The sequence below is a fragment of the Chiloscyllium punctatum genome, chromosome 27 (genome assembly GCF_047496795.1).
Source record: "Chiloscyllium punctatum isolate Juve2018m chromosome 27, sChiPun1.3, whole genome shotgun sequence".
NCBI classification, from domain to species: Eukaryota; Metazoa; Chordata; class Chondrichthyes; order Orectolobiformes; family Hemiscylliidae; genus Chiloscyllium; species Chiloscyllium punctatum.
Window position 1 is genome coordinate 70,582,268 of NC_092765.1, and position 72,089 is coordinate 70,654,356.

A 72,089-nucleotide genomic window follows, 5' to 3' on the forward strand; every position below is an offset into this window, starting at 1 on the left:
ACATGACAAACTCTTGAATTCTGTGTCCTCTCAAACGGAGAATCCTTAAATCATCCAACAAGTGTGTCTTGGATATGTCAACAGAATAGAAGCATGTGACGTGTGAATCTACTTCCTGCATGGTGAGATTCCTACAGCCAGGCAGCTAGTGGTGGATCAAGGGGTCCGCTTCAGGAATGCTGAAGAATGGTATAACAGTCCTGAACATCGACTATACATGGAGAGAATCCCTATTGGCTGAGAGAAATGAATGGGAAGGTCTCCATTGGTTTGACATGAGCTATCAGTGTGACCAGATATCACCTTAGATGCTAAAACTAAAGACATAAAATGACATTTTGTAAGTGTTAGTGAGAAATCGGTGATGAAAGCTGTCTGTTATGAATTAGTATCTTCTTCAAGCAGGAAAGTTACATTGCATGGAGGCACGCAATCTGAAATACATTACAGCACCTTCCAGCAACTGGAGCATGCTGGTGGCCTCCGACAAAGAAAGTAGTTTCACGGAAATATGATGTGCTTCACATGGCAACAGACACAGAAATGTACATCTGCTCACGCTTGACACACGCGCGCACACACACACACACTCATACTCACACTCACACTCGCACACACCCACCTACACAGAGACAGACACATAGCCATGGATATGCACAGACATATACACACACACACACACACACACACAGAGAGAGAGAGAGAGAAATACAGACACACAGAAGCAATCACAGAACAAAATGACATCTTGTGTTAAGAATGAACAAAGCTGCACTTCAACCATCACACCATGACTCTTGGGAGGAGCTGTGTCATTGAAATTTGAGAGGTTACGTCTCCACATTATTTTTTGGGTGGGGTGATGAGTGATATTTTGAGGTAAATGGGAAAGCACTAATAATGCCAAGGTTTTCTCAGGGCTATATCCTCTTAAACATTGAAGATAGGAGCAGGAGAAGGCCACTCAGCCCTTTTGAGCCTGCTCTGCCATTCATCATAATCATGGCTCATCATCCAGCTCAATAGCCTCATCCTGTTTCCTCCCCATTACCTTTGAACCCATTTGCCCTGAATGCTACATGTCGCCGCGTCTTCAATACATTCAATGCTTTGGCATTAACAAGTTCCTGTGGTAATGAATTCCACAGGCTCATCACTCTTTAGGTGAAGAAATGTCTCCTCATCTCCATCCTACATGATCCACCCCGAATCCTCAGTCTGTGTCCCCTGATTCTGGACACCCCCACCATCAGGAGCATCCTCCCTGTATCTACCCTGTCTCGTCCTGTTAGAATGAGATCCCCTCCCATTCGTTTAAACTCCAGCGAAAACAATCCTAAGCTAGACAACCTGTCCTCATATGTTAGTTCCACCATCCTCGGAATCAGTCAGGTAAGTGATGCCCTCCAGAGCAAGGGCATCCTTCCTCAGAAAAGAAGACAAAACTGCACAAAGCGTTTGAGGTGTGGCCTCACCAAGGCCCTGTATAACTGTAACAATGCATCCCTGCTGCTGTACTCGAAACACCTCTCAATGAAGGTCAATATGAGCATTTGCCTTCTTTACTGCCTGCTGCACCTGCATGTGTACCTTCAGCGACTGGTGCACAAGGACATGTGGGCCCTGCAGCGGACTCCCCTCTCCCAATTTTCAGCCAGTCAGGTAGTAATCCACCACCTTCCTTTTGTTTCCAAAGTGAATAACCTGACATTTATCTAAAATAAACTGCATCTGCTATTGATTGGCCCGCTCACCCAATCTGTCCAGATCATGCCATAGGATCTCTGCATCCTCGTCACAGTTCACCCTCCCACCCAACTTGGTATCATCTGCAAACCTTGAGATGTTACATTTTATTCCTTCATCCAAATCATTAATATATATTGTTAATAGCTGGAGTCCCTGTGGCATCCCACTAGATACTGTCTGCCTATTTTACTCGGACCCCTTCAGCCCTCCTCTGTTTCTTCTCTGCCAATCAGATTTCTATTTATCTCAGTCACTTACCCCAATCCCATGTGTTTTAATCCTGTACAATGACCTCTTAAATGGGGCATTGTCAAACGCTTTCTGCAAGTACAAATACACCATATTGACCAGTTCCCCTTTATTGACTCTGATAGTTACATCTTCACAGAATTCCAATAGATTTGTTAAGCAAGATTTCCCCTCCATGCTGACTCTGTTTGAGTTTGCCACGGCTTTCTCAATGCTCTGCCATAAAGGATGAATGATTTGAGAATTTTCCCCACTACTGCTCTGAAGCTCACTGGTCTATAATTCCCTGGTTTCTCTGTACCTCACTTTCTGAGTGTTAGAGTGGCAGTAGCTGCCCTCCAATCTGCAAGTACTGTACCATAATCTAAAGGATCCTGACAACCAAAGCATCCACTATTTCTAGAACCATTTCCTTTAGTGTTCTGGGATGCAGATTTATCAGGCCCTGGGGATTTGTCGGGTTCAATCCCCTCAATTTCCCAGCACCATTTCTCTACTGGTATTGACCTCCCTCAGTTCTCTTCTGTCACTAAATATTGCATTCTCCAGGATTTCAGGTACTTGATTTGTATCTTCGAGTCAGAGAGTCCGAAAGCACAGGGACAGGTTGTTTGGCCCAAACTGATCCATACTGACCAAAATGTCCACCCATGCTAACCCCATTTCCCTGCATTTGGTCCACATCATTCTAACCCTTTCCTATCCAGATATTTGTCAAAATGCCGTTAAATGTTGTTAACGTACCCACCTCAATCACTTCTGCTGGCAGCTCACTGCATCCGTGTGCCAGCCTCTGTATAATCAAATTGCCCCTCAGGTTCCCTTTTGTACTTTTCCCCTCTAACCTTACACTAATGCCATCTAATCCTCGATTCCCCAAACCTGGCAAAAAAGACTGAGTGTATGCCTCTCATAATTTTGTACAGTTCTGTAAGATCCCCTCAGTCTCTTAGACTGCCGAGAAAAGAAGTTCTAGCTTGTTAAGCCTCTCCTTATAACTCAGACCACTGAGTGCGAGCAACATCCGTATAAATTTCTTCTGCACTCTTTTCAGTTTAATAACATCCTTCCTTGAGCAAGGTGACCAAAACAGAACATATACTCCAACTGCAGCCTCACCAACCTCCCGTACAGCTGTCGTTTTTTGTGAAGACAGAACTAAAGTTTGCCTTCAATTGCTCAGCTGTTCCTTTGTCCTTTGTTATACATTTCCCCATTTCTATCTGTAGGGACCTACATTTGTCTTCACCAATCTCTTTCTCTTCACGTACTGTAGAACCTTGTAGTCTCAGTCTCCATGTTCCCTGTAATCTTACTTCCTTTTGTACTGTGTTTTCCCATCTTCATCAATCCCTTGGTCCTTCTTTGCTGAATTTGAAACTGCTCTCAAACATCAGACCTATTATTTTTCGTGGCCAATCTCTATGCTTCTTCCTTCAAACGGATACTATCTAATTTCCTTTATAGGCCATGGATTGGTCCTGTTACTCATTTTGCTTTTGTACCAGACAGGAATAAATAGTTGTTTCAGTTCCCCCATGATTTCCTTGAATATTTGCCAATGCATATCTACTGTCACACCTTTAAGCAACTTCCACAAATCTATCAATGCCAACTCAGGCCTTATATATCTTCATAGTTTCCTTTATTAAAATTCAGCACCCTAGTCTCCAAATCAGCTGGCTCACTTTCCATCTTGATAAAAAAGTTGTATCGTGTCATGGTTACACTTCCCCAAGGAGTCTCAGGCAGCTGGATTGGCAATGATTCCCTTCTCATTACACAGTACCCAGTCTAAGATGGCCTGCTCTCTAGTTGGTTAATCCACATGTTGGTTAAGAAAACCATCCCATATGTAGGCCAGGAATTCCCCCTAGGAGACATTGTGGCTAATTTGATTTGTCCAATCTGGATGCAGATTAAAATCACCCATGATCTCAGATGTCTCCATATCATTAGCTTGGCTAATTTCCTGTTTAAGGAGAAAGTGAGGACTGCAGATGCTGGAGATCAGAGCTGAAAATGTGTTGCTGGAAAAGCGCAGCAGGTCGGGCAGCATCCAAGGAGCAGGAGAATCGACGTTTCGGGCATGAGCCCTTCTTCAGGAATGAGGAAAGTGTGTCCAGCGGGCTTAGATAAAAGGTAGGGAGGAGGGACTTGGGGGAGAGTTGTTGGAAATGCGATAGGTGGAAGGAGGTCAAGGTGAGGCTGATAGGCCGGAGTGGGGGTGGAGAGGTCAGGAAGAAGATTGCAGGTTAGGAAGGCGTTGCTGATTTCGAGGGTTGGGACTGAGACAAGGTGGGGGGAGGGGAAATGAGGAAACTGGAGAAATCTGAGTTCATCCCTTGTGGTTGGAGGGTTCCTAGGCGGAAGATGAGGCGCTCTTCCTCCTGCTGTCGTGTTGCTATGGTCTGGTGATGGAGGAGTCCAAGGACCTGCATGTCCTTGGTGGAGTGAGAGGGGGAGTTGAAGTGTTGAGCCACGGGGTGGTTGGGTTGGTTGGTGCGGGTGTCCCAGAGGTGTTCTATGAAACGTTCTGCAAGTAGGCGGCCTGTCTCCCCAATATAGAGGAAGCCACATCAGGTGCAGCAGATGCAGTAAATGATGTGTGCGGAGGTGGAGGTGAATTTGTGGCGGATATGGAAGGATCCCTTGGGGATTTGGAGGGAAGTAAGGGGGGAGGTGTGGGCGCAAGTTTTGCATTTCTTGCAGTTGCAGGGGAAGGTGCCGGGAGTGTAGATTAGGTTGGTGGCGGGAGTGGACCTGACAAGGGAGTCACGGAGGGAGTCGCCTTTTCGGAACACTGATAGGGGAGGGGAGGGAAATATATCCCTGGTGGTGGGGTCCGTTTGGAGGTGGCGGAAATGAGGACGGATGATACGATGTATATGGAGGTTGGTTAGGTGATAGGTGAGGACCAGTGGGGTTCTGTCATGGTGGCAATTGGTGGGGTGGGTCTCAAGGGCGGAGGAGCGGGAAGTGAAGTAGATGCGATGGAGGGCATCGTCGAATTTCCTGTTTAATACTATTCCAACATGACCACTGCAGTCTGGGGGTCTGTGTTTGACACTTACTAATGTTTTTTGTCCCTTGGTATTTCACAGCTCCACCCACACAGACTCCACATTGTTGAAGCTAATGTCCTAAAAAGAGATGAACAAAAATACGTGACCAGGAATTGAGATATTTCTACTCAAATATTGATCTTGGTTTGATGCTAATTAGCCTTGTTAACTTTCAATGAATTGTTTTGTAAAATCTGGGACCGCCAGAAGGTGATGAGCTGGAACATTTGTGGAATTGCTTTCTCAGTAAATGAACATAGATCCATTTTGTTGAGTTTTTCACAGTAGATGACAGTGCTTCTCCAGCAGGTGGAAGTGAGGGCTGATAGTAGATCCTTCACCCAACCCCTAGAGGGATACAGATAGGACAAGAGAGTGAACAAAGAGCTGCACATAATAATGTAATGTGGATGAAATAAATGAGAACAGACATAAACAGTGAAGTTATGCATTTTAACAGGCAAGATAGAGATTAAATTCAGAAATCTACAGGGAGTCCGCATCTCCGAACCACAAAAAGTTAGCTTTTAATTTCAACTGTCAATAAGGATGGCAAATGTCATGTTGGGGTTTGTTTAAAATCTAATGGAATATTGAGATTAGGAACAATCAGATCGAGCAGCTAATGTGTGGCTGAGGAGCTGCTGCAGAGGTTAGGTTTCCCATTTTTCAATCATTGGGATCTCTTCAGGGATAGAAATGACCTGTACAAGAGGGACCTGAATTGGAAGGGGATCGATATTCTTGTGGGGAAATTTGCTAGCAGTATGCTGAAGGTTTTAAACTAGTAAGGGGGATGGTGGGAACCAACAAGACAGTGAGAAAAGAGAAATGTTTGAGGTGAGATGTGGTGAGCAATTCTAGGGGTCAAGGCAGACAACAGTTTGGCAAGAGCGAGGTAAGACTGCTAAACTGCATTTACTTTGATGCAAGAGGCCTGACATGTGAGACAGATGAACATCGGGCATAGATGGGAATGTGGGACAAGGATATCATTACCATTACAGAAATGTGGCTCAGGGATGAACAGGACTGACAGCTTAATGTTCCAGGATATAGATGCTATAGAATGTTTAGACAGAGGAGCAAGAGAGGAGATGGAGTAGTTTTTTTGGTTAGAAAGAACATTACAGCTGGATGTAGAGAGGATATTTCTTGGAGACTGCCCAGTGAAGTTATATGGATGAAACTTAAAAATAAGAAAGAGGTGATGACCTTGCTGGGATTGAAAATGGGCCTCCTAATAGAGAGTGGGAGATTTACAAGCGATTATACTATCTGTAAGAAAAAAGGACAATGGTAGGGAATTTTTACTTTCCAAACAGTGTTAAGATCTTGGAATGTGGAGAAATTGGTGAAGTGTGTACAAAAAACGTTGTTATTCAATATGTGGATGCACCTACTAGACAGTTCACAATACGTGACCTTCTGTTGGGAACCAAGGCAGGGCAAGTGACAGAGGTGTCCATAGGGGCACGCTTCAGGGAAAGTGATCATAATTCTATTGGCTTAATAATAATGATGAGAAAGGATAAAATTGATTTAAAAATGACAGTTTCAAATTAGAGTGTGGCCAGTTTCGATGGTATTAGACTTTGAGAAGTTGGTTGGGGGAGGTTATTCACAGGTAAAGGTACGGCTGACAAGTGGGAGGCCTTAAAGAATGAGACAATGAGAGTTCAGTGATGGTATGTTTCTGTTTGTGTGAAGGGCAAGGCATGGGAAAAGCTCAATGATGAGGGAAATTGCAACTGCTGTCCAGAAAAAGAAGGGGAATTCATCAGACATAGACAGCTGGGATTGAGTGAATCCTGAGAAGGGTATAAGGGCAGTAGGAGTATACTTAAACAGGAAATCATGAGGGAAAAAAGGGGACATGAAATTGCTTTGGCAAATAGAATTAAGGAGAATTCGAAAAGATTCTAAAATTATTTTAAGGTTAAAAGAATAACTAAGTAGAGAGTACAGCCCTTAAAGATCAACATGGCTTTCCATGCATGGAACCACAGGAGATGGCAGAGACACTAAGCAAATATTTTGCATCAATATTTACAGTGGACAGGAGCATGGAAGCAAAGAAACTTGGGAAATAAATAATGTGATCTTAAAATTAGTTCATTTTACAGAAAAGGAGGTGTTGGAGGTCTTAAAGTAGAAAAATGGAAATAAATCCTGGAGACCTGATAAGGTATTTCCCAGAACTTTGTGGGAAGTTAGGGAAGAGATTCCTGGACCCCTTGCTGAGATATTTGTATCGATGATAATCAGAGATGAAATGACAGAAGACTGGAGAGTGACTAATGGGGCATTTATCCCAATGTTTGCGTTTTGTTAGTTAACCATTCTTGTGTCCATGCTAATGCATTGCCTGTAACACTGTACATCTTTATCTTATGCAGCAGCCTTTTGTGCAGCACCTTGCTGAATGCCTTTTGGAAATCCAGATACACCACGTTCACCAGTTCCCCATTGTCTACCACGCTCGTTATAACCTCAAAGAATTCCAATAAATCAGTTAAAGATGACTTGCCTTTCATAAACCCATGCTTCATTAAATAAATGTAGGTGTTGCATTTTTGTAAGGCAAGGCAAACCAGGTCAGGACTTATACAATTAATGGCTCGGCCTTGGGGAGTGTTGCTAAGCAAAGAAACCAAAGGGTGCAGATGCATCATTCCTTGAAAGTGGAGTTGCACGGAGACAAGGTGGGGAAAAAGGTGTTTGGCATGCTTTCATTCATTGGTCATAACATTAAGTGTAAGAGTCGAGATGTCATGTCTCAGCTTATGAGGCCACATTTCAAATTATTATAGACAAATCTGGCTGCCGGTTCTATGAAGGATTTTGTGAAACTTGAGAGGATGTCGAAAAGATTTCCAAGAATGATGCTGGAACTGAAGTGATTAAGGTATAAGGTGAAGCTGAATAGGCTGGGGCTTTTCTTTTCCTTCCAGTGAGAGAAAAGGAGGCTGAGGCTGAACAGGACCTATAAAATCATGTGGGGCATTGATATGGTGAATAGCCAAGGCCTTTTTCCTCGAGCGGAAGAGTCCAAAACTAGAGGACAGCGGATTAAGGTGAGAGGAGAAACGTTTGAAAAGAACCTGAGGGGTAACCTTTTCACGTGTATGTATGGAAAAAGCTGCCAGCGGTAGTGGTGGAGGCGGGTTCAATTACTGCATTTAAAAGGCACCTGGATGGATATATGAACAGGTAACATTTAGAGGAAGATAGGCCAAATGTTTAGCAAATGGTACTCAGTCAGATTGGGATATCTGGTCAGTGCAGTTGGACCGAAGGGTCTGTTTCTGTGCTGGATATCTGTATGACTATAATGTTTGTTAAAACTGAAAAGAAGCTCTATTCTTACCACAGCTGGAATACTGTGATCTGTTCTTGGGACTCATATCACAAAGAAAGGGTACACTGGAATGTGAGACAATCCACATGATGTTTAGTCGACTGATCCTGAAGATGGAGGGACTGTCTTGAGAGGAGAGATTGAGTCGTTTGGGCCTATACTCATTGCAACACAGAAGATTCAGTACTGACATTCTGAAACATCTATTATTTTCAGGAAACTCGATGGTGTAAATGCAGAAATATTGTTTCTCCTTGTGGGAGAGTTTCGGACCAGGGAGTAGAATCTCTGAATTAGAGGTCACAAATTTCTGGCAGAAGACAATTTTGTCTCCCAATATGTCGAGAATTTGTGGAATTCTGTACCACAGAAGACTGTCGAGGTTGGGTCATTCAGTATTTCGAAGGCTGAAATGGACAGATTTTGATTTGGTTCTTGAATCAATGCTTACAGTTAAAACGCTGGAAAGTGGAGCTGTGGGTTATCAGTTCAGCCATGATGTCATTGCTTGGAAGACCAAACTACATTGGCTGAACAGGATGCATCTGGTTCCCGATCATTGACCTTTGCTCTAAGTTAGTCTTTTCAGAATCATATAGGCCTCATTTAAATTAACCTCCATTTCATGTTTGAAGCCCAGCTGCTTCAAATCTCCTCATCATGAAAAAAGACAGGAATCGCCTTTCTCCCTGTTTGATGGGATTACATTCTGCCTCTAATGCAGTGACTGCATTTATAGTCCTCCAGTTCTGTTGAATATTTGTCAAATACAACCACGGCTGTCACAGAAAAGATTAAAGACAGATGGAAACTGCATTTAAACTACCATATCAAACTCACTGTCGGCATGTGTTGCATGGAATACACACATTGCATTTTAAAGCTCTCTCTGCACTCATCCATTAAACACTGCAAGGGTTGTTCATGAATGATTTGCTTATGTGTTTATGTATGTCTGTGCCTGTAGATGACAATCTACTTATATAACAAAGTTTCGATGCATAGTGTGGTTCCCTTTTTATTCTGGTATCAAATATTTCAAAATCAGAAAGACAGTGGGTAGGAGTTCAAGCCCCTTTACATGGCTACATCAAATGTTTTCTGTGAATGTACAGCTCATGTAATGTGCTAGGTAAATCTCCCTCGATATTGTGCTGTCCAATGCAAACATGTCAAATACATTTTGGTTTAAGCACAGTGGAGAGCTTGCGTCCAGGGTTCCCAAAAAAATACCCTCCCAAAGCAGGTACAACACAGAGTCGACACAGAATAAATCACCCTCTACAATATTAAACATTCCATGAGATGTGCAGTAAAAGTTAATTATAGACTAAATATGCATTGCACTGAACCATTAAACATTCCTCAGCCAAGAATAATACTGCTGAGATACAATGAAAATACTATCACAGTAAAGTCTTGCAGCCTCATTCCGAACAAGCATTTCCAGATCACTCAATACTCAGACAGATTTTTGAGAAAATCTGGCTGTACTGATTCAAATCTCTCGAAAGAAATGGATGAATTTGGCTGAGAGCATATGTTGGTGAGGTTCATGTTATTAAGGAAAACATTGCCAGATTGTGGAGAGGCAAAACACGGCATCAGATCTAAAGAAAAATTGGGGGGAAGGCAGGAGGGGAAGAGTGAAAAAGAGAGACAGAAATATTAGCTGTGCCAATGTATCTCTTAATTATAGTTTTTGTTTTGACTAAATATGACAACTGATACCTCTGTCATTCAACAATCATACAACTTATGTATTAAAAAGTCCGAACATCAATTAGTATTGGAATCCATTGAGTTATTTGCATTTTTTCCACAATTCGTGCACTGTGCTTGGGGGGAAATATAAATTGGGGTTTTGTGGTTCTGTAATTGATTCTGAGAATTCTATTTCTGTGTTTATTTACATAAATGCTTAATTGGTTTCAAGGAAGTGATGGTGACAGCAAAGCCAGATGAAAGAAGTGATTTGTTGGTAAGATTCAAATCGAAACAAGTTTATTAGAAGAACGTTGACCATTTTCAGAAGTGAATATAAATTTATGAAGATGAATTGCAACAACTTTTATTTATTTCTGGACGATAAACACAATCTAAAATTTTTATTTAGGTTAAAAATTCAGTGCTGAAAATTCTGCAATTAAACTTCAATGTTGAACTGGATCTACTCTGAATGTCCCACTGATTTATATTGTAATCCGTTTAGACGGTGCAGCATCACTCAAAGTGCATTTTAGAATATTCACGTGAAATACTTGTAATGACATCAGGAACTGCCGCAACAATTACATTTAATTGATATAGTTGTTGTGAGGTTTTGTTACATGTATTACTTTCTGGTTAGAGTCAGCAATGAGTCCCTATCCCCAATTGCCCATTGAATAGCTTGCTAAAGCCACTTCAAACACAGTCAATTACTTCCCAGTGAGTCTGGAATCTTATGTCGGCCAGACCATGGAAAGGTGACAGATGCCTTGTCATTCGTGAACTAGCTGTTTTTGTATTTTTTCCATTGACTCGGGTTACATGGTCACCATTTGGCTTTCTTTCCGATTCCAGGCTTTCTTCGAATTCAAATTTCACCCTGGGCAAACAATGGTATTCCAAATCCCCGTCCATTCAGCATCAAACTGGAGTTTGGGAATACTGGTGTCATGATATCACCACTGTGATCCTAATATTGGAAATGCACAGAAAGCGGTCACAAACAGAAATGCAATAAATCTGACACTTTACATCATGAACAAATATTGGAGTGCAACACTGAAAAGAACTCTCTTGCTGTTCACAGCAACATCACAGGAGACTTTGCATCCAATCATCAATCTTCAATGTGTACCGGACTCTGTCTGAAGAACCTGACTCACCGTCATTTGCATTTTTTGAATTCTTCACTAACTTCTGAAAAAGTTAGTCACATATTCCAAGAAGGTGGTCATCTGCTCCCTTTTTGAAGGCCTGCCATCTTGCTCGGCTCATTAGGGTTGATCGTTCTTAAGAAGCTTTATTACAACCAAATTGCTTCTCAGTCGAGACTGTAGTGCTGGAAAAGTACAGCAAGTCAGGCAGTGTCCGAGGAGCAGGAGAATCGACGTTTCGGGCATGAGGCCTTCATTAGGATACCTGATGAAGGGGTTATGCATGGAACGTTGATTTTCCAGCTCTTTGGATGCTGCCTAACCTGCTGTGCTTTTCCAGCACTACACTCTCAACTCTGATCTCCAGTACCTGCAGTCCTCACTTTCTCCTGATGGGTTTCTTAGTCACGTTCGGCACATGAAAAGACCCTCGCCTTATTGTTGAACAGGTAGGGCAGGCCAGGTAGGAGGGTCAGACGTCCTCCTCTGAAGGACAACACTGAACCATGTAACATGCTTCAAAACTTTGGTAGGTCTGCCCTTATCGTTCATTATTCCAGCATTTTCATTTCATGCTCTTTTATTAATTGAATCTACCATGGTAGGGACTGATTCTGGAACTTTACTCCAAACCTTTTGATTGCTTATGACATACTCATAATGCCTCCTCAACCACTTTATCAAACTCTCATGTTAGCTTCAACGATTTTTTTAATGATTCATGGAACATGGTGGTTGCTTTTAAATGTCCGTAGATGTCCTTTAGCAGATGGTAGTAAGCTGCCTTTCTGAAATAACATGTTCCAAAATGGCCTGAGGAAGGGAAATCCAGATTTTGACCCAATTACAGTAAAGGATTGGTGAATATTTCCACGTCAGGATGCCGAGTGTTGTAGAGAGAAGCTTACAGTGGAGCTGTTCCCATGTATCTGCTGCGCCTGTCCTCCGAGATGCAAGTGGTTAGTGGGAAGGTACTGTCTAAGGAAGTGGCTAAGTTACTGCAGTGTAGTATTTTAGATAGAGCATATGGCAGATACTAAGAATCAGATTTGGAGGCAATGGACGCTTGTGGATGTGCTACTGATCAAGTGGGATGCTTTGTCCTGGACAATGCTAAGCTTCTTGAGTGCAGTTGAAGCTGCTCCTATCCAGTCAAGGGCGATCTGTGCTATTAGCCTCCTGACCTCTATCTCTTAGACGGTCAATTGGCTTGGCGAGTCAGGGGGAGAGTTACTCGCTGTCATATTCCTAGCCTCTGGCCTGCTCATACAACCATTGTACTTATGTGGAGTGTCCAGCTCAATTTCTAATGAACAATAAAAGCTAGGGTGTCGATGGTGAGGGATTCAGTGAAGGTAATGCTATTGAATGTCAAGGGGTTTTGGTTAGTCTCTTATTATCAATAGTCATTGTCTCGCAGTTTTGTGGTGTGAATGCTATGTGCCACTTGTCAGCTCAAGTCTGGATATTTTCCAGATTTTGCTGCGTTTGAATGTGGACTGAGGAGTCACAAAAAAAGTGCTAGATTAATGCAGATTTCACTTCTGACCTTCTGATGGAGGGAAGGTCTTTGCTGAAGCAGCTGAACATGATTGGGCCAAGGACACTTTCTTCAGGAACTCCAACAGAGATTTGCTTTGGCTGGGACAACTGCCCTCTAACAAGCAGAGCCGTCTTCCAATGTGTGAGGTATGACTGCAGGCAGCATGGAGGTTGTCACCTGATACCCATTGAATCCAGTTTTGCTGCGACTCCATAATATCACACTCTATCAAATGTGAACTTAATGTGAAGGGCTGTCACTCTCCCCTCATTTCTGGAATTCAGTTCTTTATCCATGTTTAAATCAAGTCTGTAATTCAGTCATGAGCTGAGAAGGCCTTGCCTAACCCACATTGATGCAGGTTATTGCAGAGCTAGTGCTGCTTGATAGCAACTTCCTACATCTAACTCATGATTGAGCATGGACTGATGGGGCAGTAATTCGCCAGCTTTGACCTAATTTCTGAGCACAGGACGTGCCTGGCCTATTTTCCACATTGTCCATGCCAGTGTTTTAGCTGTACCGGGATTGCTTGGCTAGCACAAGTCATCAGTATTATTTCCAGAACTTTGTCAGGCTCCATTGCATTTGCAATGACCCCTTCCCCCCGCCCAACAGTGTCTTGATTTCACATGGAGAGAAGCGAATTCCCTGCTGACAGATATCTGTAATATTGGTGATCTATGGAAGATACTGAGATGGATCAGACAATTGGCACATCTGGCTGAAGGTTGCTGTGAATGCTTCAGCCTTAACTTTTGCGCTGATGTGTTGTGCTCTCCAAAGCAGAGCAAGGGAATATCTGTGGAGCTTATTCCTTCAATGAGTTGTTTAATTATCAACTTTAATTCACGACTTGATGTGGCAGCACTGTGGGCTCAGACGCCAGCTTCCTGAATGAATGGTCTAGCCACAATATCCCCAGACTATAACTCCAACCCCCACTCCATGATGTGGATATTCACAACAGAAGATCGCTTATCCTTTGTATTGTGTAGATTCCAACAATTCGCTTAAATTGTAAGTCTCGAAAATACTTTACTTCACAGACTTTAGGATATAATGTTCTGTTTTCAATTCTTCTCTCCAACAGGCTAGGTCATCAATGTCACATTGGCTTTCCTCCTCATTAATTGCAAAACCAAATGTTTTTCACCTCATCTTTGAACTTACTGATCAAAATTGCTACATTCTTGACTAGACCATACATATCCCCTGCAAACAGCAAAGGATCCAGCACCAAGTCATATAGTAAGCCAATGGACACAAGATGTCTTCACAATGACTACCTTCGACCATTACCTTCTGCCAACAAATAAGCCTTCGATGCATTTGCCAAACTGCACCAGATCCCATGAACCCTTACCATATTAAAGATGCAAGGTCTGGTCAAAAACCTGATTGAAGTCAAGAAGCATTACATCCACTTTTTGCACCTGATGTCACATCTCATTTCCTCTCCGGAAAACAGAATCAACCACTTCCGATATGATATCATTTCCACCAAAGCCATGCTGAATTTTATTGCTTAAACCTTACAATTCCAACTTTTAATGAATGCTGTCTCTTAGATTTATTTATTAACTTCCCTCAAGTTTTCTACTTTTAAACATAGGTTTATGAACGAAACTACATATTGTCATTTAGCTCCTTTCACCCAACGATAACTCTTCTTATCTCTCTGACCGATAATTTACTCTTGCTGAAATAATCTTGTGTCTCTTCTGTTTCATTCTGGAAAATGGGAATGGAATTGAATACAATGTTGAGACCAACAGCAATCAGTCCGTTTGTTCTTGACCATGTCAGTGTGTGTTCACCCTCAGAGGTAGGAAGACTGTTTGTGCTGATAATACGGAAAGTCGCGCCTGATATATCATTCTCAGCTGGCGTGCAACTTCCTGTTTCTATGTGCCAGCAGCAAGCCACACATCTCACTTCTGATCAGAAAATAAACCCAGGGGATGCAATCTGGCGGAAACATCTGCCAATGTGGCCTATATCAGGACACAGAGTGTGAAGCGATCACATTGAAGTGACATTTGCAAATCGACCTTTCGATCTCTGTTTCACGGTCTGATTCCAGGACATCACTGGACGAGTCTCTCGACCATCTAACAAGCTCATTCGATACACTAATGTCTGGAACACCTCGACATGCACCTTTTCATGTCTTTGATCTTGTACTACTTGTTACTCTCTCTTAAGATTGAATGTTCCCAGTTTTTGATTCTGTCTTCTGTATCCATCTCCTTCCCAGCCGAATACATTCTGTTTGATCCGTTTCCTAAATTTTGATCAACTAAAAAAATAATACAGTTTTGTAAAGACAGGTATGTCGGTGTGTCAGATTTACAGAATCAATATATGGAGAGATCACCTTGGCTGTTTCTAACTCTGACTGACATTGAATTCAAATAAACCACAGCACTGTATGGTTTCAAACTTTGCAAATCCTCTCTCTTTGAAAGAACTTGTTCTAACGGTTAATTATTTTCTTGATTACTTCAGAAACTATGACTAAAAATCCCTATTTTTAACAAAGTATCAAATATTATTAAAAGTTGCAGCACTGGCATTTCCTACAGTGAGCTTTGTGGTGTTTAAATGTTCTTGTCAAAATTTGCTTCAAGCAGAAGACATAAACATTGGTTTCTCCGAGTTCCCAGCCATTGCCCTTGCAGTTCCATAATAACTGCAAGCTTTTGATAAGCCCCAGAATGAACAGAATGTCCAGGCCCTGTACACATCCAAACGCCATGATATAGGCCTCGAAGCCCTCCGTTTTTTCCTGTCACGCAAACCCAAGCAGTACATGCTCAACCTCAACTACATTTACTTTCAATCCTCCCACTTCCTCCAAACCAAAGGGGTAGCCATGGACACCTGTATGGACCCCAGCTATGCCTGCCTCTTCGTCAGATATGTGGAACAGTCAATCTTCCACAGCTACACTGGTATCATTGCCCATCTTTACCTCCGCTACATTGATGACTGTATCAACGCAATCTCATGCTACCACAAGGAGGTTGAACAGTTCATCAACTTTAATAAGACCTCCCACAGTCCAAAGATGTGCAGGTCAGGTGAATTGGCCATGCTAAATTGCCCGTAGTGTTAGGTAAGGGGTAAATGTAGGAGTCTGGGTGGGTTGCACTTCGATGTGGACTTGTTGAGCCGAAGGGCCTGTTTTCACACTGTAATCTAATCTAATATGTACAAAAAAAAGACCTTCCACCCTGACCTAAACATCACAGGGACCATCTCGGACACCTCCCTCCCTTTCCTAGACCTCTCCACCTCTATCTCCAGTGACCGACTGAACATTTACTACAAGCCCACTGACTCCCACAGCTACCTGGACTACAATCCTCCCACCCGACCTCCTGTAAAAATGCCATCCCTTATTGTGAATTCCTCTGCCTCCACTGCACCTGTTCCCAGGAGGACCAGCTCCACCATAAAACATCCCAGATAACCTCATTTTTCAAAGACTGCAATTTCCCCTCCCACGTGGTCAACGATGCCCTTGAACCCCATCCCTCCAATCGCAACAGGAAGCCCTCCTGGTCCTCAACTTCCAACGCATCAACCTTGCATACATCATATCATCATCTGCTGCTTCCACCACCTGTAAACAGACCCCATCCCTCGGGGTATATTTCCCTCCGTATCCCTATCTGCATTCCGGAGACACCATTCCCTCTGCAGCTCCCTCATCAGGTCCATGCCCCTCCACCAGCCCACTCCCCACCCCTGTCACCTTCCTCTGCCATCACAGGAAGTGCAAAACCTGCGCCCACACCTCCCCCCTCACCTCCGACAAGGCCCCAAATGATCCTTCCACATCCCAGAGAAATTTATCTATACTTCCGCAGATGTCATCCACTGTGTCTGTTCCACCTGATGTGGTCTCCTTATATCAGGGAGACAGGACACTAACTTGCTGATCATTTCAGAGAACATCTCTGGGACACCCATGCCAACCAACCCCACGGCACCGTGGCTGAACACTTTAACTCCCTCTCTCACTCCACCAAGAATAGGACGGTCATATTCTGTTCATTTCCAATGAATAAATACAAACTAACCGAGCCTGAGTTTGGGATGATATTAACAGGATTTATTTTGATCGAATCATATTTTGACATAACAGGTGGAGAGATTCACTTCCTGAAAAAGCAGCTCAAGTGATATAAGCTGGCACCAAACTGAGTTTGGTCAATACTGAGGCAGAAAATACAGCATACAGTCTTGAGTGAAATAAATAAAGAAACTATCTTAACACCGGAACAAGATAGAGTGTATTAAATATGAACAAAGACACAAGTATTTTAGGATATAATAGAAAAGTAATTTATAGTATATTGAAATGCAAACAGAGATGTGAATTTGTGTCTCTACATTCTTCCTAGCTAAATTAATCATTTCAGAAATGCCTTTGTTAAATTTCATGAATCATTCGTTGGTCCATTCCATGAACTATGCTAGGTCCTTGTTAAAAACTGAACCATCACCTTCCAGGTTCACAGTGGTTGCGAGTTTCATGTTACAGCAAATTGTGAAGTTGTGCACTGTATGCCAATGTCTTAGTCAAAAATTTAAAGCAATCACAGCTCCAAACATTTATAAAATATCACTATGGATCTTCCTTGAATCCAAAAAAATTGTCCTTTTGATCAATGTTTTCTAAAATTTACTCACATATCTGTTATGAAGGACGTTTTCAAATAACTTGAAGTGCAAATGGTTCACATCAGTCGGAATACAGTAACATTTCATGTGTTACCCCACACAAAAAGAAATCAAGCAATATTCACGAGTTGCTCTAAGCAAGTCTATGATGAACTGTTTTATCAAACAAAATCATTTCCAATGTTATGAGGGCTCGTCTATCTTCTGTGCAATGGTCTGAATTTTGTGTCTGACTGCAGATGAAACTGGCTGATCTGGGTAAAAGTAGTTTGTGCCTTTCATATTGTTAATGTATATTGCTGACTTTAGTTGAATAAAGTGATGTTGTCCCAGGCATTGTCTGGCACCATTAATTAGACCATTAATTTCCACATCACTAGCCAGACTAATTAATGGTGGAGTGTATTGATCTCATTGAAACAAATGCTTGGAATATTTCCGGTGTGAATCATGTGAATTAGAGCCTCTGAATGAGACATAGAACAGAACAATACAGCACAGAACAGGCCCTTCGGCCAACTATGTTTTGCCGAACATTTGTCCTAGATTAAGCACCTATCCATGCACCTATCCAATTGCAGCTTAAAGGTCACCAATGATTCTGACTCTGCCACTCCCACAGGCAGCGCATTCCATGCCCCCACCACTCTCTGGGTAAAGAACCTACCCCTGACATCCCCCCCATACCTTCCACCCTTCAGCTTAAATTTATGTCCCCTTGTAACACTCTGTTGTACCCGGGGGAAAAGTCTCTGACTGTCTCCTCTATCTATTCCCCTGATCATCTTCTCAACCTCAATCAAGTCACCCCTCTTCCTTCACCTTTCCAATGAGAAAAGGCCTAGAACTCTCAACCTATCCTCATACGACCTATTCTCCATTCCAGGCAACATCCTGGAGACAAAGTAGGAACGATGAATTTAGAGTAGTAGCAAGTTTTCACAACAGAGAGAGATCACTTCGCCCATCGCACCTGTATCACGTAACGACAGAGCCTTCCAGCCAACACCCCATTTATAGCATTAGTGGTGCTGGAAGAGCACAGCAGTTCAGGCAGCATCCAACAAGCAGCTGCTGCTGTGCTCTTCCAGCACCACTAATCCAGTATTTGCTTTCCAGCATCTGCAGTCATTGTTTTTACCCCATTTATAGCATGTTGTCCATAACCCTGCAGGTGATAGCACTGTAAACATTCGGGAACATTGTGTAGGGTCTAATCCATTATCAACATAGATATGATCTCCAATGCTGTAAATCCTGGCTTATGGGGAAAAAACAGGGGCAGAACTGTATCAATATTCAACCAGTTGGTTCAGCCCTGAGGAGCTAATAGGCCCATTTCGAAACGTCGTTTCTCAGGACATTTTGACTATTCTTGACTTAATATCATTGTAAACTGACATGAAAAAAATGCAGATATATTCCCCAGAAATGCTGACAGCAACGTACCTTTATTCAGCCAAGATCAGCAACATGAATTAAGAAAGTTTTTAAAAAAGTTTCTTTTTACTGATTAGTGACAACACGGATTTCACAAAGTGTAAAGTACAGAGGGGAAGGGTGGAGGGTTGGTGTGGGCGATGTTCACTATTCCCTGATGTCTGGTTGCATTTGTGAGCAACAGATGAACCTGCGAACAAGATTCAGGATGTTACTGCAGGTATTTCAGCAGATACTGTGTACACGGTATTCTCCCATAAATCAGCAATGACACGAACATTTATTTTTGATGGTGTTTGAAGCTAACTAAAATTGAACAATGTGGTGGGACAAGTTCCTTTCATTTCTTTGAACTAGTAACAAGGGACACTGTCTGTGGACCTGGGGTGGCAGGAGGATCTTTCACAGCAGAATGTGAGGGAACAGAGTCACCGTTGGAAATCCAGATAGACTGGAACTTTTTCACTGGAGGGTGAGAGTTCGTGGGGTGACATCATATAAGTTTATAAAGCCATGAGTGGAAAGGTGAATGGCTCTAATTGACATGATTCATACTGGAAATGTATGAAGCTATCGTTTCAAAAATGTCACATATCAATAAATTCCACCTGACCCTCTGGCTAGCGATGTGGAAATTAATGGTCTAATTAATGGTGCCAGATGATGCCTGGGACAACATCTCTTTATTCAATTAAAGTCAGCAATATACATTCACAATGTGAAAGGCAGAAACTGTACTTTTACCCAGATCAGCCAGTTTCATCTGCAGTCAGACACAAAATTCAGACCATTGCACAGAAGATAAAAGAGCGCTCACAACATTGGAAATGATTTTGTTTGTTAAAAGAATCCATCGTAGACTTCCTCAGAGCAAATCATGTTAAGAAACTGTTTTTTTTTGTGTGTGGGGTAGCGCACGAAATGTTACTTTAATCCGATTGATGTGAACCATTTGCACTTTAGAAGTTATTTGAAAACGTCAATCACAGTAGATACACGAGTAAATTTTACAAATCATTGATCAAAGGGGACAATCTTTTTTGGACTCGAGGAAGATCCAGAGTGATATTTTGTAAATGTTTGGAGCTGGGATTGTTTTTAATTTTGACTAAGATATTGGCGAATTTTCCCTATGGTGGGGGATTTCAACAATCGGGAACATGTTTTTACAATGAGAGGAGAAAATTTTTTTAAAAGATATAATAGACAACGTTTTACACAGAGAATGGTTTGTGTGTGGGATAATCTGGTGTTGGATATTTACAACCTATAGAAGACATTTGGATAAGTAAATGAATATCAAATGTTTGGAAGGATATGGGCCAAGTACACACAGGTGGGATTAGTTTAGTTTGGGATTAGGACTGGCATGAACTGGTTGGACCGAAGGGTCTGTTTCCACGCTGTATCACTACATGACTCTATGACTATTTATCAATTTTTCTCAATATTAAACAGTGCTGTAGTGATCCTTAAATGAACTGTTGATGTTAAGGTTGTGTCTGAGACTCTGCGAATATTTCCTTCAATGAGAGGAGTGACTAGTTCTCCAGGTTACTCAACTGAAAAATAAACTTTTCTCCAGCATTGTTGCTGAGTAGATTTGTTTCTGCGGAGGCGGTAATTATGGTTTGCAGTTGGTTTTCCACCAACTAGCCAACAGTGAGACAAAATATCTTTGATCCACTGCAGAAACTCCACCTCTTTCCAGTAAATGAAACTGGGAACTCAAGGACCTTTTCTGCAGTCAGCTTAATTGCTGCCAACTATTGTATCTGGCCAATTAAAGGGAAAATGAATCAACTAAAGTAACATCCTACGAAACATGCTATATTTTCCCATTTATTCACAATGGACACATTTCACTTGGCATTTCTTCATAAAAAAGGAAAGTCACTGAATACAGCATTCACTGTCTGACTATCAGAAAACAGGACATTGACGTTCCGGTTAGTTCAGCCTGTTTATTGAGTATCTTTAAAGCTCCTGAATATGAAGTTAATGGATCCAAAATCCCACCTTGCAGTAACATTTGTTATCATCTCAAAGTAAATTAATAAACTTGAATTGGTTCAAACTCACATCACTTGTTACACCATTCTCTGATTCATGCATCTCATTAAAACTGAGTGGGTTAATACTGTAGTGGAATGGCGAATTTTTGCTGGTTTTTATGAGTTAACTGCCTCTGTCAAAGCTATTAGTGAGCAGAGAAATGTACTGTTTATGACCTACATTTGTGGTAATGATTATCGTAATACTCTCTAATTTAACCAAACACTCCTGATGTTCCCAGACAGTTACCTGCAATGGTTTAGATGTTGAGGATTTTTAAAAAATAAACGTATGGAAAGTCCTGTTCTAGTTCATTAGATGCTCTTTCAAAAGTTTACCTCGGTGTTATGTTTCACTGCCAACTCACATTTTGTTTCTCAGGCACACAGCTTTCCTTTCCTATGCATTTTAGGGTCGGAGCAATTTGAAAAAAAAAGCAAGGAGAGATATTCTGCAATGTAAGGAGGTGCTTCTAATCTCCGGGTCCAAACTGTTTAGAGACACACACTCACATTCTGAACGTAATCACTTTAGACATGCTCCATATTAGGTTGCCTAAATTGAATTTAGAAACGCAGATTAGAAATGATATGCTATTTTGTAATGTGAGAGAGACTTTGAGTGACAGCAAAAATAAAGTCACTAATATTATTGAAGCTCTTTTTAGCTTTATCTGCTTGTGGTTGAAGGTAGGACTAAAGGGAGTTAACTTCTAATTGAATATTCTAAATATAATCACTTTGGACACGCTCTGTAATCAGTTGCCTAAATTGAATGTTTAAATGTTTATTATGCATTACATGTTATTTAGTAGTGCGACAGAGACTTGCAATATCCAGGGGGGAAAGCTGGACAGTAGAAATAAAGGGAGCTAACTTCCTATTGAATTTGTTTTGTTTTGTTAAAGAAAATATTTGCAACTAGCATCTGAAACAAACCGGAAGCTACTCAAATTTTCTTCCAAAGAAGCTATTCAGCAAAACAAATATCCCAAGATGTGTATGTGTCCATGTTTAAGCAGAACCTCATGTAAATACATGATCCCATGTGTTCGGGCTGTACAAGCTGATACCAGGATCCAGTCTCAGCTTCCAGCAGGAAACCAACAGGCGGAAGCTGTCAGCCTGCCCTTTCCGATGGCCATATAAATTCTGGGCACTAGACCGTAATTTAACACTCCTGGGTCGGCTCTGTTTAGAAAGATCTTGACAGAACCGTTTCCACAAGTTATCAGAATGATTGTGTCGACAATTTTTCTCAGTTTGTTTCTGACTTTCTTATCATGTTAGTGTTTTTTGTTCAGTCTCTCTTTGTTACTGTCTCAATGTTAGTCTACCGCAAGAATGTAAAAGACTCTGCCATCATTTAATCTGCATTCATGCTCATGGTTTATTTGTTTTCTTTTTAAAGGTGTCCAGTCGGAGATTGTGTTGACCCAGCCAGAGGCAGAGACTGGCCGTCCCGCAGGCAGCCTGAAACTGACCTGTAAAACCAGCGGCTTCGATCTTAGCAGCTACAACATGTACTGGGTCCGACAGGTTCCCGGACAGGGTCTGGAGTGGCTGGTTTACTACTATAGTTCACACAGCAATAACTATGCACCAGCGATTAAGGGTCGATTTACTGCGTCCAAAGACACTTCAAACAACATTTTCGCGTTGGACATGGGGAACCTGAAGATCGAAGACACCGCCATCTATTACTGTGCAGGAGACCACAGCGAGAGGAACCAGGGCTGGACCCGTTCAAAAACTGCTCGAGGGAACATTTTATCAATTCCATCATAATCTGACGGTCAGTACGAGTTTTAAATACAATTATACCAACTGCGATCTGAAGCAGACCTCAGGCTGCCCCTTACAAAACGATGAAACAGGAAATGTACCATTTAAACTAGCAAACTGGTGACACAATGGGACAATGTTTTGGGCATGTCATATGTACTGCTAACACTTCCATCAATTAAATGCTCGACAAAATGTTAGTTTTAATATATCTGACAGCTCAGGAAATCACTGCTAATTGTTATGTCAACTATGGCATTCATTGTAAACATGATCAGTACGAAATGGCTTTCAAATGAAAATTGAGACCACGAGTAAAGAACAGATAATGAGTGTACTGGTCTCCATCATTGTGATACTCCAGTGGGTCACAGTGTTGTGCACGGCGACATCCTCATACAATAACCACTGACAACGATTGATCTCAAGTTGGTGATTTCTACAGTGGCAGGAGCGAGAAATAATGTGAGATGCAATTTAAATGCAATCCAGTAGTCCTAGTTTGTACAAATGTATAATTTATTTCTATCTTCTTCGTGTTAATTGTCAAGTTAAATGTAGACCAAATTTGGAAAAGTATTCCAAGCTTTCAAAGTACAATGAAGAGTAAAAGCTGAAATAATGCACCAAATCATTTTAAGAGGAGGCTGAATCACTGCTTTCTAGGAAGTGAACAAATTGTCTGCATTTTATGGTTTACAGTCTGACATAGTATTTGACACAACGTGTCTCACAGTGATATAACTGGGGTGACACTGCAATTATGATCAAGACAAAAACCTATTCAGCCTCCATTGTTTGAACTTAGTCAGTGATTACTTCGACAAACCGTCTGAACCTACAGTGCAGTATTAGTTCTGTGGGGTTTAATGCCAGTATCACTATTTAATTTGTAAAAGTGTTGGGTAATTATCGATACACCAGTTGGGGATTTTGAGAATCAGCTCACGTGTTACTCTGTGAAGTATAAAACAGTATGACAATTTATCAAGAATGATCAGAATTGAATAGCGCAATTATGTGATGAAGATTTATCGTGACTTTATTTTGCCTGTGGTTCTGAACATTTAAAATGATGGTAGATTTTTGATTTGTTTTATTCAGAACTAGTTATTGTGTGACCCAGTCCAGAGAATGTAACACTGTGACTATCTTGATTACTGGGGCCAAGGGACCATGGTGACAGTGACTTCAGGTAAGAACTTTAAACTTTCTTAGTGACTTTGTGAAAAACTTTCTATTCATGTGACTAATTTCTGAATTAAATGAAACTCAGATTCTGTGCTGAGTTTGGTTTGGTTCGGATTAATTATTATTCACACTGATTATAGACTTCAGTTAAGGCTCAGCAAATAGTTATAATGGTGATGATGGAGTCAGTTGCTCGGTGTTCTGTTTTTTTGATCAGATGGACATTCTGTGTGGCTGGGTTACTTGAAACACTTAATGTCTCTTAATCAGTCAGCTATAAATAATGTTTAATGTCAGTGACACCCTGACTGTGAGTTTTATTATCAACAACAAATGCAAGAATTCAAAGATGTTCGAGATATTACCAAACATGATTAAAATATGCTAAAATATCATTATTCATTTCTTGAATACATGTTCTTACCATGATTATATTTTCACATTTATTTTGTTAATTAGTTGATGACAAGCAGGTTAGAAACAGTCATAGAATTTTCTTGCGGTGCTATATTTCATTCTGTTGATTAGATTCTGAGTTTGTTTTACTTGATTCTTTTGAATTGAGTTGATTGGAGTTTGGCTTTGTTTTAGTTGATTCGGTTGAACTGTGTTGATTGGATTCTGACTTTGCTTTTACTTGGTTTTGTTGAATTGCGTTGATTGGTTTTTGAAATTGTTTTATTTGATTCTGTTGAATTGAATTGGTTGGATTCTGATTATGTTTCATTCAAATCTGTTGTTTTGAGTTGATTGGATTCTGATTTTATTTTCCTTGATTCTGTTGAATTGAGTTGATTGGATTCTTATTCAGATTGTGAAATTGATCAGCGTTTTCATGCTTTCTGTACTTGGTGTTTTCTTTCTGGTGAGGAGATTGACTCTCTGGATTACTGTTCATTACCAATATTTGTGAAGTTCTTTTGTTTTTCATGAATCATTTCTGCATTTGTTCAACTTATATGACACATTTTTCTCTGCTTGATTGAAAATATTACATCCATTTGTTACGGTCTTAAAACCAACTTAAGGCAGAAACCCGGAAGTGAGACATGAAAAAAATAAGTTTTTAGTGCATTGACTTTTTTAAAAAAAACTCAGTTCTAATTGTAAACTAACTGAAAATTTGGGACTAAAATCTGAAACTGCAGAATTGATCAGATTATGTAATTGAAACTAACTTAAAATTATAATGTGGTAATATTTGTCCATTCAGTAATTTTGTTTTGACCATGAAGTGATTAATCAAAATATGCCTTCAACCGCTCTACTGTGTGCTGCACAGGATTGTCATGATCAAGAAGGGTGTGCAGGTTGGAAATAAGTTAAACTGTTGCCAGAAACGTTACAGCTTTAAGTGTTAAGTTCCCTCACAAACAAGGTTGCTGTTATGACTTGTTATTTCTATTAAATTTAATCATTAGTTTGCTTGATACTGAGTAGCTTTGTTAGACTTCAATTTGTTTTTTTTTTGTGAGGTTACATCATGTTCTTGGTTCTGTTGAAAATGTTTGCAGAACTAGTTCTGCCGCAAACACAGTGTTGTGATCTGGTGATCGTTGATCTGTTGAGGAGGGTCTGTGCTTGGGTAACATTAAATGTGTTATATTTGGGAAACCGTTTCTGGTTTCTACAATGATTTTGCAATGTTAACACGGTTGGTGACAGTGAACCGCTCCAGGTTCCTCATTCAATGCAATCGGCATGCGAGTTGAAATTTCATAAAGCCTATTATTAAGTGAAAGGCAAATCGCAAAGGTTTTAGAAATGAAGGGAAAACAGATACCTTCGGGCGCCATTTTTACTTGAAATAAATAATGAAGGATTAATCTAATCCATGCTTTACAATCCAAATTCAGAAGTCCACTATCTAGTTCAATCACAAGGTCTGTCTTTAAACAGTTTACAAGTCACAGAGAAATAGAAATAGAATTTCAAAAGTCTGATGTTCCAATAGTTCTTGCTCTTGAGCAAAAATGCCATGACTGTTATAATTGATCAAGAAACACCTTTCAATTCCGCTGTACACTACATACATATTTTTCTGGCTGGAAAAGATCATTGGCAAAGACCATTTGGAAATTCTGCACAATTCTATGAAGAACTGATCAGTTTCACTGCTTTGATCAGTTTCACGCGTAACTTGAGTTAATTAATTGTTATGTCCCTGATTAAACTGGATTTTCAGGATAAAAATAAAACATTAACTGAATTATTTAATCTGCACAGTGTTTTAGGTGTTCCCAATCAGTGCATTTTAAATAAATAGTTACATTTTACAACAAAATATCAAGTGAAGTCATTCTTTCGGAAACAACTGCTATAGTGAATTATGTGACCAAGGCCAAATTTCGAATTAATTAAAATAATCTACCCATGAACTCACAGGGCAGCATGGTGGCTCAGTGGTTGGCACTGCTGCCTCACAACTCCAGGGTCCCAAATTCGATTCCACCCTCTGGTGACTGCCTGTGTAGAGTTTGTACATTCTCCCTGTGTCTGCGTGAGTTTCCTTCGGGCGCTCTGGTTTCCTACTACAGTCCAAAAGATGGGCAAGTCAGGTGATTTTGCAATTTAGCACAGCCGTAGTGTTCAGGGATGTCTAGGTTAGAGTGCATTAGTCAGGGGTAAATATAAATTAAGGGGAATGGGTCTGGGTGGGCTACTTACTGTTCAGAGGGTCAGTGTGGAATTGTTGGGCCAAATGGCCTGTTTCCATACTGTAAGAACTCTATTCTTAAAACCATGGGAGTACTTGCTGCAAATGCAGAGAATTCATTTTACATCGATGTGTTCAGACGTATGCAGAGTTCACAAATTTGCAGAAGACATGAACTAGAGGATAAGAGAGCACATTGTTTATTCAGACACTGAAAATAGAGTAATATTTATTTTAATTAATATACTTGACCGATTTATTGCAATGTAGTGATCGGAAGGAATCTGCTCACATTAGTTAAGTGTGATAATCATTTAGATTAGATTTCCTGCAGTATGTATCGGGCCATTTGGCCCAACAAGTGTACACTGACCGTCTGAAGAGTAACCCACCCAGACCCATTCCCCTACCCTATATTTACCCCTGACTAATGAACCTAACACTATGGACAATGTAGCATGACCAGTTCACCTGACATGCACATCTTTGGATTGTGGGAGGAAATCCACACAGACACAGGGGAGATTGTGTAAACTCCACATAGGCAGTCACCCAAGGCTGGAACGGAGCCTGGGTACCTGGATCCGTGAGGCAGCAGTGCCCACATTTACTTAGACATCCGTTAAAGTGGGCAACTCCAGACAGAAGCATGTTTTCAATTCATACCTTTTTAAACATTTTCGTTCATTAAAAGCAGTTAACAAGAAAATGACCTTGCCCTGATTCCTTCAACAGAAATGCTTTCCACACTGGAATGCAGTATTGACTTTATGCAGTGCATTAGTCCTCTGGTTAGTTCCTCTGATGAATGTTCAATTACAGTGAATATATTTGACGTGAGGAATTGAGCAATGTATCCTCTAGGATTAAGTCTGTTGTACAGTTTGTTTCAGTGCTATCTCTGATTAACTTGTCAACGGTCCTGACCATTTGTAAATTGTCCAGTACGGATACATGAATCTCAGACAGTTCAATTTCATCTCGCGCTTCAAAACCACTTTTATCGGCCAGAAATACAATATTCGATTAGGTGCCTCAGAATTGAGAGCCCTGACTAAGTTGTTCCAATCAGAACGAACGTTTCAGGAACAAAAGGCAGATAGCAAGAGTTTTGAAATTGGTTGTTGGCAACAAGAGATATTTGATTGAGTGAGGCAGAGGGAAATGTGCTGTATATTTTCTTTGTGCCCTCAGTTATGCAGGACATGTTTCGTGGCACAATGTAGAATCAGAATATTTTTGCATCTTATTATTTGAAAACATATTATCAGCTTTTAATGTCACTGGCAATGGTTATATTACTCTACAAAACATTTTAATCTTTTTCAAACGAAGGAGACGGTCTGGTGCAGCAACATTCACAGGGGAAAGAGGAAGGGAGTTCGAGGTTGGAATCCAGTGACAGTGAATTGATGGCAATGCAATTCCTAGTTTATTCCTCTGTAGTTCCCATAGAGTTTGAACAATTTGGAGCTGCTATCAAAGTACTCTTGGATAAATGTTGAAATGTTACTTTCATTGTACAAACATTCTGGAACAATCCCTGGTTGTTGGAAGATGTTAATAAAGGTGTTTATGTACTGTCAAAACAGGTGGGCTGTGTTCTCCGTGATAGTGTCAAGCTCATTGTGTTCAGGTCTGTTGTGATGTTGTAGTAGTATCCCTGATTCTGTGCCAGGTGGCCTGTGTTCACTTGCAACCTGTTAGAGAGGTATGTAACACCATCTCTTATCAGGTTACTTCAGTGCAGGAAAGCAGATTGAAATATTTGGGTGTTTGTTGGAATTCCACTCACAGAGGCCAGTGAAATCTATTCAATCGCTGTCCTGACTTGTGTCTCTTAGATATTAAACAGAATTTTGGTGGTTAGCAGCTTTTTCCAGATCAATATTTGTTCACAAGCTTTTGGGCATTGCTAGATGGGGTTAATGGAGTCAGTGTTCAAAGAAATCCCAGCTTTTGACTTGCTGTTCTAACAATATCATTTATAACTAAACCAGAATGAATCATTTTGGAAGCATATTTGATGAGATTATGCTTAGGCTGTTTTACTTTATATTAAACCAGTGCTGTCGCTGAATTTGATTGTTCAGTACGGTGGGGGTTCCGCTGAATCCAACACTTGCAGCAGATGGAGATAGCTTTTCAGTTGGTCTTCAATTGCTATCTCAGACCATCCAGTACCTCTGCTTAGAATCCTTTCTCGAACAGGAGTCAAGCCAACGTAATCACTGTTTATCTCAACAGGTGTGAGCTCTTGTGTCAAAAACATGAAAACAATTTGGTGAAGAGGGGGGTCTCTGGGTCCGAAAGGTTAACCTTGCCTTCTCTCCACAGGAGCTGCTAGACCTGCTGAGTTTCTTCAGAAATTTCTGTCTTTTATTTTGGTTTTCTAGCATTTAAAATTTGTTGTTTCATTGAAAAAAGTTCTTTTCGATTAAACACGTTCTTCGGAGAGAAGATGCATTTGACCAAATTGTGAATGTTCAGAGATATTAAATATCAGAGAAGCATTGAATTTGAGCACCCTGATCTCGAGCTGTAGTTTCACAAGAAACTATTATGAAGTGACAACACACTCCAGAGTGCAGTGGCTGCTGTAATTGGGTGGAAGTTATTTTGCTCACTCAAATAGAGAATGTCAATGATCCCATTACAAATAATCAACAGAAGTTTTTTTAAAGCATGTGTGAAACAATTAATTTGTTGAAATATTTTAATAAAAAGTGTTCACCACCAGTGCTAGCTTAATGAATGACACAATGATAGGAAGGTAGGGGCAAGAGGAGGGCACTCAGCCCCTCGAGCTGTTCCACCACTTACTTAGATCATGGAGCATCTGTGAGCTAAATCCACATGTCTCCCTTTGGCTAAAACTCTTTAACACCTTTGATTAACAAGCAAAAACTATCCCAGATTTATTGATTCGACTGCCCATAACAAAGGGAGACATTCCTGTGAGTACTGTGACACAATGAGGCTGGAATTAATTGCTCATGAAAGTAAACTTTAAATCTCTGACAATTTCCAATTGAAACATCCCAATTATCATATTTCATTAATTTAACACTATACTTCCCTGGAATAAAGAAATATAATGTGTGATTGCCTTGCTAAAAATGAGGGAAGCTTCATTCCTATTATATGATTAAGAAATAGCTCTGTTCATTCAGTGAAAACACAGTCAAATCACACAAAAGGAAACCATGTCATCTTGTGTAGACACACAAGTGCCTCAAATAATTTACAATTCTTCCAGTGGTTGTTTGAATCTCTAGACAGGTATGGAAGTGTCAGACTTTTTATATTGCCTTGAGAAACCAGTTATCATCAGTCTATTTGAATTGCTGAAGTTTGTGTGGTATTAGCACATTCACAGCGCTGGTAGGAAGTGAGTCCCATGGCTGTGATTGAGGAAGAGGAAACGGGCAGGGAAATAGTTGAGAGTCAAGTTGAAGTCTGATTTGGAGGAAAGCTTTCAGGAGAAGCATTTACATGCATGTGCGCCCTTATCCTCAAGGATCACAATTTTGGAACATGCTGTCGAAGGGACATGCAAAATGGAAGCTGAAGAAGGCCCCTCGGCCCCTCTAGAAGGTGATTCCATTCATGGGATCATCATTAATCTTGCTGCTCACCAGTCTTCCCAACACACTGATAACATTGAACCTGATTGTTTACTGTTCAGCAAAAGAATCGTGAACCTTTGGAATTCTCCACCACAGAAATTGATTGAGGACAAAACATTAAATGATTTCAATCAAGAGATAGATTCCTTCAATTCTTAAAAAAAAAATGCTACAGGTATGTGGGAGAAAGGGAAACAGGCTACAATATTGGTTGAAAGCCATGAAAACATTGAATGGGGCATGGTTTGTAGGTTTGTAAGTTTGCATGTAATGCCAATGTTGGTGGTATAATTGGCAGTGAAAGTCATCTAAACGTACAATGAGATCTTGATCAGCTGGGCCAATGGGCTGAGGAGTGGCAGATGGAGTTTAATTTAAATGAATACGATGTGTTGCTTTTTGAGAAGATAGGTCAGGTCACAACTTACAGAGTTAATGGTAGGGAACTGGATAGTGATGTTAAACACAGGACCCTGAGGGTTCAGACTCATAGAGTCTTACAGAGTTAATGGTAGGGCACTGGGTAGTGATGTTAAACACAGGGCCCTGAGGGTCCATACTCAAAGATTCTTACAGAGTTAATGGTAGGGCACTGGGTAGTGATGTTAAACACAGGGCCCTGAGGGTCCATACTCAAAGATTCTTACAGAGTTAATGGTAGGGCACCGGATAGTGATGTTAAACACAGGGCCCTGAGGGTTCAGACTCATAGATTCTTGAAAGCGTTGTCTCAAGTAGCTAGTGTGTTGAAGGTGTTTGGCACATGTACCTTCATTGGTCGGAGCACTGAGTGCAGGAGTTAGGGCTTCATGTTGTAACTGTCCAAAACATTGGAATGAACTGCCAGTGGAAGTGGTAAATGCAGAGATAGGTCCAACATTTAGAAGACATTTGAACAGCTACAGGAACTGGATTGATCTGGATGGATATGGGCCAAAGGCAGGCAAGTGGAATTAGTTTAATTTGGGAACTCTGGTCACCATGGATGGGTTGGACCAAAGGAACAATTTCTGTGCTGTACGACTTTATGACTCACTGAATTTATGTTGGAGTAGGCTCAAAGTTGGAAGGTGGTTAGCAAGTGAGGGGCAAGATTGGGCATGTGGGAGAGTTTGGGCTGGTAGGCTGTGAGGTGTTGGCTGGCTGCTGGGTAAGCTTGCATGCACTCGATCTGGTCTCAGGATAATTTGTTCGAATTGTGCTTGGTAGGTGAGGGGTAGTTTGAGATGAAATGCAGGAGGTCTGTCTTTGCCAGACAGGTTTATGGAGAGGTGGGCAGGATGCCAGGCTGGTTAGTGTAGAGGTGGGCAGAGTGCCAGGATGTTTCGGGGGTGGAAGGTCACTGAAAGGAAGTGACAGGTGGACGTGTTGTCAAAATGCAAAGCTCGGAGTCTGGCAAAATGGTAGGTTATAAAGCACAGATGTGAAAGGAGCTGGGATGCAATGTACACAGGTTGACTTGGGTAAGATGAGAGGTCAGTGATCAAGGGCTGAGGTCATGTCTTGGGTAGTGGGCTTTTGTCAGAGGTTGTGAAAATGATGGTGCCAGGTCCTGTCAGGGCCAGATTCACCATGGGCCAGGTGCAGGGCGGCAGGTGTGTAAATGAGTGAAAGGAATTGAGATCATACGTCCATCTGGAATATAGAATATAGAACATTACAGTGCAGTACAGGCCCTTCAGCCCTCGATGTTGTGCTGACCCGTGGAACCAATCTGAAGCCTATCTATCCTACACTATTCCATTTTCATCCATATGTTTATCCAATGACCTTTTAAATGCCCTGAAAGTTGGCGAGTGTACTGTTGTTGCAGGCAGTGGGTTCCATGGCCCTACTACTCTCTGAGTAAAGAAACAACCTCTGACATCTGTCATCTATGTTCTCTCCTGCTAGCCATCACTATTCAAGGAAAAAGACTTGCACTGTCCACCCTCTGTTTATCTTTTATGTATCAATTAAGTCACCTCTCAACCTTCTTCTCTCAAACAAAAACAGCCTCAAGACCCTCATCCTTTCCTAATTAAACCTTCCTGCCATACCAAACAACATCCTGGTAAACCTCCTTTGAACTCTTCCAAAGCTTCCACATTCTTTCTATAATGTGGTGACCTGAACAGTACACAATACTCCCAAGTGCGGCCACACTAGAGTTTTGTACAGCTGCAGCCTATCCTCGTGGTTCTGAAACTCAGTCCCTCTATCGATGAAAGCCAACACAAAGTATGCCTTCTTAACAACTCTATCAAACTGGCTGGCAACTTTTAGGGATCTATGTACATGTTCACCGAGATCTCTCTGCTCAGCTACACTACCAATATGGATTGCCTTGGATGTGTTTCGTGTGATAGGGGTTGTGTGTTCCGGGCATGAATGGGTGTCTCGCAGGGTAGGGTTTGTCAATGTGAGTGGAAATTTAGGTCTAGACAGAGTAAGTGCAGTGGTTAGTCTGAAAGATAAGGTTTGGTGGTGAACCGTGTGTCAATTTGATAGTTATGAAAGTTAAAGATTACTAGTTCATTTCTCAAATCATATTAACGTAAATACTCAGCTGTAACACTCCAAAGTCTCTGAACCTTAATGGCCCTCCATTTTTCAGAGGCCTCCAGAATTCAGATAATTGTAAATTAGATGTTTCAACTTCCAGACAATTGGCATGAGTTCAGCCGTGACAGCTATCCTCCCAGTCCCAGTGCTCAGCTCCTGCCTGTGCTGCTGCTGCAGTGACCTTCCTCCCAGAGAGAACATTCTGCCTTGCATTGATAAGTGAGGAAGGCTCACTGGAGCTGATTTCCAAGTATGGGGACAGCAAACACGAGGGAACACAACTTTAAAGTGAGGGGAGATAGGTATAAGACAGATGTCAGAGGTAGTTTCCTTACTCATTGAGTAGTAAGGGTATGGAATGCATTGCCTGCAACGGTAGTAGATTCGCCAAGTTCAAGTGCATTTAAGTCGTCATTGGACAGGCTTGGATGCTGCCTGAACTGCTGTGCTCTTTCAGCACCACGAATCCAGAATCTGGTTTCCCGCATCTGTAGTCATTGTTTTTACCTAGGCATATAGATGTACATGGAATAGTGTAGGTGGGATGGGCTTCAGATTAGTATGACAGGGCAGCGCAATATCGAGGGCCGAAGGGTCTGTATTGCACTGTAATGTTCTATGTTCTATGATTCACTCTGATTTCTCTCCGGGGGTACTGCCAGCTGTTGGGTATTTCCAGCAGCACGGTACCTAGTGGGACAGCACGCTGGTTCCGTGGTTAGCGCTGCTGCCTCACAGTGCTAGGGACTCGGGTTCCATTTCAGCCTTGGGTGACTGTCTGTGTGGAGTTGGCACTTTCTCCCCATGTCTGTGTGCGTTTCTTCCCACAGTCCAAAAATGTGCAAGCTGGGGGAATTGCAAATGTTGTGTTCAGTGATTTGGGAGGTAAGGTGCATTAGTCAGGGTTAACTGTAGCATAATAGGGTAGGGGAATGGGTCAGGATGGGTTACTTTTCAGAGGGTGGGTGTGGACTTGTTGGGCCAAATGGCCTGTTTGCACACACTGTGGAATTTCGAGGAATCTGCATTTCCTTGGTTTGTATTTTGTGAAACGTCTCTGCTCTTCACAGCAATCCAGTGAAAGTGTCAGTTGGTGAGATTTTCAAACAGTTACTGGGGTGAGATCAGGATGTTCTTCTTCCGAAATTATATGGTAATGGTCAAGGTCGAGGGCATGTTTCTAAAGAGGGAACCAATGATCATGATCAGCAACTGGTAGGAAACAAAAATAAACTCCAGTTATGCTGTAGACTTCAGTGGGAGCATACTGGCAAACGTTCACGGCTGAGGATGTATTTGAGTAACTGATGAGGACAAATGAACAGAAACTAACATGCTCAATTGGTCATTCTATTGTAGCGACACCATCTCCCCCCACGCTTTATGGCCTGGTCTCCTCCTGTCAGGAACACGACACCGGTTCTGCGACCTTTGGTTGTTTGGCGATGGACTATTCCCCTGACGTCTCCAAGGTAACCTGGAAGAAAGGTGGGGAGCTAATCACAACTGGATTTAAGACTTACCCATCAGTGAGAAACAAGAAGGGATCCTACACCCTGAGCAGCCAGTTAACCCTGCCCGGGTCAGCGGCAGATTGCCCCAGCAAAATCTACTGTGAGGTTCAACACAGCGGGTCACACAAGAGCAAAGAAATGCCATGTCCAGGTACGTGTTGTGGGAACTGAGATAAACAGAGCATCTGGGATTAATATGAAGAAGGCATTATTTATAACCGTTTTCACAGAATCACCTTATACAGCACAGGAAAAAGGCCCTTTGATCCATCCAGTTCACGCCTATCAATAACAGCCATTTAACTCTTCCAGTCTCATGTGCCAGCACATGATCCATTGCCTTGTGTGACTTGCCCTTGCAAGGATGCATCTCAATACTTCATACTTATTATGAGGGGCTCAGTCTCTACATGACTTATAGGTGCTGAGCACCAGACTAACACCATCCTCTGTTTAATTTGGTTTTCCCCTGAGGTCCACTTGGAACGCCCTGGCCTTACCTTCACCCTGTGCCCCTGAGGCATTGATCTCTCCATCAAGGGGAAAGGTTTCATCCAGTTGACCCTGTCTATGCCTAAAATAATTCGAGACATCATGATAATCTTCTCCCTAATTCTCCTCTGCTCCAGGGAAAACCCCTGTCAATCTAAACTAGTTTCATAACTAAAACCCTCCAACCCAGGCAAGATCCTGGCAAATCTCATCAATACTGCCTTCAGTGTAATCATATTCCTTCCATAACATGCACACAACGCTTCAGTATGGCCTAACCAGTATTCTCTTAAGTTCCAGTAACATCTCCCTACTCTTCATTGTCAATGTCTCGGCTCATAAAAGCAAATATCCTCCCACTTTCTTAGCCTCTTTATCCAGACGACACAGTACTATAGGAGATCGGTGGGTACATGCACCAAAGATCCTCAGTCCTTTCCAGGGTTCCACCGTTCAAAACGTCACACCTCACAGATTCTTCTGCCGAATTACATCACCCTACATTTATCCAGAATAATTTCCATTTGCAACTTCTCTTCACATATAACCAACCCATTTATATCCTCCTGCGATCTAAAGCCATTATGCTCATGACTTACCAACATGACAGCTTTAATTTCATCTGTGAATTCACTGGTTAATCCCCTAAATCTGAGTACATAGATTTCCAGTCACGCAGACACCCGATGACTATTATCCACTGCTCCCACCACTCAGCCAGTTCTAGATCCAATCTGTCAAATTAACTCAGATCCCATTGGCTCTGATTATTGCTGTCATCTGGACATCGAGTTATCTCTCTGAAAACTACTATCAAATTGTTACACATGACTTCCTCTCAATAAAACCGTGCTGAAAATTGTTTTTTTATCTTCCAAATGAAGACTAATTTCACTTCTCAAAAGTTTCCTTACCACTGAGACTAGCTTGACAGATCTGTGTTTTCATTATTTATGCTTTCCTTCGCCCTGCATAACAGTGCAACGTTGGCTGATCTACACTCACTTGGCACAACTGCTGTGGCCAGACAGGAATTCTAAATTATTGTCAGCGACCCAACTATTTCATCCTTTGCATCGCTCAACCGCTTGGTATACTTTTCATCTGCCCTGGAAACATAACCACTTTTCATTCAGCAAGACAACACAGAACATCACGTCATGTGTCCTAATTTCTGCAAACTCCATCACAACACCCCTCCATGATTTCTGTCCCCACATTGTCCCTCTTACGAGTGGACACTGGCACAACATGTTCGTTTTGACCACAACCTAATCCTCCGACTCCACTCCAATAATAACACTTAATGGGCATTACTGTTTCCCGAGTAATTCTTTTATTCTTAATGAACCTGTAACTTTTAAAAATATTTTCCTTTATTTTGACTGTTATTATTTTCTCATTGTCCCTTTTGCTCTTCTAATTCCTTTGTCTTTCAAACTCCCCCTTGCACGTTCTGTATTCCATACTAATTTCTATTGTTTTGAGATTTCAGTTTAGACCGGAAGCCTCCCTTGTTTCTCTTTATCTCACCCTCCATCCCCTTTGGTGTCCAGAGCCCGAAGCATTCTTGATCCCATGCAGTGGCTTCCTGGGAAATGTCCTCCCTGTGATTTTCCTATCTCTTTCTTAAATGTGTCACACTGCTGTGACTCAGATTTACCAATAAGTGTCAGTTTCCAGTCCACTCTGGTCAAGTCATGACCTGATCTTACTAAAATTGTCCTTCCCCTTTTCAGAACATTGGGCCAATTTCTATTCCTTTGCAGTACAATCTGAAATCCAATTGATTTACGATCACTGTCTGCAAAGTGCTCCACCATTGAGGTTTTACCCACTGGGTCGACTTCATTCCCTAAAGTTAAGTCCAGGTTCATCCCTCTCTTGCAAGGACTGTATTAAAATTCTCAGTATTAAACACATTCTTTGTTAAAATATTCTCCTGGGGTCATTTTCAGAATTCTGCTCCCTCTAAATTTTTGACAAAATGAAGATCCAAGCCTATGCTGAGGAAGTTAAAAACCTCTTTTCTCATTCCCCTATTCAATTTACATTTCTCTGAAATTTGCCCATGTATCTGCACTTGGTCTTTTGGACATACAGTGAGGTCTATCGTGCTCTCACAGTAATTATGTTTGCTGTATTTTGGTTTTGAAGTACTGTCCATTTGCTTTTGTTCGAGGAGGTATCCATGGTTTCATTTCTCTTTACAGCCTAAAATACTCTTGTCAGAATTGCGACAGAAGCAACATTCTGTACCGCACACCCCCAGCCCCCATCCTTTTCCATCTTTCCCTGTCTCGCCTGATGGCACTCAATCCTGGAATATTGAATAGCCCACTCCTGCCCCGCTCTCAATATGTCTCCGTGATAGCAACCGTGTCATTTCCTCCGGTAATTCACCTGTCTTGGTCATCAGACTCTGTCATTAAAACGAATACCATCCAACATTGCTATCTCCCTTCTGATGTTACCGGCCTATAGTTTCTATGTCTCCTTGACTCCCTTGCTGTGTCCTATAATTTTAGCCTTTCACATTGTCCTGCTGATCTTTCTGTGTGGATCCCAGCTTCTCCAGCACTCTGCACAATTATGATTCTTGTATCCATTAACCACAAGAAACCTTGATATATGAGAACTGATTGTATTTGTTATGACATTCGTCAGATAATTTATGCGATGTGTTTCCGAAAGGTCCAGGTCCTCTCTCACCAACTCTTCTCCTAACTGTGAGCTCCAGTGAAGAAATCGCAAGCAGCAAATTTGCAACCATCGTCTGTTCAATCATCGATTTCCATCCGAAGTCAATCTCCGTGATTTGGTTGCAAAATGGCCGACCCTTGGATTCTGGCTTCTTCACGTCTCCCGTGTGTGAGGCGAACGGCAACTTCTCGGTGACGAGTCGGCTGATGGTCCCTTATGGTGAATGGTTCAACAGCGCAGTCTATACCTGCCAGGTCACTCATGGAGAGAACACTCAAAGTAAAAACATCACCGCACTCCAGGGTAAGAGACACACACTGAGAGAGCTACAAATCACTCTGAACTCTGATGTGAATCAAACATACTAATTTATCAGGCATAGTAAACAGCACGGTACAGCTTCTTGTTTCCCAACATGCCACGTATCTCATTTCAGTTTGAGTGTTACATTAGCATTGCTCATAATTCAACATTTTGGCAAGTCAGAAAAGCATGTTTCCGCTGTTTTGAAGATAGATATATAGACAGAGAGCTTTGTTAAATAGTTTGTTGCCTGACCATGCTGGGAAAGGCATTCAGAGTGCTGAATCCTTGCCTGGTAACCCCTTCAAAGATAGGTTTGGGGGTGGAGGGGGAATATTGGAGAGATATCTGAAACATAGAAAATACTGAGAGACTGAGGTCGAGTGAACATGGGATAGATGTTTTGACTGGTAGGCCAGACTAGGACCCAAGGGCACAATCTCATGGTCAAAGGGGCACCGTTTAGAACTGAAATGGGGAGGAATTTCTTCAGCCAGAGGGTGATGAGGCTCTGGAACTTGTTGCTGCAGAGGGCTGTGGAGGCCAGGCCATTGTGTGTATTAAAGCCAGAGATCGATCGGCTCTTGTTTAGTATGGGGAGAAGACAGTAGAATGGCTTTAGCCCGAAATGTCGATTTTCCTGCTCGTCGGATGCTGCCTGACCTGCTGTGCTTTTCCAGCATCATTCTGATCTAAACTCTGGATTGGCTGAACAGCCTTATTCTGATCCTCTATCTTATGGTGTTGTGGTCTCAAAATGACGTGGTTAAAATATGCAGTGACCCTTACTTGAAAATAAATCAAAATGTGTTCAGTGCTTGATTCCCTGCTCAGGAATGACCTGTTGGCCTTGGACACTGTACGACATCGATTTTTTATCTGGTACTGAGCTCTTTCACTTCATTTATGGGACCAGATCACAGACCAAGTGGGTATCACATCAACTGGGATAAACGTGATCTCACTGAGCTTCTTTAAGATGCTCTCTGTAATTAGTGGATGAGGCAGGAGAATAAATTCTGGTAAGAACACTCCAATAGGGATGAATGAACTAGGAACTCGAGACAGGCTGATTTAGCCTGGTTTGGGGTGGCGATGTTTACACAGTGAGTAGCGGATGTCTATAAAACTAATGTACATTTCCATCGCGTTTGTAGATTAATTTAAGACATTTTTGTTTGTTTTTTTTCTCCCCTGCTCTATGAAGAAATTAAAAAATGCACCTTAGTAAATAAAGTGAAAGTACAGACCAGTCATGAACTAACTGAGTGGAGGGAAAGACTTAAGGAGATGGGTGTCCTTCTCGATATCCAATACTGTAATCAATGTCTTGTTTTCCGATCTACTCCAAACTCAGCTCACGAGGAACAATGACATAAATTAGAGAATGACATCACACCAATAACGCAAAGTATTTTTGATCATTAAATATAATGAACAGAATTTCCATGGCTGTTCACCGCTCCTGTAACACGATAGAACCCTGTAAAGAGAATAATTATTATTTATTGGAATTTGTCCAAAATTTGGGTTGTGATTTGGCAGTCAGTGTGACCAGCAGCATTTGCACCTAAGGGTTATGAACATGGAAATGAACTCATTATATTCAGATTACTCTTGTCACAGTATCAATAGATTGTCTTAAGTGAGAGACAAACTCTGAAAGAAAGGTAATTCCATGGGTTACATGATGGTATCTTCGATGAGTTGACTTTTTTCACAGGTTTCACTTGTTACAAAGCCAGTGTTCTTTAGGAATAATTACACAGGGTATGTTATAGATAATCACAAATGCTTTCACAAAGCAAAATGCATCAACAATAGTAAGCATCGTTTCAGCAATAGTTGGAGTTGCCATTTTGAAGGTGGTGTCTTCACCCTGTGAAGAAGGAATCTGAAGATTGGCTGTTTGTATCATAAAGGGGCATTTTTCATTGACTTTGATTTTTGTTTCATAGAAGATACCGAGTGCCACCCTAACACCGTTAAAATCCTCCCACCGCCAGTAGAACAAGTCTTACTGGAGGCGACGGTGACGTTAACCTGCGTTGTGTCCAATCTTCCTTCTGGAGTCAATGTGACCTGGAAACAAGAAAAGAAGCCTCAGAAAACAGAGATTGCTGACCAGCCTGGACAGAATCCCGACAGCGTGATCAGCAAATTAGACATTTCTACTGAAGCCTGGCTGAGTGGCGTTACTTTTGAATGTGTGGTATACCATCAGAATCTACCGACTCCGCTGAGAGACTCCATCCACAAGGAGAAAGGTGAGCGGTGAGATTAAAGCACAAAGGATCCCATGTGTAATCCAGATCCAGTTACATCAATGGTAGGCTTTGTTTGGTAATGACCAAACACCGTTGAGAGGATTAATGATGCATCTGAAGGCAGGATAGCTATGTAGCTGATTAAGAAAAAGATGGACCAAAGGATATTGTATTCTGATTCAGTCAGATAAAGTGGGAAGGAGCCTGGGTTTTGACGTCACCATCAGCAATGACAGTTGGACAGAATGTCCTTGTTGTGGGCTGGAAACATGGAGGCAACTTTCACATTAAACTCGACCTTTTTTACTGGACAGAATGTGTACCATTCTGCTCCTTTAGTAAACAGAAGTGAATAAATCCCAAATTAAACATGGTGTATTTTAATATTTAGTGAAATTGTGATATTGGTTCAGGATTTTTTGGTTGATTTATATTTGTCTCAAATATTCTGCAGTGATTAATCCGCTGGAGCCATCAGTGTCGGTCCTCCTGCCACCAACAGAAGAAATCTCCGCTCAGAGGTTTCTCTCCCTCACCTGTTTAGTGAGAGGTTTCTCCCCCCGAGAGATCTTCGTCAAGTGGACAAACAATGACAAGCCGGTGAATCCCAGTAACTACAAGAACACCGAGGTGATGGCGGAGAGTGACAACATCTCCTTCTTCATGTACAGCCTGTTATCCATTACAGCGGAGGAGTGGGCCAGCGGTGCTTCTTACTCCTGTGTGGTGGGACATGAAGCGATTCCACTGAAGATCATCAACAGAACAGTCGATAAATCCAGTGGTAAACCGAGTTTCGTAAACATTTCACTTGCACTAATGGACACTGTTAATTCATGTCAATAAAAATCTCAAAGTTGCATTTAATAATTCAACAGTAGTAATAAAATTTTTTTTTCTTCCAGTTGTGAGTTAAATACTGAATTAATTGTTTCTCACTCTGACTTACATTGCATCTGTGTAGTTAAAGTGAATTATTAACAGGTCTAGGACGAGTGTCTTGTGCAGTTAATGTTCTCTGCTCAGATACACCCTGGGTCAGAGACAGAGTAAAGCTCACTCATTGCAGGATTCCACCAAGTACCTTATCCATCCTAAATCCCTCTGTGACAAAATCTGACAATGTCCATTTTATGTCAAGGGTAGAGCACGAGTTTTGAACTTGGTGTTCTTGATTCCCCCGATTGGACATTCTTACAAAATTCAGGTCAGTTTTAAACTGCCACATTGCACCAATTGGAAATGTAAATTTAAGACACTTTAAAATTAAACTTGATTGGAACATACCAATTGTAAAGAGTGCAGAACAGTTTGAATGTCACCTTTGTTTCTGGGGAACTTCCAGGGATCTTGCACCAGCGCATGACAGAATGTATCTTCACTTTCACACCAAAGAGACTCGACAGATAAGTTGTAGTGGAGCAGAGGGGAGGGGAACGTTGAATGGTCTGTCCTCATGCTCCCTGTGCAGAGTTTTCATGGTAGATGTCCTCTGTAATGTAACCCAGTTACTAACAGGAACAGTCAGCTTCTTGCTTACTGTCCAAAGATTTAACATTTCCCTGCAAAATAATACCTTTGAAGCATATTGGACACGCTGGGCTCTGTTAACAAATGATTAACATTGATTCCCATGATCCAAAACTGTTGTTTGCATCGTCCCGGTTTGAATTCCATAGTTTTGTCTCAGTTTTCTGGAGCATATGGGATCAATTCTGGTATTTGAATACCCGATAGCATTTTGTTTCACATACAGAACACAAGTAGACATTTTCTAATAAACATATTCAGAAATGTTATCAGTGGGGATTTGAACTCACGCCTTTTCTCTCAGAGACAGAAATTCTATCACTGCAACAGAAGAGTTGCTCATAAAACGCTTATCTCGCCACGACGATGGGAAATGTTTCCTACAACACCAAAGTCAAATCTAATTATGGGCAATCCATTAAAATTAGAACAATAAATTAGAATAATAAAAATTGCAGTCTGGTATAAGAACAGATACAGAGAGATGATCGCAAATACACATGTAATGACACATATACGGGCTCTCACCTAAAGACACATATTTATGTGCACACTGAAATGTGCATATAGATAAGATGTCACAAACGCATACTTGCACAGAGCCACACATGCAAGTAGTACTTGAACACTCACCTAATCTCATACAAAAACTCACATACACCGAATGAAAATCATTTGCACAAATGAACAGGGGTACTCACACATAACCATGAGAAACATAGACACACGGTAACACACAAATGGGCATGAATACATATACGTTCATACAGCACAATGCATACAGACATAACATGCATGAACACACAGATACAAATTTTGAAAAATGTCCTCCCACATGTCAACTCACACAGGTATGTAAATGCACAGAGATAATTATTAATATCATTATTTTCCCATTTTCAGAATCACAAACATACGATGACAGAGGCAGCTTAATTAGTTATTTTTAAATCACATTGATCAGCATATAGACATTATCACACGTACACACAAATTCAGAGTCTCACATGCAGACACACAAGTGCATAGGTTAACAAATAGAGGGGTGTTTATTAAATAAGGATAATGGGCACAAGCATCAGCAAACAATAACACAAACAAGCTTCTCAGGAGATGGTTTGGGAAAGATTGCCACACAAGCAAACATCATCATATAAATATAAACATCCATCAAAACATAACATTGTATGATAACATTTATTCAGCATAAACATGAAAATAACCCAGTGTAGGTAGGATCTGAAACAGACACATAAGCACACATTTTAGATAGCACTAATGAAAAGTGAACACTCACAAAGACATTACAAGATAAGCATAAGCAGCAATGAAGTGGCATATTAGCGTGATGATGCTTACGCAATGTGAAAAGACCAAAATTTAGGTACACAAACACATGAGCACACCAGCAGTAAAGGAACAGGAATATGTTTATTCATGCACAGACTCCAACATGGGCAAGAGTGAAGTAAGAGACTCTCATAACCATATACACAAACATTAAAGGTAAACCAAACACACCAAGCAGTGGATCAAATAAATTAAGGGACACATGTACAAAAACTTATTCCTAAATATACAGATCCTACAAACAAAAATATGAAGCAATGTCCTGACTGTGGTGTCACTTATATTTACGATTTGCCAAGCAATTGGTCACCAATACATAAAGATGAGAACCACATTTGAACTTTTATTCAGCGATGGCCACAATTTTCAACTAAAGTGCTGTCACAGCCTATATTTAAAATATAATGATATAATTAAAATAATCATTCATAATAAGCATTCCTCAAATAATAATATCCTTAAATAATAGATTAAAAGAAAAATAATTTAAAACATTCTGACATGGACAATGAAGAAAGAACATGTGCAGTTAGTATTTGTAATTTCTTGCTGAGAGTCAATAATGCACTAATAGAGATAGATAAGAGTCACATTTGAGAAATACCTGACTGCTTTATAAAGATGTAATGGTCTCTAATTACATGACTTAGATGCAGATAGATCGATCTGGATCAATAAACAATCTAAATGCGTTCTCTCGGCTTTATATTCATAGATTCAATAGATCGCACTTGGATTGAAGACTATGAGGATGATAACAGCAACATCTGGACAACTGCTTCCACGTTCATCACCTTGTTCTTCCTGAGTATCTTCTACAGTGCTGCCGTCACTCTGGTGAAGGTGAGGATAATCACATCTTTCTCACGACAAGCAGCACAATATGTTTTGTGAAATCTCTAAGTGTGCCATTGAATAAACATTAAATCTGAAAGACCCTGATCATAAATATCTGCGTCATTGCTTTATCTCTCTTTTCCAGGTTAAGTGAATGAATTGTGGACCCCTTTGATTTTCCTGATCTGCTTATCAAGATCTCTGAATCCCCAATCTACAATCTGTCCTGTTGTTGACTCTAGCAGTGAGATGACTTCAGTTTATCAGCATATAACTGAGACAATTATTGATGGATTTTCCTTTTTACTTTGATATCTTTGAGATGGTTGTGGTTGGAAGAATTTGTAGCTTCCCAGTTGTTTGAAGCCCATTTTTTTTTGTTTTTATTTGTTCCTTACTCAGAATGGTTGCCTACCCTTTCTGATGAGCCTTTGTATTCCCTTTCTTGTGACTGTCACTGATGTACAGAAAATTCCCAACTCACAGCGCATGTGTTCTCATCTCAATGTGGCATCCAGCCATTATATTCACTTCTGTTAGCTTTTACATCAACTTTTTGGATAAAAATGCTTTCTGAAATGGTTAATAAATTTCGAATGAATATGCACTAACCTTGAGTTTGCTTAATTCTTTTTTCATGGCCAGTCAGTAATAAGACATTTTCCCACATCCTACTCCTTTCCCAGCCAAATGCTTTCACTTGTTCTGTTTGGTTGTGTTTCATCCAGTCATTTAGTTTAATGCTGCGCTACCATGCAGCCCACAAATGTAAATACATCTTTCACACGATATGCCTAATGGAACACTCCAGAGGCAGAATGATAAGAGAACATTTCCTCTTATGCACAAAGGGTCACAAGCTCGGGTCACCGAATGATACAAATGAGGAGCTTTGTTCCACCAGAAGCCTATAAAAGGCAGGCAAAGGAGTTTGAAAATTTACTCTACACTGTCGAACCTAAAAGTACTCCCAATGTCGGGACAGGCTGGGTTAGTAATGCAGAAATCGCCACCTAAAGCGCCCAACGAAACATTCATCAGCCAAAAACGTCAGCGTTCAGTCAGGTATTCAGACACAGCACACATAAATCTCATGGAGCACAATTCCTTGGATCTATTTGACACACCACACTGGTCAAATCCCATGGAATGAGACTGAGATATATCTGAGACAAGGATATTACTGAACAGCAACCCTCAAAAATAATAAATCAGAGGTTGATGTTGATCAGGCAAGGCAGGGCTCATGAGTATTTGAAATGTTCAGCCATTGGGATCTATATGACGCAAGACGGAATTGAGAACCAATCACAGCAACTGGAAACAATCAGCAGAGGAGAACATTCTCAATTTCTCAGAGTCGGTGAGGTATATCATTCCGGGAGTAGTGCTGTGAAGCAGCCACGCACCCAATCTCATAACTTCGCATTTTTTCAAAAACGTGGCACCTGAAACTAGATGCAACATTCCAGGTGAGACAAGAGACTGTTTTATTTCAGTTTAACATAATTGCTTTGTGTTTGTTCTCTACAGCGTTATTGATGAAGTAGGGTTTATTTGCTCTTCTGTCCACGTGTCATGGTACATTCCCTGATTTGTGCACATACACACGGAGGATCCTCTGCTCCTTCAACCCTTTGGGTTTACACCATTACTATTGTATGTTCCTCTGAGTTCATCACTAAACAAAGAAGCACGTTACACCTCCCTGAGACTGAGATCTATCTGACACACCGATATTAATGAACAACAATCTTCAAAAATTAGAAATCACAGGTTGATTTCGATCAAGGAAGGCAGAGATCAGAAGTTCTGGAAGCCCTGCTGCTTTCCATGTCCTGTCCCACAAACCCTCTGTCAAACTTGATGCTCTTAGCTGTTCTTCCAATATCCTAACCTTAAATTGCTATTAATATTTTTCTGTAATTTTGCATTATATACCAAAGCACAGGGTGAAACAACAAAGACTCCAAACACTGAACTCTGAGAACGTACACAATAAGGTAACCTACATTTTGAAATGGCAAACACCCGTTAACAAATTTTTGACAAGTACAAAACAGCGGCTGAGATTGACTTGAACTCATCAAAATAAAAGGAAAGTCCTCTGGAGGTACAGCGGTGTAGGCAAGACCTGGGCAGACAGGTTTATATCCAGAATTTTCCTTCCACACAATGTAACATTTTATTTCCCATCACCAAGTCACCCATAGTATCTTTATTTTCAGCTACTAACCATCACTGGTAAATTGAATAATTTATGTTCAAAGCCCCTCCCACCATCAAAGTAGGAAGTAGGAAGAGCTAGAAGGAGATTGGAGTCAATTTTTCTTGTGGTGAAACATTACTGCTGTTCTAACACAAGGGATGTCTGAGGGATGGTCCAGTGAAGCTATGTGGATGGAACTCAGAAATAAGAAGGGCATGATAACTTTGATGCGATTGTAATAGTCCCCCCAGTAGTCAGAATGAAATTGAGTAACAAATATGTTGAGAGATCTTATTTATATGTAAGAATAATAGGATTGTAATAATCGCAAATTCTAAGCTTCCAAACATAAAGTGGGACAGCCATGGTGTTAAGAGCTTGGATGGTGAGGAATTTGGTAAGTGCTAAAGTTAATTTTCTTCATTAATATGCAGATGTAACTACCACAGAAGGAGCAAACCTGACCTACTCTTGGGATAGAAGGCAGGGCAAGTGACTGAATGGTTAGTAGGGGAGCTTTTTGGGGCCAGGGTCATAATTCGATTAGTTGTAAAATATCTATGGAAAGGATTGGCATTATATATAAGTTAAAGTTCTTAATTAGACTACGGCAAATTTTGATAGTATGAGACAAAAACTTACAAGGGTTGATTGGAGTAGACTGTTTGCAGCTCAAGGGCCAGCCGGCAAGAGTGAAGCTTTCAGAAGTGAGATAACGAGAGTTCGGAAGCGTGATGTTCCTGTTAGTGTGAAGATAAGGCTGGTAAGAGGAGGGAACACTGGAGGAATAAAGATATTGAGGCTCTGGGTCAGATTAAGAATGAACCATATATTAGATATAGATAAATGAGATCAAGTGAATCTCGAAGAGTCCAAGAGGTGCAGGGACATTCTAAAGAGGGAAATGGGGAGGGCAAGAAAGGAAAATGAGATAGCCTTGGGAGATAATGTTAAAGATAATCCAAAGAGATTCGACTAGTACATTAAGAGCAAAGGGGTAGATCATAGAGTCATAGAGATGTACAATTTGGAAACAGATCTTTCAGTCTCACTTATCCATGCTGACCAGATATCCTAAACTAATCTAGTCCCATTTGCCAATACTTGGCCCATATCCCTCTAAACCCTTCCTATTCGTATACACACTCAGATGCCTTTTAAATGTTGAAATTGCACCAGCCTCCACCACTTTCTCTGGCAGTTCATTCCATACACACCATCCTCTGCATGAAAAAGTTACAGTCCTTAGGTACTTTCAACTTTTTCCCCTCTCACTCACGAGTATAGGTTTAGATGAGACTCCAACCATCCCAGGGAACAGATCTTGTCTATTCACCGCGTCCATGCATCTGATGATTTTATAAAACTTTATAAAGTCGCACCTCAGCCTCCAACGCTCCAGAGAAATCAGCTCCAGCCTATTCAGCCTCTCCCTATAGAACTCTACATGCCTGTGAATATGTATAAGCTGAGAGGGTGACTTCATAAATCATGTTGTATTTTATATAAATGCTGTTGTTTTTAATTATCATTTAGTTTGAAATGGAAGATGGGTACCTTTTCAATTTCATATCAGTAGCACAGAAAGACCTGGGGAAATAAACAAAAACAAGGAGAAAAAGTTATTGCACTATGGATCATCTCACCATATCATTCCTGTAAAAAATAATTCCCTGTTTTTACCGTGAAGTTAATAGAGCCTATTAATTAGTCCTGTGTTTGTAATAATTATCATCTATCTGTCTTTCTACATTTAGTTGTTATAGTTAACGTGTGGATTACTGCACCTCTCTAAAAATTCAAAACAAAATAAAGTAAAACTGCAAATTAAATATTATATCTAATTACGACAAAAAATTAGCAATTCAATGACACCAAATTGGAATGGAATGTTGAAATGTAGCCAATTCTGAGGAGTACAAGAAGTTGCAAGAGATTATTAATTAATTTACGGTATGTTCAAATAATTAGCAAATGAAGATCCACACAGATAAACATCTTGGTAGGAATAATGTGCAGGTCACTTCTTCGAAGATGCTCGTCTAAGTGAGGGAGACAAACAAAGGGATTTCAGACAATTCCATCAGTCACTAACAATTTCACCACAGGTTCCAAAGGCCATAAAAATGCAAACAAAGCTCTAAGCTTCATCTCGAAAGGGATAGATTTGAAAGTCGGGTCACTATAAAAAATTGGTTGACTATAATTTAGAGTATTGCCTGCAGTTCGAGTTGACATATTATAGAATGTATGAGAGAGAGTGAAGAGAAGATTTATAAGAATTATACACAATTTTCTGGCTGTTTATATCAAGGAAAATTGTTGTGCTGTTCACTTCTCTCTTGAAAAGAAGGCTGACAGTTCGAAAACTATGAAAGGTTTTGAAAGGAGAAGGTACAGAGAAAACATTTCACTTTGAGATAGAACATAAATAGAGGCTGTCAATATAAGACGGTAACTCAAGAAATCCAAAAAAGGAATTCAGAAGAAACCTCTTCACTGAAAGAATGATGAGAATGGGGGTGGGTGGTGGGGGGGGGGGGGTGGGGGGGTGCGGGGGGTCGAATATGTGACCAGACGGAATACTGGAAATCAATTGTTTTGATGTATTTCAAGGAAACTAGGCGAGCACTTGGAAGGGATGGGAATCGAGAATTACAATGGGCGATTTAGATGAGGAAAAATGTGAAACACCTTGAGTGGAACATAAGCACTGGCATGGACTGATTGTGCCAAATGGTCTGCTTTTCCTCTGTAACCCTATGTAGAAAATCACCATTGTATGAAACAAAAATGTATTAAGAACATCGAGAAGAATTATAAAGTTTCTCACAAAAAAGTCTCAACTATTCAGCACTGAATGTAAATGATTTTATCACATGGCCACACTTCACTATTTGCTTGATAGCACTGAAACAGCAGTAATCACAATACCCTTACTAGGAATAGGAGAAACCCAGTGTCCATGCTCCAATTGGGGGATCTTAATGCCTTATTAATGGTCTCAGCAGGACCTGACAATCTGCTCCTGGGAATGTTGTGAACACTCTTGCCCTCACGGCTTCTTTCACTCACTTACTCTGATTTCCATTTCCCGTAATGATCGCCACCATGGACAGGAGACTGTTCCAGTATGCAGATGGGATACCCTGTTGTGAGCCATGAGGTATTTCATTAGGAGGGATATCCTGTAGGCGTGTCTCTAGGATGCAGGAGGATGTCTCCCACACATTGGAGGACCCACCTACTGCTAATAAACTGCCAGCATTACCGGGAACAGACCCTACATTGACCACCTGAATGGTCATCCTTTCCCTAATTTGGGATCAATAAAATACTACGGAGGTGGAAACATGAGACCCACTGAAACTCCTTCCTTCTCTTGTTATCTTCCACCCTATTATCCACCTAATGACCTTGCTGCCTGTCCCGAGAGGGCTGATCGAACCCAGTCCCATTCCAATATTCAAGAACATGAAGAGCTGGCAAACTGGTCAACGTTGATAAAGTTTAACGCAAACAGTCTTGACCCGACTGTCAAATTCTGAAGTGCAACTTGAGATGAGTTCAATAAAAGTGGCAGAAGTACAGAAACAACCACTTCCATCCATCAGAAACCAATTTCTCTGAATGGGAACGGGGTGGGTCGCTATTTGGAATGGAGCAGTGCATTTGAAATGTTAATGAGGAGCAGCAATGTGATGTGATGGATGTGCACACAGTTTGAAGCTGTTTGCTGAGTCAGTTTAGCTAAAGTTTTGGCAGACACATTCCAATTACAATCAATTAAATCTGCCAAAGTGGACGTTAAATACTCACGTTTATGAGATGTTTTAACATAGAACATAGAAAAGCACAGCACAGAACAGGCCCTTTGGCCCACGACAGTGTGACGAGGTTTAATCCTCATGTCAAATATAATAACAACCTACACACCCCTCAACTCACTCCTATCCATCTGCATGTCCAGCAGTCGCATAAATGTCCCCAATGACTCTGCTTCCACTACCACCTCTGGCAATGCATTCCATGTAATCACAACTGTCTGTATAACGAACATACCTCTAACGTCTCCTCTATACCTTTCTCCTAATATCTTAAAACTATGACCCCCTCGTACCAGTCAATCCTGCCCTGGGGTAAATTCTCTAGCTATTGACTTTATCTATTCTTCTCATTATTTTGTTCACCTCGAACATGTCTCCTCTCTTCCTCATTCTCTCCAGAGAGAAAAGTCTGAGCTTATTCAACCTCTCTTCATAAGGCAAGCCCGCCAGTCCAGACAGCATCCTGGTAAACTTTCTTTGTACCCTCTCCAAAGCCTCTGTATCTTTCTTATAGCAGGGCGACCAAAACTGGACACAATATTCCAGGTGTGGTCTCACCAGGGACTTGTAGAGCTGTAGCAAAACCTCGCTGCTCTCAAACTCGATTCCCCTGTAAATGAAAGCCTAAACATCATATGCTTTCTTAACAACCCTATCCATTTGTGTGGCAATTTTGAGGGATCTCTGTACATGCACACCCAGATGACCCTGTTCCTCCACACTGCCAAAAATCCTGCTTTTAGCCCTACATTCAACATTTGAGATCGACATTCCAAACTGGAAAAGGATTCACCCAATGCCAAAGAGGAGAAGGTTGTTGGCATGTATCAGAAGAGTTAGGACCAATGACCAGAAACATGAAACCGGCTTTCAAGCAAGGTTTCAAAGTGAGAATAAGGAGCAGAGGGCATCTAAGGAAGTTTATCAGTAAAGTACATCTAATTCAGGGGACTTGACCATACTCATGAACAAAAAGATATAAAGCAATCAGAGAACCAAAGAACAGAGTGTGTATATAAGGGGTACAAGAGACAGCGTGGATCAAGGCCTTGAAGAATTTACAGATTGACATAAGTTTAAATTCAATACATTAGATGCTAATGAGCCAGTTAAGATCTCAGACCTTTCTCTATAAGTACCAGTTTAAGGTTACCAATCTTGACCAGGCCAGCATTAAATGGGATATTTATTTGCACTGTGCACATCTCCTGGAGACACAAGATATCTTAGTTTTGCAAATGTAATAGAATGTACTTTCCACCATTTCAGCAATTCATTAAATAGAAGTTGACAGAAATAAACAACTTTCCAAAGCTGTCATTCAACAGCCAGACTGATACAATATTCAAAGAGGATCTACATGAACAAAGTGGACTCATCAGGGGGTTAAATCACTTCAAATTCGAAAACTAGATTCCATTTTAATCAGATCAGCTGGATGTTGGATACTCCATTAACAAACGTTTCCCATATTCAAACAGTTATTTGCAAATACAGAAATTGGGTATTGCTGCAAAATAGGACATGTTCTTCTCTCTATTTTTTTGACTTGCATTCATCAGGATAGCTGCAAGAATGTTGGCATAAAGGGAAACAACATTTTATACTGAACGAGAAAAGAGTTCTGATGCTTTGGAAAGTGCACAATGATTGATCGAGATGTCCCCAATGGAAATGGGCTGGTCAGATGGTGACGGACAGTTAACAGCTAAACTTTGTTAAGTTTTCAATTGGCAGGTTGCCTGAGTGATCACGGTATTTTCCTGCCAAATGAATCAGAGAATGGCCATCACCAATTTAGTCGAATCACAACAAGCATTGGCAGTTAACTGCCAACCATCACCTGGTCCATTCTCCATGCCTTTACCAATCAGCACTCATTACCCAGACAGATTAAATGCTTTCTCCCTTCCCATTGGTATTCTTGAGGGTGTCCTGATAAGTACAATACTAAAGACTTAAATTAAAAAAAACTTTATTTTCATCAATACTCAAATTTCCATGTTGTACCAACTGGCAGAGGTGAAACTTAACTATAATGTATCAGGCCTGCAATGAACTGGTAAAGTTCTGCCCTGGTCTCAGAGGAAACCCAGAAACAATGTCCTTGTGGAGACATTACTTTGCCTTTGATCCTATACAGCAGCAATTTCAGAGCCATTGAGGAATAGAATTAAATAGAAACAAACCACATGTACATACACACAGCACACTATTATTTAAAGTAATAGAGAGAAATTCTACACGAGCAGAAAGACTAATTGTTATTTTGAATAGTGAATATGGCACCAAAAGCACCCTTGTGATAATGACAGTTGGAAAATCTAGCCCACATTGGTTTGTAGCAGTTGAAGAGTTGCCCATTCTGTTATGGGCCCCGCTCAGTTCCTACACCAGTATGTGACCATAGATTCAGATTGTTTTTAAAGGCAGATATCAATATGCAGTTGCACAGTGGCAGGAGCACGGCTCTCCTATGGACAGCACTAAAGAGATCTCACACACATTGGCTCTTTAATAAAGAAATGGGGCAAACCTCAGAGATAGGGAAATGTAAATAAATGGAACACTAACAAGATTTCATCCAATTCGATAGTAACTGATACCTGATCACCAAATTCAGCTGCCACTTGAAAGGATGCAAGAAGCCCCAAAAGGAGATACTCCAAATTTCACTTGATTCTGCATCACATTATCGCAAGACAGCGTTGTAGTTGCCTTCTAGCAGACATTATTTTTATCCATAAACCACATAGGTTTGACAGAGAAGCATTGGTTCCGATCACAGATCAGAACCAAATAGTGCAGAACCACATCATAACTCATCTCGAGAAGCTGTGTCAATGGGTGCTTGTGTTTACAGTGCCTCTGTGTTCTGAGCTTCGGCCCCAATCTCTTGCTGTTCCCTAGTTTTTCTGATAAGTTGCAGTTCCAGTCAGTGTGTATTTCATCAATGTCCCAGATTATAGAGGTTTCACTATCAGTGAGTTCACCAGTATAGCGCGTTGGGTAAATCAGCAGTGGCTCCACTGAAAAGGCTTTTAAATCCTGAGGGTCATAGAACAGCACATAGTTATCCCTGTTAATTGACCTAATAACAATTAACAACATTATATTTGATCTGCTATATTTTCCATTACTGGCTGCAATGAATCTACCTCATGGGATACAGAAACTAACTAATGTGAATAAAAACCTCTTAAACTTTGGGCAAAACCCAGGCTATTGTCTTAAGAGAATAAACTCCATACAATAATGCAACAAAGAAAAGCAGATTGAAGTCAAATGAGGCACAGGTTTGATGAAGAGCAAAACCCCCTCTAGCCGAGCAGGAAGGCAAGTAGAAAAGTTGCGCATTTATAGAACATCTTAATGCAATCTCAGAGTATTCTAAACATCTCTTTCCAGACCTCTGGACCAAGTGCAGAACCCCTGGGACCACTGTCAACTACAAGCTGTCAAACCCAGGGAATCATAGACGGAAATATCAGCATGTGCCCATGTAACAGATTAAAATGTGTGTTTAATATCTCCGCTCGAGTAATTAGCAAAATTGTTTCGCAGTATGAACAATAAATGAGAATAGGTCACTTGGCCCTTCGAGCCTGCTCCACCATTCAATAAGATCCTGACTGACCCAATTTTAACAAGTGTATAAAACATTCAGCTGACAATATCCCACTTTAGCTTTTCTTATTTTATCATTTTAGTATATTCCACTACATATCTAATCTAATCTGGAGAATAATTCTCCTGCTATTAATCACTGATCCACACTGTACTGCTCTCCTCATGCACTGTTCTTTTCCTCAGCCTATTCTTTAGACAAGGTAAAATAGATTGGAACAGACTCCACTGTTTGCTGGTACTTGACACAATGAGAAATATTGAAATATCTCAATACACTCCTTTGGTGAAAAATATAATTTGCTTTAATCCTTTAAAACTGGTTCAATTTTATTTAATATTTGCATTGAATGGTATTTTAGTTTGATCCAGATGTTAGTTCAAAGTGAAATATTACAGCGCTGAGCTTTGTCTCATTCTCATTTGATGGAAGTTGGAAAGGAGTGTTTTCTTTTAGCGGAGAGTTAAACATGAAAAACCAAGTTGAGTAATAATACATGCAGGTTCTGACAAAGTCAATTTTCAATCAGAGATGTTCTATCCAACAACTGAAGTTCTTTCGATCATGTAGTCACATGTCAGAAATGTGATATCTAATTTGTGTACCATGAGAAAAGCAGGAAGGAGATGATGACCAGATCATCACTGGCCGGGACACCAGGTATAATCTCCTCACTTTAATTCAAAATAATAAGGGTCTCTTTAGAGGGCAGAGTGGTTTGGTTTAATGCCTCATATACATCTGATGTGCAGGATTATCTCAGGACTGCACTGCTGTGGCAGTATCAATTAGCCTATTCTAAACCCGATGGTAGATCTCGACCCCTCCGACTCAAAGATCAGCATACTACTCAGTGATACCTGAGCAATACACAATACTCTGACAAGTGGCTTATTATTTACATCCCCAGAGATTAATGAAGCAATTAAGGGAAATTGCATCAATTCTATATGAGATGCAAAACAGGCCTCTTATGGTAGAATGATAGCCTCCCTACCCCTAGATCAGTAGGCTTTAGTTCCTAGGTTAGACTTAGTAGGCTTAAATCCCTGTCCCAACTACTCCAGAGGTGTGTCATACATCGCTGAACATTTTAATTTCAATAAAAAGGAAAACTGCTTCAACCAATGGGCTGCTGTCATTTGGAAAGGGCAACATGTGTAATTCGGAACCAGCACTTTGGGTCACCTTTGCTGATTCCCTGTGTGTTATACGGCAGTCAGTAATTTCTATCAATGTCCGCCGTTACAGGTACAAAAAGTCCTCTAATATCTCTCCTCAATAGGTCATTCTTCCCTTTTGTTTATGGGCAGTGAGCACTCAGTCCTATCTCTTTTTTTAGCAACAAATGGCTACCTTGCTTCCAGCCTGCTGTCAGCAAGAGGTTAACTTGCACTGTCAAAGTGTGGCAATACTGAGAACAACCCTCCCCATATTGACCCAGGCTAAGATCACAAGACGCAGCACAAGCCAGTGTTTATGTCCAGAATTAGATTACCAGGAAGGATGTTCTCCACGGCAAGGGAGTCTAGAACCAGGGCTCACGGTCTAAGGATACTGGCGTGGGCATTTTGGACTGAGATGAGGAAACCTTTCTTCACCCTGACTGTGGTGACTCTTTAGAATTCACTGTCATAGAAATTGATTGAGTCCAAAACATAATAGATTGTTTTTCTGGCTAAAGGGATCAAAGTTTATAAAAAGAATGATGGAACAGGGTACTGAGTTAGATAATCAGCCGAAATCATTTTGAACAGCAACGCATGCTTAATGGGCTGAATGGCTTACTGCTCCAACTATTCTGTGACCATTCTGTGGCTTGAAGAGATGTTTTGTTCAAAAGCTATTTTGAAAAGAAAACAAAAGAGAATGTGTTACTGGTTACAACACAGAGTGATTAAACAATTTCAGATTATTGTGAATTGGACATTCCTCAAATTAAATTGAACAATGAGGAAGTTCTGGAAAACTAGGATAAACTACTGAGTTACCTTCCAGATGAAAATCGAAATGACCAGAAAGAGTTGCTTTAATCACATGGGGAGATATGTGGAAAGAACCTGGGAATTACTAATCTCACTACACATTATATTGATTGAGGAAATGCTGTTCCAATCAAGCAACATCCGATAGACCTAACCTTTGAAGGTTGGCAAAGGTTCAGAAAGAGACTGAACACATGCTGAAGCATAACATGGTCGTACATTGGATCAAACTTACTTTTTGACTGTCATTTTCTTTTCTCGTGAATTTAAATTGTCAACTTCCTCAGAACTTGGACAGAGTTTGGACTCCATGTTTGTTTCACAGCTTCAATTGAATGCAAGGACAAATTAAGACACTTCAAGCAAGCACTTTCCACTACAATCAAAGAGGCAGCTTGATCTCGCACTTGGGGCAAATGGGATCGAATGTTATGGGGAGAAAGCATGATTAGGCTATTGAGTTGGACAATCAGCCTTGATCGTGATGAATGGCAGGGCAGGCTCGAAGGGTTGCATGGCCTCCTCCTGCTCCTATTTCCTACGTTTCTAAACTGGCTTAAATACCCAAGAAAAGTGAAGATTCAGAATTATAAGCCTTCATCAGATGATTTAGGTAAACAGGTTACACATTAGATATTTAGTCAGCATATAAAGTTAGTCCATATGGTCTCCCAATATTGTTGCTTGAGGCTGAGATTACAGTTCATTAGAAGCTTTCCCACCAATAAGATGAATCTGTTTGCTGGATTTATCCAGACAATTTTGAACAAAAGTATTATAAATGTTGTGATTCTCTTGTCTCTGATTCCATGCCTCTATTTGAACAGGATTAGGTTGTTGTGGATATTACCACTGCAGCTTCAATGTTACTTTTCTCTGTATCCTCAGGTGTCTCCAATTCAGTTGTTGTCAGTTACCAACACTCAATGACAATCAGCCTTTCTAATTGAAGCAGAAATTGCTGGAGAAGGTCAATAGGTCACAGGACTCAAAAACATTAACTCTGCTTTCCCGTCGCAGATGCTGCCAGACCTGCTGAGATTCTCCAGCAGTTTCACTTTTGTTTCAGATTTCCAGCATCTGCACTTGTGTTTTATTTTAGCCTTTCTAAAATTCTGTCAAACTTCATCTCATCCAAGTCTCAACTACATTTTGTTTCACCATGAACTGGACATTAACTTCCTCTTCATTATACCTCAGCCAGACCCCTGCGCCTATGAAGTTTAATCAGGGGATTCATGATAATTGGCCCCATTCATTCTTTTGCTCCCCTTTCACTGTTTGTGACTAATCATGACTTTTGGATTCCCTTTTAAAGTTAGCTGCCAGTTTCCCTTACTCTTTATTTCCCCTCTGAACTGTCTATAGACCATAGAACATAGAACATAGAACAATACAGCACAGAACAGGCCCTTTAGCCCACAATGTTGTGCCGAACATTTGTCCTAGATTAAGCACCTATCCATGTACCTATCCAATTGGCGCTGAAAGGTCATCAATGATTCTGACTCTGCCACTCCCACAGGCAGCGCATTCCATGCCCCCACCACTCTCTGGGTAAAGAACCTACCCCTGACGTCCCCCTTATACCTTCCACCCTTCACCTTAAATTTATGTCCCCTTGTAACACTCTGTTGTACTCAGGGAAAAAGTCTCTGACTGTCTACTCTATCTATTCCCCTGATCATCTTATAAACCTCTATCAAGTCACCCCTCATCCTTCGCCGTTCCAATGAGAAAAGGCCTAGCACTCTCAACCTATCCTCGTACGACCTATTCTCCATTCCAGGCAACATCCTGGTAAATCTCCTCTGCACCCTCTCCAAAGCTTCCACATCTTTCCTAAAGTAAGGCGACCACAACTGCACACAGTACTCCAAATGTGGCCTAACCAAGGTCCTGTACATCTGCAACATCACCTCACGACTCTTGAATTCAATCCCTCTGCTAATGAACGCTTCGGGAATCCTGAAGAAGGGCTTATGCCCGAAATGTCGATTCTCCTGTTCCTTGGATGCTGCCTGACCTGCTGCGCTTTTCCAGCAACACATTTTCAGCTCTGATCTCCAGAATCTGCAGTCCTCACTTTCTCCGATCCACCTGAGTTGCAACTTTCAAAGAGCTATGAACATAGACCCCAAGATACCTCTGCTCTTCCACCTTCCTAAGAACCCTACCGTTAACCCTGTATTCTGCATTCTTATTTGTCCTTCCAAAATGGACAACATCACACTGGACAGGGTTGAAATCCATCTGCCTCTCCTCAGCCCAGCTCTGCATCATATCTAAGTTCCTTTGCAGCCGACAACAGCCCTCCTCACTATCCACAACTTCACCAATCTTCGTATTGTCTGCAAATTTACTGACCCACCCTTCGACTCCCTCTTCCAAGTCATTAATAATCATTACAAACAGCAGAAGACCCAGAAATGATCCCTGCGGATCTCCACTTGTAACTGGGCTCCAGGCTGAATATTTACCACCACTCTCTGACTTCGACCGGTTAGCCAGTTCTCTATCCAACTGGCCAAATTTCCCATTTTTCCATCCCTCCTGACTTTCCTCATAAGCCCACCATCGGCAACCTTATCAAATGCCTTACTAAAATCCATGTACACTACATCCACTGCTCTACCCTCATCCACATGCTTGGTCACCTCCTCAAAAAATTCAAAAAGACTTGTAAGGCAAGACCTACCCCTCACAAATCCATGCTGGCTGTCCCTAATCAAGCAGTGTCTTTCCAGATACTCATAAATCCGATCCCTCAGAACCCTTTCCATTACTTTGCCTACCACTGAAGTAAGACTATCTGGCCTGTAATTCCCGGGGTTATCCCTATTCCCTTTTTTGAACAGGGGCACAACATTCACCACTCTTCAGTCCCCTGGTATCACCTCTGTTGACAGTGAAGACGAAAAGATCATTGCCAACGGCTCTGCAATTTCCTCTCTTGCTTCCCACATGATCCTAGGATATATCCCATCAGGCCCGGGGGACTTGTCTATCCTCAAGCTTTTCAAAACGCCCAACTCATCTTCCTTCCTAACAAGTATCTCCTCTACCTTACCAGTCTGTTTCATACTCTCCTCTTCAACAATATGGTCCCTCGCATTTGTAAATACTGAAGAAAAGTACTCATTCAAGACCTCTCCTATCTCTTCCGACTCAATACACAGTCTCCCACTACTGTCCTTAATCCGATCTACCCCTGTTCTCGTCATTCTCATGTTTCTCCCATACGCATAAAAGGGCTTGGGGTTATCCTTGATCCTACCCGCCAAAGATTTTTCATGCCCTCTCTTAGCTCTCCTAATCCCTTTCTTCAGCTCCCGCCTGGCTATCCTGTATCCCTCCAACGCTCTGTCTGAACCTTGTTTCCTCAACCTTATGTAAACCTCCTTCTTCCTCTTTACAAGACATTCAACCTCCCTCGTCAACCAAGGTCCCCTCACACGACCATCTCTTTCCTGCCTGACAGGTACATACATATCAAGGACACGTCGTATCTGTTCCTTGAAAAAGTTCCACATTTCAATGATATCCTTTCCTGACAGCCTATGCTCCCAACTTATGCTCCTCAGATCCTGTCTTGCAGCATCGTATTTATCCTTCCCCCAATTGCAAATCCCACCCTGTTGCCTGCACCTATTTCTCTCCATAACCAAAGTGAAAGTTACAGAATTGTGGTCACCATCACCAAAATGCTCACCCAATAACAAGCCCATCAATTGTCCCGGTTTGTTACCAAGTACCAAATCCAATATGGCCTCCCCTCTGGTCGGACAATCGACATACTGAGTTAGAAAAGCTTCCTGGAAACATTGCACAAACACTGCCTTGTCCAATCTACTTGAACGAAAGAGCTTCCAATCAATATTTGGGAAGTTGAAATCGCCCATGACTGCTACCCTGTGGCTTCTGCATCTTTCCAAAATCTGTTTCCCAATCTGTTTCTCCACATCTCTGCTGCTATTGGGGGGCCTACAGTAAACACCCAACAAGGTGACTGCTCCTTTCCTATTTCTGACTTCAGCCCATACTACCTCCAAAGGCAGATCCCCCTCGAACTGCCTTTCTGCAGCCGTTATACCATTTCTAATTAGCAACCTCCGCCCCCCTCCTTTTTTTACCACACTCCCTAATCTATATTTAGCACGGTTCTCACTCGGGTTAACAATAATCCATATCCTTTGTAACATCATGCAGGGAGTCAGAGTATTGTTTTTGCCACCATTTCCTGCTTGTGGAAATGCTAAGCTGTACTGTACAGCTGAAGCTGAACGTTGCCCAGGTTTGTGCTCAAATGTCCTTGCTCAAATGCCCTCTTGCCCCATTGAACTCAGCCCTCCTCCAACTCAGAATTATTCTGGATTGTTCCTTGTTCATTTTATACACAAGCTGAAATCTTTCGATACAATGATCAATGCTTCCTTAAATGATCCCAGTCTAATATTTAATGCATTTTATACATATTGTGTGTATGCACACAAATTATGAAGTTGGCAGTGCAGATTGAAGATATCATTAGGATTCTGAACATTATATATCAGACCGTGGCATGAAAAATAAGGAAATTATGACAAATGGTTATAAACTGTCCTGCTTTTCCCTCATGTCTAGTATTTATGCAGCACGCTTCAGGGAGGGATTTGAGAAGGTGCACAAAAGGAACACAAAAATGGTACCAGAGATGAGCAACTGGAGACCTATGTGGATAGTTTGAAGAAGCTCGGACTGTTCTTTATGGAGAACAGAAGATGAAGAATTCATTTTACACGTGTTCAAAATCATGTGGGATTTGGATAAAGTAGAGTAAAAGGGTAGGAGAATGCATTTGGATTGGTTACTCTTTGGAGAGTTGGTGTGGATTTGTTGGGCCAAGTGGCCTGTTTCCATACTGTGTGGATTATATTTTAAAAAGGCTTGAGAAGAAAAGGACACTGATTTAAGATGATCAGCAAAAAAAGAGAGAAAAGTACGGTTACAAGGAAAACTGTTTTTTAAAAACAGCATTGCTTGGAAACTGAAATGTTCTGCCTAATCGTGTAGTGATAGAGGCAGCTTCAACTGAGGTCTTCAAAAGGAATCTACAATTTTCATAAGGAGAGGTTTTGCAGTATCACATAGTAAAAGGACTTGGGAGTGAGCATAGGCAAGTTCCTCTTTGAGAGCTGATCAAATCATTGCCTCCAAGTTGTTACCATTGATCATTGTATAACATTGCACAAACTACCAGCTCACCAGTTATTTCCTAATGGTTTGTCATATTCTGATATAATGACTAACTTAGTCGTGCCTGCAACTAAACTTACTTTGCAATTACTTCACTTGATCCAGGAGAACCTGCATTCCCACTTTCCTCACTGTTTGCACTGACAATGTTTCCAGAACTGCAATTCTTCAAAGAACACAAATTAAGTCATTTAACATCAGTAAACGTATCCAGAATTAAGTCCAAAGCAATTTAACAAAAAAAAAATCGCAGACTTGAGATTCAATATTCCAAGCCTGGTGGACAAGTTTTCTTAATTTAATCAATGACTTTGCAATTTTAATAAATCGCATTATTTGCCATAGTGATAATAAAAGGACAGAGATATCAATGCAAAGTCAGAATCAGGTGTAACAGACCTTTAGCTGATCGTTGTTCTCTTCAGAAATTGTGATTATAAGGTGGAAAGGTCCTTTCACTGTAAGTCTAATGAGTTGTTGTAGTTCATTCCGGAGAGTGTAAGTGCTAGGTAGCCCAACATCGTAGCTCAGTGATGGTGAAGGGAGTGGAAATTAGGTACTTTTGTTCTTTTGCCAGTCAATCAAACTATTCTCTCTTTGATCATATTGAGCTTCTTGACTATTGTTGCAATTACCAGGTGAGCAGTGAAGATTCCAATGCTCCCGATTTTAGCCTTGTAATGGTGAAGTTAATGAGAGGTTAATGACAGAGCAGTATACCTTGAATCGCAGTCTTGTAATCTTGCTAATGTTACTAGTTATTGATGCCATCACCACCCATTCCCCTGGAGTGTATTGACAATGCTGTCCTATGATCTGGAAAATGTTGGTGGGACTTTATTTGTTTTCAAGATGCATCATGAACCATCTTGGTCGTGTTGGTATGGGGTTCTTTTAACTTCCACAGGATGTCTACAGTACACCACAATGAGGGAATGCTGGGATTGGGGTATGGAAGAGACAGTACAGAGTGAAAAGAAGAGAAAAGGATTTATTCAGCATGTCACCCTTGTTTAAAGCCATTTCATGGCTATGCAAGACCTTCATACTGAAAGACAAGCAGAATTCAACCAACCATTGAAAAACATTGGATGTTTTATGCTGAATCAAGATTGGTCTCTCAAAATAAGCCAAGCATTTCTGAACCAGTCAAGCAGTTGTTTTCTGTGATTGTTCTCATCTGTGTTAGTGTTCACCACACTGCCATGGGATGCCTTCGTGAGGCAATCCTGACATAATCTTACAACAACTGCCAGCACTTTCCTTTCAAATTATTGGATCCCTAATATAGCAGATTTAATCTGACATCAGACCAAACTTATATGCCAATTTGTTTCGTTTAGTTTCTGACAAAGTTAGGTTTCCACCTCATTCACAGTGTGAGGTGTCAGCACTTTCACAGCTGCAACTAATCATAAAGTACCAGTTAAATCATTTTAAATATGTGCATGATCACAAAGTTAATATTTGGCACTTCTCATCAACATCGGGAGTTTTGGCTGTGAGGGCAGGAGCTGGTGGGTGGGGAGTAAAGAGGTCAAATAAAGACTTGTCTCCACTGGTTCGGAGGGAAAACATCCCAAATACAAGGATCTAAGTTTAACTTCCTTATCTCGGAAAAAGAAACTCGAGCACTTTATACACTATTGTTAATTTAACCCTTAGAAGCACAATTAGTAACTCAATGTTTGATTCAGAATCTGAACATTGTAATTACTCTTTATTCAAATTTACTGAAGGTCCATGTCATATTACTCAGTATTGACTGTTTTGTTGAAAAGAGAATTTTATTCCTTTTCCTTTCCTGCTCCTTTATCCATTTGGAGTTTACTGAAAGATCTGACCATAATAAACCCAGGAATAATTACAGGTCTCTGACCCAGAGCAGTGTAATGCCCTCAGTATTTAGGCTTCTATTCATTGATGATATCAGTGAAACGGTGTGGATGTGATGCTGCCTGTATTGTATTCACCATGAAAGCACTTTATAAGCTTGATTCAAACAAATAACTATTACTAGGGAAAGGGCCTGACTCCGTGGATACACATGGCCTCTGGCCAAATTGAATTATAAAAAGTGTGAAGCATTCAATGGCGACACTGTACGGGAGATAGACCAAGGCGAGGAGACCAGGAGCTGGTCCAATCCGTCGCCATATTTCTTCAAATATGTCACCATATTTCATCAAATGTCACCAAACTCTGGAGACCATGGCAATGATTTTGGAGGGAGTGTAGAATAGGGGAGGGTTGGGGGACTGAGAATGAGCAGGAAAGAGAAATAAAGCGAGGCGATGAGGTGGGGTGAAGGAGAGGAACCCATTTCTGCAATTTTTTCACGATGGCTCCAATGTCCAGAAATAGAACCTCAGTATTGATCAGCAAGCAATTTCCTATCTCAGCATTTAGGCTGGTGGTGCTACTGTTTAAGACAATTCTGTCTCAAATATTAAATTACTCGGCAGGCAGTCTAGCAGCCTCTTTAATGTAGCTGCTGTTGTCTGAACTGGCATTCGTTGCATTGCACAAAACATTTTGAAGGAATCAATGGTTCTCCAACATTCCCTTTTCACATTGTTGTATTCCAAATGAAGCATAATTAAACCACATCAAAATCAGATCACATCAAACTTCCTTCCTCATGTCTGGCAAACTTTGATTCCCATCCTCCTGACAATCTGGTCTGTCAAAATGACCCCAGCGACAAGTCATCATGAAGCACACATTAAACAAAGGACTTAGACCTTTAAATGACTCACAAACATTTGAAAGTAAACCCTGAAGATCAAAAGGCTCTATTGAGCTGATACAGCATTTATTTTAATAAAGAGGAATCACTGTTATCACCAGGAATAATGCAAATATTGGGAGGGGCTGTGGTCTGGAATGGTGGTGTTTGCTATAGCACCGCGAGATGTTGTCAAGAGGAAGTTCCTCCAGAAATCTTACAGAAATTCCTGCTCTCCAGAAATTCCTTTTCACATTACATTCCGTTAAAAAAGGCCACTTTCAAAAGCTATGACTGCAATATATGTTGGCTTTTTTTCAACTTTCACGGAGGCTTGCAGGACACCATGGTCTGTTCTTTCTGAAGAGATGGGGTGAGGGGAGGTAGCTGATGTATTAGTATTGGGAAGCAGAGAGTTAGGTAGTCAATGTGTTTTCAATATGTTTAGCCTCATTGCACAGTCCAGTGCTTGGAAGTGAACAACTGAAGGCCTGAACATTGAAGAGCTAGAAATGATTATTGAAAGACTCTGTGTTTAATGCATGCTCAATTATTCACTGGCTTTTAACTGGGAGGTGGTAGGATTCAGAATGTGGCAGGGAGGGAGTCTGACACCTTCCCATTGCTAAGCCATGCTGACATAGACCAGTTCTCTTTGACATCTTAATGCTCCATCAGCTCTCAAGCCTGCCTCCCTCATTTCCCTGATTGTGCCCAGCTTTGCAGGCTCAGTGATGATCAGTATGAATAATATGGCTCAGAAATGTGCTGATCTGTCCTCCCTCTTACTGGAGTAGCAGCTCTTGAAATTAAGCAGCACCGTCAACTGATGAGTAACCCTCTTCATTTTAGATTAGAGTGGTGCTGGAAAAGCACAGCAGGTCAGGCAGTATCTGAGGAGCAGGAAAATCGACGTTTCGGGCAAAAGCATTTTATCAATGAAGAATCTCTTCATTGGTCACTGCTGGCAACATACCGTCCTTGGCATCCGCCAAATCCTCCAGGTTTCAGTCCCAGCATTAGGTCTGCAGCATTAACTGCAAGCTTCCACCGAAAATGTCTTTTTACAAGACTTACGATACAGCAAAGATTATATGCCAGTTAATAATTTCTTTAATGTAAAAAAAACTGTGGAAGCTGACAATCTGAAAGAAATACAGAAGTTGCTGGAGAAACTCAACATATTTTGCAGCATCTGTGGAGAGAAAGCAGAGTTCACGTTAAGTCAAGTGACCCTTCTTCAGAGGGGTCTGAAGTTCTGAACAGGAGTCATTCAACTAAAACATTTACTTTGTTTTCACTTTACAGATGCAGCCAGACCTGCTAGCTATTAGTAGACAGTCACACATTGTATTCAGCTTATTTTTCAATGACCTTCTTAGTTTCTGGAGAACCAGAATCACCAGCTCCCTTGCATTTTCAGTAGTTGATGTTTTCAGAGCTGCAAATGGTCATCAAGTGCCATTAAGTGCCATAATTTAAGCAAACATTTATGTTCAGAACAAAAACATTTTTAGAAACTTGAATAGGAGTGTCAGGAGTTCAAGCCACTGACAGTTAGGCTGGAACATGGAAATGAAGGATGTGACAAATCTATTCCTTCAAGACTTTACATGCATTGCATAGTCTAGAAAAGTCTCAAATAAAGATTAGGGCAATTATAGAAGGGCAACTAACTGTCCAATTTCTCCAGTGAAGAGCTTTGGATACTGGTTCTAACACAGGATTGACTTTTTCTCATCAATGGGTATTGGCTCAGCAATTGCAAACATTAATGGTGGCACAGAAAGGTTTGTCACTCTGTTATCGTTCCGATTTCACCATCAGCTCTTTAGATTGGGCAATTTCATTCTTGGGATAGTGACCCAGCAATATCTTCTTGGTCAGGCCACACCAGCAGCATGCTGCCCTTGGTGGTGCCATCCACCACAGCAGCGCTGACTCCAGCTCTCAGTCCAAGCAGCAGGACTCCACCACAATTCACAACATTATTACTGCAAAAGACTTGTTTAAAAAAATACACCACAATCTAACTTCTCGGAAAAATACACACTTGGGATGCAGAGCCCAGCAGTTTCCACAATGTGCTAACTGTGGCCTGGAACAGTGTATTTGACATTGTTCTTGCATGTACGCAGAAGAAAATACCTACATAACTTCACAAGAATTGCTAGTTCTCCAGCAATAGCCTTTATTCCAAATACAATATTATTCAGGCGTTAAATTGCACTTTGAATCAAACTGACACTTCAATTTCTTCAGTTGTTCCTGACAACTATAGGTTTCATTTCCATTGTAGTGATTGTCACACTTACTATGCCTGCAATTGATGATAAAAGATAAATGAAGTTATTTAAATGAGCATTTGCCTCCATCCCACAACTTTGTGCCAGTTGTTTGAAAGACTGAAGATTCGGGATTCAGGACTGCAGCTTGCATTCAGCTGTTTGAGTGAAACTGGCCACACTCCAGATGGGTGACTGCAATAAATGTTCATGATTCAGATACATCACACTGTAAATTTTTGCTATAAATTCGGTGTGTTAGGATTGAGCCCTCAACTATCACCTGATGAAGGAGCGACACTGCGAAAGCTAGCGTGCTTCCAATTAAACCTGTTGGACTTTAACCTGGTGTTGTGTGATGTTTAGCAATAAATGATGAATTTGTTCTTCAAAACCTTTGTTGCTGGTGATAATGATTAGAGACAGAAATGGGACAGCAAGTTCTTGAATGTTTTCATATTCAGAGTTTAGAAACTTCAATAACAAAATGTAAACAAAATGTAAGTGTCTTCCATGTTCTCTCCTAATACAATATTTTTGAAACAAAATTCTGAATCCCTAATTCTAATGCAGATAACAGAGAGACAGAAATGCAAATGCTCTTGCCTGCAGTGGTGTTCCCTGCGCTGCTGTGTGATGTTTCTGAAAAGTCCAGAGAAAGTGATTGACTTTCTATTTTGTGTACTCTGAATGAAGCAAAACATTAATCACATATTGTTTTCAAACTTACTTTTTTCATGATAGATTTTGGAGTGGACAGTTTTCATCGACCTTGTACTTGGGACTGGCAGGTGATCTGCACATTGTCAGAAAAGTGCTATGCAGTCATTTTAAGCGAACATCTACATCCACAATAAAATCATCATAATAAACCTGAACAAGTGAGTAAATATTTTAAGCGATTGACAGCTAGTTTTATAAAACTGGTTCAAGATTTATTAGCACCAAACCCTCATTGCCTGTTTGCAAGACAAGCTAATGAGGCTGGAGTGTGGTAGCAAAGAAAGGGAGATACGATGCAACGAATTCCTTTCTTCAAAACTTTATACTTGTTGCAGTGTCTCAAATTATTCTAGCTGAAGAGCTCCAGGCCCAAATGGAGACTAGGCAACCAATTTTCCAATATCTCCAATGAAGACTTTTGGTACTGTCCCCACATGCAGGGCTGCATTTCCATGTCAACTGGCAGTTGCCAAGATTCTCATGAGTCAGGCCAAGCGGAGGGGAGTTCAGGAGCAAAGCCCAAATCCCTTCTGCCCCATTATATTATCCTGTCCTTCGGGGAGGGGGGGGGGGGCAAATGAAGTTACAAATTGAGAACCACTCGTGTCTGTCTGTGTAGTGAATCGGAGAGCTCCTCAACTCCCACAGTGGGCCGTGGCCTGCAAATCTCTTGAGTGCAGGCTCAACAATATCCACCACTACTGGCAGCAAAGGACAGGTCACTGCTCTGTCTTTATTCTGTTGTTGCTGTTAGCTCCTGGGATCATGCCATTTCAATAATGGTTTGTGACCAGGCAGCAACTTCTGTACTACCTGCTGTCAGTACCATGCCACCCTTGGCACTGACAACCATTACGTTTGACTCCAGCTCTCAATTCAACCAGCAGGGCTTCACCAGAATTCATAAAATGATGACTGCAAAAGTCTCCTGTAAGAAAGAACACTATCTTCCAACTTCTGGATGTAATACATCTTTTGGGGGTTAAGCTGACTGTAGTAACTAGGGCCAGCTACATGGTTCCTGGATGCAGAAGGAAACATCTACATAACTTCACAGGAACTGAAACATATTTTCCAGTTATTGCAAACAATCTTGGAGAATTATATTTTACATATCCCTTGCAGTTTGGATTGTCAACCTTACGATGCCTGTAACTGGTCAGACAAGATAAATTAAATCCTTAAGTTAGCATTTGCCTCCAGCTACTATTGAGTGCCAGCTGCTTGAATGGCTGAAGACTTTGCAATCAGTGGTGCAGCTTGAGTTCAGCTGCTTTTGTTAAACTTCTTACAATCCAGACGGATACTGCAAACAATACTGATTTTATTCTTCAACCCCTTTCATAGGTTTGATGAACATTATATCCGGTGATAGGGGTGAGAGTGTGATGGGATACGTATTTCTTGAATATACTCATTTTAAGACACTAAAATGATCAGGGATAAGTAACTCAAATTTGCAAGCAATTTTGAATTCAAGCTTCCTTGATGTCCTCTCCTAAAACTGTCTGTTTTGTAAAAAACTCTCTGACCCGAAGAATAATGTCGATAATGGAGAGGCAGTATGCGATTGCTCTGGTCGGAAATGGTATTCTCTGCATTGCTGTGTGCTGTTTTCATGAAGAGTCTGTACATTATCTTACTGTAAATGTCAGTCCACCAGCAATTTACTTTCATTTTCTTGTACTCTGAATGAAGCAAAGTCATGGTCACATATTGCATCAAACATACTTTTTCATGACCGCTTTAGATTTGGAAGGCATGGTTTTCCATCTCCATCGCAGTTTCGGCTGTCACGTTTACCAGGCTTGCAATTGAACAGACAAGTTTAGTCACTGAAATCAGCATTTGCCTCCATCTACAAGTGTGTGCCAGCTGCTGGAATGGCTAAAAAATCTGGATTCAGTATTGCGACTCTTATTCAGCTGCTTTTTAAAAATTGTTCACACTACAGAAGGATGACTGCATGGTTTGGTGATTTTTCTTTGTCAAATTTACATAACTAGTTTACAAGTAGTCAGAGCACAGATAGGGGAAGAGGCAGAGAATGTTGGGGAGAAGGGATTTTTCCTTGCAGTATAGACCAGAGTGTTCAATGGGATGTAAAGCGTTCAGGACCGAGCTGATGAAGGGTAAACATTTCACTGAAGATATTTGGATATTTTAAAGCAATGGCTTTTCCAGCAACTCTGTTTATCTTTCTGTTTTACAACATTCACCATTCTTTCGGGTGTTATTTGGATGGATTCTGTTGTTCTAGTTAAATAAGAGCTTCAATCTATAGGTACAAAGCAAGTATGAGAGATGCAAATTTAGTGCGATTGCTGTGGTCTGGTCTGCAAAGGTGTTTGTTGCACTGCTTTCATATGCTTTCAAGAGGCAGCCCCTGAACAATCTAAACAACAGTTCTCCAGCAATATCCTTTCACGTCTTTGAATTCTGAATCAATTATCATTTATACACAAACTGGAGCAAACTTATTTTCTGCAACTGTCCCTGGAGAAATTAGATTTCCAGGTTATACACAGTATACGCAGCTGAAATTACTCATGAAAGAAGACATTTTAAGCCAGGTCTTGTATGCACAATTGGCTGGTGGCTGGTATAAAATTGCTGGATGCTCAGGGATTCAGTATTATATTTTTTAATCAACTGTATTTATTAAGTAGATCAACTTCCGGAGGTAGTGGGACAATGGAAAACAGTAGGTTTTTTCTTTGAAACTTTCACAGGGGCTTTGAAAGACACCACCGGCAGAATGAGGGGAGCAGAGGATATAATTGTTCAACTCCGAAGATGGAGGATTTCAGCATTATAAACTTTGTTGGATCTTTACATTGGAACTCCAATTTGTCAGTTTAATCAACCTGCCACATCCCATACAAACAGGGATGAGTTAGATCTTCAACATGAGTATGCCTCATTAATTGGAACGTTAAATCCACATTCCTGCCTACCCTGAAATCCTTTCACCATCCCTCTCTCAACAATAAACTATTTATATTTGCCTTTAAAATATTCCATAGTTCTGCTTTAATAACGTGTCAGAGTTTCCACATTTTGAGATAAAACAAATCATCTCGATGTGTTTTAAATGGGAAACCACTGACATTTAGACAGTAATCCTTCATTCTCGTCTCTTCTGTAAGAGGAAACATCTTGTTTCAATTAATTTGCCTCTTCCTCTCTTAACCACAAACTGAGAAAAGCCTAGACTATCTGAATTCCCTTTGTATGACAAGTCATTCTGTAAGTATTATTCTGGTAAGCATTCTCCGAATTGCCTCCAACGTATTTACTTCCTGCCATAAACAGGGTGACCGATAAGAATTAGAGCCTTCAAGATTCAAGCTTAACAGTGCTCTCTACTTTTGTGTTTAAATTCCCCCACGATAAAAGGAAAACATTTATTCGCTTTCCTAATTACATACAGCTAGCACTTTGTGATTCAGGTAATGATACACTCTGATCCCAACGAATCTCACAGCTATGAAATTTCCCTCTATTTAAAAAAAATGCTTTTCTTCCATTCAAAATGGACAACTTCACTTTTATCCACGAATAGCTCTATTTGTCAGGCCTTTGACTACTCATATAACCTATATTTCTCTATAGCACCCCAATGTCCTCTGAAGTTATTTTTTAACCTTTCTTTTGTCATGTCAGCTTTATATTAATTCCTTTGTGAGTCATGGAATGTGAGTCAATACTTGGAAAATTTGAGCAGATACAGATTTGTTTTAAGTAGCTGCTCAAGCTATATGATCCTAACCATTCTGAACTCCGGATAGTTCTCAGTTCCAAACACCGAAGTAATGAACATTTATGTAAAAAAGGCTGAACCCCTGAAAGTAATTAGAGTATACCAAAATAACAACAAGATTCTTGTCAGCCCCCCTCTCTCTCTGTCACTCTGTCTGTCACACAAACACACACACACACACACAAACACACACACACACACACACACACACACACACAAACACACCATGGATATGTGAAAATCATGAAATGTAAGATATCTGTAAGGCAAATGGATGCTATAAACTTCCACTGTAATATGTCAACCTTTCAGCAAAACAACAATGGTTGACTCAGACCCGTGGCCTGTGCCTCTTGCTTGATGTGGGAGCTTAGGAACGTGGCTGACGCTCCTGACTCTTACACTTGCAAGAAGTGTGTCCAGCTGCAGCTCTTGTTTGACCGCATGAAGACTCTGGAGCTGCGGATGGACTCACTGTGGAGCATCTGTAATGCTGAGGATGCCATGGATAGCACGTTCAGTGAGCTGGTCACAACACAGTTTAGAATTGCTGAGGGAGACAGTAAATGGGTGACCAAAAGAAAGAAAAAGAGTGAGAAGACAGTTCAGGTGTCGCCTGCCGTTGTCTCCCTCCAAAACAGGTATACCGTTTTGCATACTGTTGGGGGAGATTACCAGGGGAGGACAGCAGTTGAATGGTTCATGGCATCGTGGCAGGCACTGCTGTTCAGAAGGGCGGTAAAACGACTCGTAGGACCATTGTCACAAGGAATTCTCTTGTGAAGGGAGTAGATAGGCGGTTCTGTGGCCGGAATGGGACTTCTGGATGTTATTTTGCCTCACAGGTGCTCAGGTCAGGTATGCCACCGATCAGCTGCAGAGTGTTCTAAAAGGGGAAGGTGAACAGCCAGTTGTCTTGGTGCTTATGGACACCAACGATATAAGTGGAAAATGAGACGAGGTCCTCAAAGTAGAATTCAGGGAGCTAGGAGGGAAGTTAAAGAGGAGGTCCTCAAAGATAGTGATCTTGGGATTACTACCAGTGCCACGTGCTAGCCAACGTAGAAATTTTTTAAAAAGACAGGTTCAACATATGGCTTGAGAGATTGTGTAGAAGGGAGGGGCTCAATTTGTTGTACATTGGGAACGGTTCTGGGGCGGGTGGGATTACAAAATGGACGGTCTACATCTGAACCAGACTGGAACCAATGTCCTTAGTGGGTTTTTTGCTACTGCATTTGGGAATATTTCAACTAATGTGGCAGGAGACTGGGAACCAGAAGAGAAAAGAAGTAGGCAGTGATGTGGAGACTGGAGACTGTAAGAATTATGAAGATAGCATTCATAAAGGGAAGAGTAGGCAGACAGTAGATGAGAACAAAAAAACTGGTAGCCTAAAATGCACCTATTTTAATGCAAGGAGTATAGTGTGAAAGGCAGATGAACTTAGGGCTTGGATTGGTGCCTGGGAGTATCATGTTATTGCAATCACAGAGGCTTGTTTGAAGGAAGGGCATGAAGATTGACAATTAAACATCCCTGGATATAGACGCTTCAGACAAGACAGGGAGGGAAGTAAAAGGGAGGGGTGGAGTTGCATTGCTGGTCAAGGACGATATCACGGCTGGGCGAAAGGAGTACACTATAAAGGTCTTGGATAGTGAGGCATTATGGGTGGAGCAGAGAAATTTGAAGGGTGCAGTTACACTGTTGGGGCTGTATTACAGGCCTCCCAACAGTGAGCATGTGGTCGAAGAACAAATAGGTAAAAAGATTATGGAAATATGTAGAGGCAATAGGGTAGTGGTGATGAGAGATTTTAATTTCCCCAACATTGACTGTGATATACTTAGCGTCAGAGGTCTTTGTGGGGTGGAATTTGTAA

General features: G+C 41.0%; 1 long non-coding RNA gene and 1 gene segment (V, D, J or C); both read left to right on the forward strand.

The window, feature by feature from the left end:
• The first annotated feature begins 22,210 nt into the window (after positions 1-22,210).
• On the forward strand, positions 22,211-41,008 carry LOC140453334 (Ig heavy chain C region-like). The segment is given in 7 exon segments: positions 22,211-22,305; positions 22,432-22,791; positions 23,947-24,000; positions 34,185-34,490; positions 37,526-37,837; positions 39,796-40,104; positions 40,559-41,008. Coding segments are annotated over 7 exon segments (1,782 nt in total).
• Positions 41,009-43,362: 2,354 nt separating this feature from the next.
• Positions 43,363-44,432, forward strand: LOC140453315 (uncharacterized). Its single transcript, XR_011952349.1, has 2 exons — positions 43,363-43,827; positions 43,967-44,432. It is a non-coding gene; the product is annotated as an uncharacterized lncRNA (long non-coding RNA).
• Positions 44,433-72,089: the final 27,657 nt, after the last annotated feature.